The sequence below is a fragment of the Scyliorhinus canicula genome, chromosome 7 (genome assembly GCF_902713615.1).
Source record: "Scyliorhinus canicula chromosome 7, sScyCan1.1, whole genome shotgun sequence".
In the NCBI taxonomy this organism is placed as follows: Eukaryota; Metazoa; Chordata; class Chondrichthyes; order Carcharhiniformes; family Scyliorhinidae; genus Scyliorhinus; species Scyliorhinus canicula.
Window position 1 is genome coordinate 175,599,615 of NC_052152.1, and position 60,804 is coordinate 175,660,418.

Below are 60,804 nucleotides of genomic sequence, written 5' to 3' on the forward strand. Positions count from 1 at the left end.
TGCAGAGTACAGCGATAACAGCTGAAGACAAGTTTGTGTTTGGTTACTCTTTATTCTTTGTACTTTTTATTGCAGCTGAAAACAGAAAAATAAGCAAACATTTTAGTACACTTGGAAAACTGGATAGAAAACCGAATAGTAGATACTGTTCCATATAGAGTGAAAGGTGATGGATAAATCATCTGCAAGCTGTTTGTTAGAAAACTGTTAGATGATATAAAACATAAATTTCAGTGAGACAATGAAAAACATTGAGAGAACAGAAGAAAGTGTTCGTAATTCTGGGCAGCACAGTAGCACAGTGGTTAGCGCTGTGGCTTCCCAGCGCCAGGGTCCCAGGTTCGATTCCCCGCTGGGTCACTGTCTGTGCGGAGTCTGCACGTTCTCCCTGTGTCTGCGTGGGTTTCCTCCCACAGTCCAAAGACGTGCAGGTTAGGTGGATTGGCCATATAATTGACCTTTAATTCCAGATTTTTTATTAAATTCAAATTTCACCACCTGCAGCAGCAGGATTTAAACCTTGGGCCCCAGAGCATTGCTCTGGGTCTCTGGTTTACTAGACCAGTGGCAATACCACTGTGTCACTGCCTCTCAGTGTACCACCCACCCGGAAGTCAGTCAGTGACTGACTTGACATCCTCAGCCATCTGTGTCTTGTATGTCCATTGTAAAAGACTCATAGGTCTTATTTAAAGTTCAATATTTCCAGATGGTAATGAGCATTTCTCCGTAATTTTCATGGCACATTACTAATTAACCCTGCTTCATTGTATACTACTAGCTTCATCCTTCATTAGTTCCATGACTTGTTGCTCCAGGAAGATAAGATTCCACACAGATTCCAAGGCTGTAGAGATAGTAGATATACTGGCTTTGATTTTGTTCAACTTAAATCCCCAGCAGGATGTGCTGATTGGTCTCACATCAGTGATGCCCTCTTGATGGACTTGGCTGATGGCCTAGAGCTGTTTTAAATTGCTGGGCCTTAGCTGATACTCAATGCTGATGGGTGCTGACCATTCTGGATTCCGGTGGGGAGCTAGCAGCCGCACAGCATAAAGCTCCCGGCTTTACCTGCAGACATGGCCAAAGAATGGCCGGGTCCATGGCCATGCATGTGCATGGTGGTGGCCTGTGGCAACCACACCGTGCCACATGGCGCTGGCTGCGCGTGGACCCAGCCTGTCAAACACTGCCCTCCTGAAACCAGCCTTGCCACCCGGGGCCACCCCCCACCAGTCCCCCTAGTACCTGCTGAAGCCCCCCCTGCCAGCGGAATGGCTCACCCCTGACTGTGGCTGTGCTGGACTCTGTCTGCAGCTGCCACACAAGGTCCCCGAACGGTGTGAGCATACGTGCCCCATGCTGTCGGGGACTTGGCCCATCGGGGATGAGACCGAGATCAAGAATCAAACTGGCCTGAGACTGTTCTTTTGCGTGAAAGTCCAGGGTAATATAGGTTAAAGTGGTTCCTCCAGAGGAAGCCCTACAGCCTGAGAGTTCTGACTGAATGCTACTGCCAGAAGATCCTCGTTAGCAATCCAACTGGTGTTATCAGTTACTCCATATCCTGGGAGGACAGCCTGCTGCATCAAACTCAATACCAGAAACAAGGACACTCATCTCTCTCTTTTCATTACTTTACCCCTTTCCCTCCCTCTGTGTGTGCCTGTCATGGGTAGAGGGAAGGACGATAAAAAGAGGGAGTAGTAGATTAGCTGGCCATTATTCTATTATAATTAATGCGTATTTCAACTTTGTTCCTGTTATAAGTAAATGGTTATTGTGTTCAAATTACAAACCTGGTGGCTATAACTTATTGAGCAGTCAAGGGGCCAAAGATTCTGCAAACCTTTATTAATTATTGGTTAATTCAGATGTGTTGGGACCCCAGAGTCCTGGGGCTGGAATCAACCACTCACTAGCCCCAGGTGTCGTAACATCATAGTCGTAGAGTTGTACAGCACAGAAAGAGGCCCTTTGGCCCATCAAGCACCTATCTATTCTGATCCCAATTTCCAGCACTTCTGTAACCTTGCATGCAAAGGCATTTCAAGTGCTTAACATATAACACCAGTATTCAGAAAACAAAGAGCTAGAGACCAGTTAGCTTGACATCAGTCATCAGCAAAGTGCTGGAATCTATTCTGAAAATGCCATAACAATGCACTTAGAAAAGCATTATACGGTTGAAACAAGTCAACGTGGTTTTATATAAGGGAAATCCAGTTTGACAAATGTATTAGAGTTTTTGATGATATAACTGGTAGGGTAGATAAAGGGAAGTCTGTAGATGTAGTATACGTGGAGTTCCAAAATGCATTCCATAAGGTGGCAGACAAAAGGGTAATATATTAGCATGGATAGAGGAATGGATAACAGACAGGAAGCAGTGAATAGGGCACAGTCAGGAATTTTCAACTTTGCAGGCAGTGATTTGTGGAGTGTTACTCCAGGATCAGTCCATCATTCTATTTACAATCTCAATTAATGAGACAGAGAGTAATGTAACTAAGTTTGCTGATGCTACAGAGCTGGCTGGGAATGTAAGGTGTGAGGAGGATACAAAGAGGCTGCAGATAACTTAAGAACATAAGAAATAGGAATAGTAGTTTTTTTGGCCCCTCAATCCTATTCCACCATTGACTGTGGTGTTAACTCTACTTTCCGGCCTGCCCACAAAACCTTTGATTGCCTTGTTAATCAAAAATCTGTCAACTCTACCTTGAATATATTCAATAATCCAGCCTTCACTTCATTCTGGGGAAGTGAATTCCAAAGACTAGCAACTCTCTAAGAGAAGAAATGTAGACAGATTAAATGAATGGGTATCAAGGTGGCAGATGAAGTATAATGAGGAGAAATGTGCAGTTATTCACTTTCTGCATAAAATTGGAAAAGCAAAATACTTCTAAAATGTGTGAAACTTGTAAATATGGATAGTCAGTGGACCTAGGGTGGGTGCTCTCGCCAAGGGTCGTTCCAGACTCGATGGGCTGAATAGCCTCCCTCTGCATTGTAGGGATTCTGTGAGGCTTCTATAAGACTTGTCAGGGTAGATAGTCAGATTGTTTCTCCTGCCTGGGCAATCTAGAACAAGGCGGGACAGTTACAGGGTAAGGAATTGATAATCTGCCACAGGGATGGCGAGAAATTACTTCGCTCAATGTGTTGTAAATCTTTGGAATATTTACCCAGAGGTTGTGGATGCAGTATCATTGAACGTATTCAAGGCTAAGACAGACAGGTTTTTGGTCTCTAAGTAAATCAAGGAATATGGGGAGCAGGCAGGAAAATGGATTTGAAACCACAGGTCAGCCTCGATTGTACTAAATTATGAAGGAGGCTCAATGGGCCGTCTGTCTTCTCCTGCTATTTCTTCTTTCCTTCTGCCAGACCAACTAAAATTCCTCTTCAAATGTTGCTGTGGGGTCTTCTATCTATCTTGGCAGGCTTATGGGATGTCGGTTTAGCATCTAATTTGTAAAATGGCACCATCAACAGTACAGTGCTCCTCAGTACTGAACTAAATTGATGCCTGAGATTATGAGCTCAGATTCTAGTACACAGACAAAGAAATTTCACATAAACTCGTTGTACACTAATGTACACTGCGATTTCAAGGCCCTGAAACCTAAGAAGAGTCTTTAAGAAGTAATAATGATGTTTGGGCAGAGATTTTGCAAATCATGTAACGCACTGAGCTTTTCCTCATAGTGTACGTTCTCTGCAACTATCTATAGCCTATCTATATTACTGACTTTTGTGAGCATACTCTTTCCAAGCTATTGACCAAATGTTACCATGCAGCTGCTTTCTTCCTTCTATGTATTCTTGGTAATTGAATGAACCATTTACTTTGCTTATTACATTAGGAGTCCACATTCTCTGAAATGTGCTGTAATAGATTAAAACAAATTTAAATGGCAATGAATGAATCACAAGACTGCAACAGATCTATCAACATGAACTTGTAAGATCTTTGCTGATGCAATGCTTATGTCTTTGGCAAAATGAAATGGGATAGAAATGTGTTAATTCCTGGTTTAGCTATGAAGGTAACAATTTAATTGTATCATACACGTCAACCAGCAGTCAAACAGTCTGCCTGCTCTGTATAATCTGGGCATGTTGCAACAGGTCTAATTTCTACCCCCATGTGTTCGCCGCTAGCACATTACATTCTGGGACAGAGTTTTTCAGACTGCGGGTCCCGACCCGCTGGTTGGTCGTGGCGGGTGCTGGGACAGTTGCGCCGTTCATGATCACGGGTGAAGCAGCCAACGGCCATGACAAGCTTTTCAGAATTCTGGCTGCAACCAGCTTTTAAGTTGAGAATGCCTGATGTCACGCCCTATACATCCGTGATTTGCGTGCAAATTCATGGAGGAGAGATTCCTCCATTTTGTAACTGCCAGCAAGCAAGCAACAGGACTGTGAAGAACTGAACATGGATCATTTTATTATAATGGAGAGAGGGCCAGAGACACAAACAGACCAGGATCTCACAACTGAATTTTACACCAAGAGCTGGTCAGGAGAACCCTGGCAGGACAAAACAGTGCCGGTGTAAGCTGTATACAGAGCTCTAGGGCCTCTGGTGAAAAACCCATTAAGAATAAACTGAAATCAGGAACAAAGCAGTATAAAGATAATTTCTTGAGGTATGGCTTTGTTAATTGTGCCAATGCAAATCGGAATACAAAGCCCATGTGTGTTACATGCAGGGAAGTACTAGCAAATGAGAGTTGAATGCTAACCATGTCTTATCTTACAGACATCTTTTCAATTCTAAACTAACAGAACCACAAATTGCAAGGGAAGAATGATCCTTGCTTTTGGCACTGTGAAGAAATAGGTGCTTTCCCAAAGTAATTGAAAGTTTGGCAAGTGCGAGTACAAAACCAAAACTACTACAGGTTTCCCACACTGCTACAAATGTTGAAGAAAACAGCATTAGTAAGGGAACTGTCAATCGACAGACAAGCCTTATTCAGTTGCAACTGGCTGCACTAATCAACAGTTTTTGTCACTACTTTACAGAGGAGAAGGTTCAGATTTTGAAAGAGAAGAGGTGGGTGAAAAATCCTTATGAGTTTGAAACTCCAGAGTCAATTGTTAACTTATAGCTGACTTCAAATGAAGAGACTGAACTTCTGTGCCTCACATGTGATAGCAGATTAAAAACATGCCACAAGTCCATGAGGCTGTCAGCATTCTGGAGTAACGTCGAGGAATATCCAGTGCTGAGTAAAACAAGCATTTTGTTGCTATTGCCCTTCACAATGACCTACATGTGCAACGTTAGATTTTCTGTCCTCACAAAGATGAAGACAGTACAAAGGAACCGGCTGAACTCTGGGCCTGATAGGCGCATTGCCCTCTCCTCATGTGAGCCTGATTGGAGTGGGATCATGAGGACCAAGGAGGCTAACCTGTTGCATTAAAGGTAAGTGGAAAATGGTGCGTTGCAAAGGTCAGCCGGCGTGGGTCCTGAAGGTCAGCCGGTTGGAAAAAGTGAGTCCTGGGGAAAACAAGTTTGAAAAACACCGAGGACATAGAGAAGTGCTGGATTGAAAAAGACTGCACTGTCATTTTCTGGTCAGTTCCAAAAACTGATACCACTCATTTGTCCATTCCCTCAAATATTCTTAACATTGTATCAACTACTACTGCTTCGGGCAGCACGGTGGCGCAGTGGGTTAGCCCTGTGCCTCACGGTGCCGAGGTCCCAGGTTCGATCCCGGCTTTGGGTCACTGTCCGTGTGGAGTTTGCACATTCTCCGACTGCATGGGTTTCGCCCCTACAACCCAAAAGATGTGCAAGCTAGGTGGATTGGCCACTCTAAATTGCCCCTTAATTGGAAAAAAATTATGAATTGGGTACACTAAATTTATAAAAGAAAAAAAAAACTACTACTGCTTCCATGAACAGTCCGTTTCACCTGCCCAATAACTTCTTTTGTTATCCAAATGGTCTTTTCCCTTTTCATCTTCTAAACTTGAAGTATTTTTGAATGCATGGAAAACTTGAATACAATCTTACTGGGGTTCAGCTGAACTATTTTAATAATAATAACCTTTATTGGTGTCACAAATAGGCTTACATTAACACTTCAATGAAGTTACTGTGAAAATCCCCTGGTCGCAACATTCCAGCACCTGTTGGAACACACAGAGGAAGAATTCTGAATGTCCAGTTCACCTAACAAGCACGTCTTTTGGGACTTGTGGGAGGAAACCGGAGCATCCGGAAGAAACCCACGCAGGCACGGGGAGAACGTGCAGAATCCACACAGACAGTCACCCAAGCATGAATCGAACCCTGGGGCCTGGTATTTGAAACAAGAGTGCTAGCCACTGTGCTACTGTGCTGCCTTCCATATGAATCTTAAATGTTTGAATAACTTCTCTCTTGAAACTTCTCTTCTCAAGGACAAGGACATCCTATAGCTCAAGTATGTTAATTTAAGTATAATGTTTTGTTTGCTTTTGTTAACTTGTGAAACAGAGGGCAACAACAAATAACCTTTCATAGGAATTATGTACAAATAAAAATGAAGAATCAACATGAGAATTGTGTTGGATCACCATTTCTAGTAAGCATCGTACCAATCTATTAACTCCAACCTAACTGATAGATTGATACTTATTATTTGCTTCAATTGAAAGGGGAAAAAAAATCATTATCTATGTTCTAAAAGCAGCAACACCTGAAATGGACTCCATGAGCTGCAAGTAAATAATGCTCCACGAACAGGAAGCTTTATCACTGCTATCCTGGTATTGTAACGGCACAACTTGTGAAGTGATGGAGATGTGCCAATATTTCTTGCAGAGTGGAAATGATGATCAAGGATCATTTCTTGGTCTTCTGGCTGATATCAAGCCCAAGATGAGGTGCAATGCCTTTTCTTGTCAACTTGGATCTTCTATGTCTCTCTTGTGGAGGACCATGAATTGGATTCACTTGGAATTAGAATTTTGTTTATTGGAGCAAGAAATTAAGACCTACCTCATGAGGAATGTTGTACCCATGAAGGTTAAACTATTTTAGCTACTGTTTTGCATTATCTTTCTCACATCACAGACATGAGCAATATTTCACAGCTTTATAAACTATTATGAATTTACATTAATGATATATTTGTTGGGCGACTGAATCAAAGTGGTCCTAAATTGATAACATAAAGTGAACCAGAAAACTCAAAGATAAATGAAATTTGCAATTTATCCCAGATGTATTGACTATAAAAGCAAGAACACATTGTTGAATACAAGACAGGTTGCGGCATTGTGAATGCGGTTCTGGGGAATCCATTATTGGAAAACAACTTTCAGACTTGATTATTCAATACTTCTGCTTGCTGAGTTGTCCCAACTGTAGCTGTCCATATGGTGCCCTACACTAAGCCCCACTCACCCATCACCCCATCCTGCGGACTGGATCCCCATCCTCCTATGAGTATTTAATACTCCTCTTCAAACTTGTCCACAGCCTCACACCACTCTCCCTCTGAAAGCCCTTCTAGACTTCCTTTCTTCCCATATCAGTTAGCCATCTTGACTCTGGCCTATTTTGCAGGTCGCCCTCTATTGCCCACCATTGATGGAAGAAGTTTCACTCATTTCAGCCTCGTCTTTCGAATTCCTTTCATAAAGCTACACAGAACAGTCTGCATTTCTAAAACATTATGTATGTCTTCAGGCCAACTAAAAGCACTTTGGATTACTTTTGAAGTGCAATCATTGTTGTGATGTAGGCAAAGATGTCTATTGGCCAATATGTAGCAGCACCATTAGCCACAGGCGTAAATCCTGTAATGGCCCCTAAATCTCGCAAGCAACCAAAAACGGGATGAATGCCGCTGAGATCTTAATTTGAAATCATCCCTGCCGGCGAAGTGATCAGGTTCATGTCCAGAAAGGGTTTGAACCTGATTTACATACTTTAACATGAATTATAGGCCAGAATTCTCCAGCCGTTGGGATTTGCTTTTCCCGCTGTCTACACCCCCCGCCGTCCCTCCGTTTTCCCGGTGGTTGGGTGGCTTCAATAGGAAATTCCATGGATAATTGGCGGGAAGATGGATTCCCACCGCCGCTGGGAAACATGCTTCTGGGGGATGGGAGAATCTAGCTCTATATAACCTCATTAAAGGGCTTGATGTCGTGGCATCCGCTCATGACGCGTTCTGCCCCCATCGTCGTGATGCCACACCAGCACGAATCACTACTGGTTTTCAAAACCAAAAACCAGCAGTGATGAACATGCCAGGGACGTGGAAGTGCCTGCAGGCATCAGGGGTTGAGGGACATGGCTGGGCATTGCCCCATGTACCCTGGCAGTGGCCCTTACTACCCAGGTGGCACTGCCAAGAAGACACATGCAGAAGTCCTAGCAAGGGTCACCCTCCTCCATTAGGGGAGGGGTTCCTCTTCTGTGTGAGGGGTTGAGGGGTTTTCCCCTTGTCTGTTGGGGGGCCCTGATATCCAATGGGTGGGGCAGCTTGAATGTAACTTTGAGATTGCGGCACCCTCAGATTACCGATGCTGCTGGCATGTTTAGGCCTGGCTCCTCCGGCTGGCTGTGTGATCCTCGCCAGCACTTTGAAATTGCAGAGTGCTTCTAACTCAGGCGAGAAAATGCACCTGTGAAGCGAGCGTGTTTCTCAGATCACAGCTTTTCTCGCCTGATCCAGCACTCTGGGCAATTATAGGAAAATTGCACGTGCTTTTACCGGAATATGCTGACTTGAATTTTCCTCAAGTTTTCCAACATGAATTAATTTATCTGTATGATCACTTTCACCGGAGGTGCCTGTTGAAGAAGGATTTTTCAAAATCATATAAGGCAACCTGATAGGCTGGTATTATGGATCACATTTTTAGTCATCACCATCATAACAAGACTGGGCATATGGAACATCTACAACTGTTCACTGATGCAGGGCTGCTGCCGACATTTTAAAAGTTAACAAGTTGTCACGGGGATTACATTTAATGCTGGGGTAGTTCAGTTGCATTTCCCCAATAACATATTGCCTCGGGGCTGTTAAAACCAATATGCTTCTGAAGGAGGAGTGCAGTCCTTTCCGATACTAATGCGCTGGAGCGATACAGCCGCAGAAATTCTCTGCCTTCTGCCCCCATGGGCTCCAGGTGCAAATGCAAACCCTACTGCAGACCCACTAAAAAATATAGATTGAGGCTGACCCTGAAGCACTCTGCAGGGTTAGAGAGGCAGGTGTCCGGCTGCAATAAAATTACTGGTGCAGCTGACATAAAAGGGAGGCCAGTGTGTCTTTTGATGTGAGGCAATGCATAGAGGGGGAGAATAAATGTAAGATGGGATTTGAAGAAAGCTTTAAAGAAAAAATGACAACGACCCCTATGTATGCACCTCAGAAATCTGTGTTGGGGGACGGGTCACCGGTAGGTCAGTCTTGGAAGAGGTGGCAGATTTGCTTCCCTGGTGGGCACTAGTGGGAGAGTGGCCAGTTGGGTTGCTATGATAATTCAGCAGTTTGTATCGTCATTTCACTCCTGCAGCACAAAATATGCTGATTTTTTTTGTCTGTCTGCAACAAATTCTGTAAAGCAACTATATAAAGTTGCAAATTCTCATCCACATTACATAATGACTCGCGTTGTTGAAAAGGGATAAGAACAATTGTGTCAAAGGGTTCAGTTCAGACCAGGAACATTTTTTACCTTTAACATTTTAAAAATCGAATAAGCTTTTAGTAAAATAAAACATGAAGCAAATTTTTAATGAAAGGTTTTATGAATTAAATAACATTTAATGACTATATATCAATAAAATGCAGCGGAGATTACTTTGCATCAAAGGACATTGGTCTTCTGACTCAGTTATAGTGGTACTTAATGTGCTTTTTAATCAATACCATTGGATAATGGTTATATATACTTTGACACAACCATAAATATGCTGTTGACCATCCGCAGATGTTTGGTCTGAAGATCTGAGTACATTTGCTCCTGGAGTAAGTTTTGGGATATGCCCTCAGGGAAACTGCATCAGAATATCTGGGTTCAAGGGGGACGTTTCTTACTTGGCATAAACCTGGTTTGTGCCTGCTGGAATGGGTGATGTGGTGCTGGGCAGATGAAGCAGCCTCATACTGAGGCAAGTTATGAAGGATTTATCATCCCTTTGTAAAGGGAACCAATTTCTGACAACAGATGCAACAACATAGGGCAGCACGGTAGCCTTGTGGATAGCATAATCGCTTCACAGCTCCAGGGTCCCAGGTTCGATTCCGGCTTGGGTCACTGTCTGTGCGGAGTCTGCACATCCTCCCAGTGTGTGCGTGGGTTTCCTCCGGGTGCTCCGGTTTCCTCCCACAGTCCAAAGATGTGCAAGTTAGGTGGATTGGACATGATAAAATTGCCCTTAGTGTCCAAAATTGCCCTTAGTGTTGGGTGGGGTTACTGGGTTATGGGGATAGGGTGGAGGTGTTAACCTTGGGTAGGGTGCTCTTTCCAGGAGCCGGTGCAGACTCTATGGGCCGAATGGCCTCCTTCCGCACTGTAAATTCTATGATCTATGATTTCTTCAGGGATGTAGGCCAGGGAGCAGCTATCATGACCTAACCTACACTGCAAAGTGGGCTGGTATTCATTTTTGTGGGATGTGGGCTTTGTTGGCTTGGCCAGTGTTTGTTGCCCATCCCTAATTGCCCTTGAGAAGGTGGTGGTGAGCTGCCTTCTTGAACTGCTGCAGTCCATGTGGTGTAAATACACCCTCAGTGCTGTGAGGGAGGGTGTTCCAGGAACGGCGATATATTTCCAAGTGAGGATGATAAGCGACTTGGAGGGGAAGTTTGAGGTGGTGGTGTTCCCATGAATCTGCTGCCCTTTTCCTTCTAAATGGCAATGGTCATGGATTTGGAAGGTGCTACCTAAGGAGCCTTGGTAAGTTCCTGCAGTGCATCTTGTAGATGGTACAGACTGCTGCTACGGTGCACCGGTGGTGGAAGGAGTGACTATTTTGGGAAGGCATACCAATCAAGCGGGCTGCTTTGTCTTGGGTGGTGTTGAGCTTCTTGAGTGCTGTTGAAGCTCTACTTATCCAGGCAAGTGTGGAGTATTCCAACACACTCCTGACTTCTGCCTTGTAGATGGTGGACAGGCTTTGGGGAGTCAGGAGGTCAGTTACTTGTAGCTGGATTTCTAGCCTCTGATCTGCTCCTTCAGCCACAATATTTATATGGCTAGTCCAGTTCAGTTTTTGGTCAATGGTAACCCCCAGGATGTTGATAGTGGGGGATTCAGTGATGGCAATCCCATTGAATGTCAAGGGGCGATGGCTTGATTATCTCTTTTTGGAGATGTTCATTGCCTGGCACAAATGTTATTTGCCACTTATCAGCCCAAGCCTGGATATTGTCCAGACATTGTTACATTTGCACATAGACTGCTTCAGTATCTGAAGAGTCAAGAAAGGAGCATTGTGCATTCATCAGCGAACATCCCCACACCTGACTTTATGTTAGAAGGAAGGCCATTGATGAAGCAGCTGAAGATGGTGGGGCCTAGGACATTACCCTAAGGACCTGCTGCATTGATATCCCAGGACTGAGATGACTGACCTCCAACAACCACAACCATCTTCCTTTGTGCCAGGTATGACTCCAACCAGCAGAGCATTTTCCCCCTGATTCCCATTGATTCCGTTTTGCTAGGCTCTTTGATGCCATATTTGATCAAATTCGGTCTTGATATCAACAGCAGCCATTCTCACCTCACCTCTGGAGTTCAGCTGTTTTGTCCATGTTTGAACCAAGGCTGTAATGAGGAACACACCCAGCTATCCAGTGTCACTCAGGCCCGGTGCCCAAGACATTCTTGACATGATTGTTTCCTCCCCTAGCTATGTTCCCTTCAATGTCAGTCGCAATGTTTGATGAAGACAGGCTCTCCTCCTGACTCTATATTCAAAGAAAGTGCGTGCTATCAATAATCATTATTTCTCTCCAACCACCATTAATAACCCCACCCCTAGCCCCACCATTATCTCCCCAACCTCCTCATCAGGTTCTCAGCTACTGTTACCTCTCTCCTCCAGTGCCTGACCCTGAACATCATTACCTTCTCTTGAACAAAATTTTATTCTTGGCTCATGGTTAGATATAAAAAACATTTCCGAGCTGAGAAACCAACTTTTCTCTATGTGTGTGTTTAAAAACATCAGGAAAGGGGCGGTATGTGGCCTAGTAGTTAGCACTGGGACTGTGGCATTGAGGATCCGGGTTTGAATCCCGGCCCTGGGCCACTGTCCGTGTGGAGTGTGCACATTCTCCCCGTGTCTGCGTGAGTTTCACCCCCACAACCCAAAGATGTGCAGGTGAGGTGGATTGGCCACGCTAAATTGCCCCTTAATTGGGAAAAAAAATAATTGAGTACTCTAAATTTATTTTTAAAAAGTCAGCAAAGTATCAATGCGCTCTAGCCCTTTCATTCATTTCACAAGTTAGAACATGTTTGGTTGCTGTATTGTGTTAACAACAGAGTCTGAAACACCAAATCAAATCCTCTGCAGACAAATGCACTTAAGGTTAGGGATAGAAAAGGGAATCTGCTGTTACTCGTCTCAACAAGACAAACCCACAGCTGTATTTATACAGGGAATCTGTGCACAAAGCGTGTGTAATGAAAGGCAGAACAGCAGAGCTGGTTTCAGCAAAGGCCGACAGTCACACGGCGATTGAATTTCAGTCGTTTCTGCACTGATGTGGGAAAATATTTCCTCTCCCTCCTGGCATTTCTACGGGGAGAGAGATCTCCATTAACTAAGGCTTGGGAGACATTGCTAAATAGATTGTAATTATGTTGGTGATTAAGCAGCTATTCGTACTGCTGTGATCAAACGTTTTGGATAAGATTGCCAAGAACTAAACTCTCGACTTCACCCATAAATAAAATCTCTGCTGCCTTAGAAAACTGTCTCATGTAGCTGCTGCTTGATCGGGTTAGCAACATAGTCAAAAAATATATACAGCGATTCCGAGACGCACAAGTAGAAGCATTTGTAATAAGCTCAAATCCCATTTTCAATGGTTCGAGTTATCCAGTGACATATGACTCTGGATATATGCCAAATACCAAATTGATTTATCTTATTTGTTGAATCTTATTTGTAGGTCACCATCTTTCTCTCATAAAAACTAGCTATTCCATGTAATGTAAAATATATGATTTTACTGTGTGTAACTGGTGTGGCTTTTTAAGACAATAAGCTCTAATTGTTATAGATGTATAACCTGAGGTCAATTACAAGCTAATTGCTCTTAGGTGGATTTGAGTGACAATTATATGGCAATTTCTGTTGCTGAAGAAATTTCTCTCTAAATTGCTGATCCCATATAAATCTTTGGCACCCTTTAAAAGGTCAGAAGCTATCGGATAATGACCATGTTTCTTTCCATTTCTATAACTCTAAGCATAATACGGACCTGGGTTAGATTCCCAGCTAAGGTCACTGTCTGTGCGGAGATCACACGTTCCCCCGTATCTGCGTGGGTTTCCTCCAGGTGCTCCAGTTTCCTCCCACAAGTCCTGAAAGACGTGCTGTTAGGTGAACTGGATGTTCTGAAATCTCCCTCAGTGGACGTGAACAGGCGCCGGAGTGTGGCGACTAGGGGATTTTCCCGGTAACTTCATTGCAGTGTTAATGTAAGCCTACATGTAATACTTCTCAAATTATTATTATATTAGATATCTGCACGTAGGGCAGCACGGTGGCCTAGTGGTTAGCACAACCGCCTCACGGTGCTGAGGTCCCAGGTTCGATCCCGGCTCTGGGCCACTGTCCGTGTGGAGTTTGCACATTCTCCCCGTGTCTGCGTGGGTTTCGCCCCCACAACCCAAAAATGTGCAGAGTAGGTGGATTGGCCATGCTAAACTGCCCCTTAATTGGAAAAAATAATTAGGTAATCTAAATTTATTTAAAAAAAAGATATCTGCACGTGTGTGAAAGCGTGGCACCTGAAATATGACCAATTCATGTCCAAATTTTTATCATCTCTTGTGGCAGTGTCCATGAGCGATCTGTGTGGTCTGGGACATGGTTGGCCTGATTGGCTCCTATTTGGCCCTTCATGTAAATCTTAGTTGCACATTTCTTGTGCACATTGATTTTATTTTCTGATCACTATTTTTATATAGTTTTCTATTTCTATTATAAATATATATTAATTAGAGATACAATCCTCTGCAACTTTTATATCAAGATTGGGCATCGCACACTTTTATAATATTTAGCCTTCCTACAATGAAGTGATGATGTTGTGCTTCCACTGATGGATCTTTCCAACATTTTGTCCTGAATTTCAGCTAAGGGTCAGTCCTTCCACTGACCTCAACAAAAGCAACCTAAACATTTAGTGGTCTCTAAGGCACAGATTTTCGTTTTCTTGACATCAGTTTGAATGCGGCATCAAGAGGAAGAGGATTTCCAGCAGCAGTGAGGTCATCAAGTAGGGTAAGCAACCAATCACACAGAAGTATTCTCACAGGCAGCAAATGAGGAAGTAAGATGCTCTGAATTTTAAAGATTGATTGGGCCATGTACATGAGATTAAAGTGGAAAATGAAATATCATAACCATTAAAAAAGTGCAGTTTTTCTATCATAATGGAGAAAATTGACATTCCACAAATATAAAATTCGTTTTTCAGGGATAATGAGATCATTCCAAAGTAATTATGCACTTAATACACTGGTAAAATCTAGGTACCCCACACCACATTCAATAAGATGTAACTTTTTGATGGGGTTTTACAGTGACACAAATGCTTAAAAGGGCAGGTTTTGAGACGTTCACTTTTTATTGATTACAGTTAGGGGTAAAGGGGAAGCACTTCAACAGTGCGCCCTTTGGAAAGTTTAGAATTACTGACAACTTCTGGATTTAATTGTGTGTGGACTCAAAACATGTCTGCGATTTCTGGAGCTATCAGTGTTGCCATCATTACTACTGCAAAATCCATGCCTTTATTTTTTCCAGCCCCTTCCTTGCCTGGAGTGTGTTAAGTGTGATTCGAGGCAAGCTGCACTCACATACACACTCATCCTGTAACACTGCTCGAGAGAGACACTAAATAGGGGGGTTATTAACAAAAATGTGACGCAGCAAACATTGCAAGAATTAATTGTGACCCTAACAGGTGGTGCATGCGACATGCAAGACACTTAATTTATTAATGTAGATCCATATCTTAGGTTTTGCAGAAGTACATTAAAAAAAAACTTCTCGTTGTCAACTTTCCATCATTACTTCCAAATCCACATTTACAATGGAAGCGGCATATTTAAATTAAGCAAACTTTTAAACCAGTGGCGTTAGGAGAGTTGAAATTGACGTGCTATATAAAATGGCTATTCTGCTGGATTTGACCCAAATTGGAGTTGTTCATGTTAGCTAGATTGCCTTTTATTGAAATGCATGAAAAATATTTTTGAAAAAAGTTAGCAGCAGTGACATGGAAGAGCTGGACACCGGGTTGTCTGAAATGGGAGCTCTGCTATCAGGTTCATACCACTGATTAATTCTAACGACTGGGGAATTTGCAGTAAACTCGATTATCCGCTGGTTGTGTTAAAATAAATGCTCTGTTTCCAAGAAATACTGTCTTCTACTGAATCAGCAGTAACACAATTAGTATAACCACCTAGAGTTTTTTTTCCTGCAGATGTTTAAAGGTGATATTTCATTGTTTCCCTTTATTTGGCACGTCTATTGAAAACTATCGCCAAGAAGAAACGTGACAGGCGTCAGCCCATTTTCTCAAGTGGATTGAGCGTCCCGGTGACTTGGCGCACTGGGCAGGCAAATGCAGTGATTGAAACGTCAAACTTTCTTAAACTGCGGATCACGTTGTGGCACAGACGGCCTGTCGCCGGCGCTAAAGTAATCCCTCCAACAGGCGCCTGTTTTAACAAGCAGCCGAGGCTGGGGTGCAGAATGCCGGCGGCTGCTGGAGCTTCCCACGCTGCTCCATGTTGCACGCGTGGGGCGCGCAGCCTGGCTAGCTGGCGTCTCTTGTCTCATGTTCCACCCCACCAGTCAACTCCACCTCTCTGCTGCTGCTGCCCAAGTTAAAATCTCCCAACAAGTTAACAGGCTATTGGCGAGATTTGGGGACACGTTGCATGTTTTTTTTATGACTCCTTCGTCCAGTATTTTATTAGGAGGCATTTACAAATAGTTAATAACCGAGTTAGCGCTATTCCCAAAATAGCAAATAAAAGAATGGTCAAGCATTTATACGAAGTTGACAACATTCATGGCTGGGATTTTTTTTGTAGTATCTTGTGTGATAAAGTATTAACGTGCAAACTGGGGAGATGTTTAGCTCCTCTCTCAAACTTCATGTCTTTTTTTATTGATCGAAAATAAATCGAGCTTCTGGTTGAAACAAACCATATGCGTCTGTTCAGCTGGGCAGTCAACTGAACGTCAGCAGACAATGTTATACTCCACACTTAAGAGAATAAATAGTTTTGCACAACTTTTGGTTTTTCGCTGGTGTGGGGCAAAGTTTACACAACTTGCAAAGCATTTTGTCCAGATGTTAGTGGGTTGTTTCCATTTTCGCTGCCCACAAGGTGGCATAGAGGGAACAAGATTATCTGATCTGACAGTATATATTGCTCAAAGCAGGTCAACCCAAAAGGTTAGGTGGTTTGGGCATGCTAAAATAAATGCCTCTTAGTGTCCAAAGCTGTGTAGGTTAGGTGGGGTTCTGGGGTTACATTGATAGGGCGGGGAGGGGGGAGTGGGCCTAGGTTGGGTGCTCTTTCAGAGGGTCAGTGCAGACGCGCTGGGTCGAATGGCCTCCTTCTGCACTGTGGGTATTCTATGGTATTGTAAACCTGCAATGTGACAGGAAAAAAATTACAGACACCCCCTAACTGCACTGTGGGTGTACCTACAGCACATGGACTGCAGCGATTCAGGAAGGCAGCACGCCAACTTCTCAGGGACAAGTCGGACTGGAGAATAATTGGTGATTTCGCCAGCGATGTCCACAAGCCCCCAAAACAAAATAAAAATAAAACTCTGCATACATAGAAGATTATCATAGAATTTTTACAGTGCAGAAGGAGGCCATTCAGCCCATCGAGTCTGCACAGGCTCTTGGAAAGAGCACCCTACCCAAGGTCAACACCCCCACCCTATCCCCATAACCCAGTAACCTCACCCAACACTAAGGGCAATTTTGGACACTAAGGGCAGTTTATCATGGCCTATCCACCTAATCTGCACATCTCTGGACTGTGGGAGGAAACCGGAGCACCCGGAGGAAACCCACGCACACACGGGGAGGATGTGCAGACTCCGCACAGACAGTGACCCAAGCTGGGAACGAACCTGGGACCCTGGAGCTGTGAAGCAATTGTGCTATCCACAATGCTACCGTGCTGCGCAGGTGTCGAAATTCAAAACGTGCCATGTAACCGGATCAGTTCAAATACATTTCAAATGCTGCAAAGGCAGATCTGATTCATTTCACCAGTTGCCAGTTTGGAAATCCATTGCAGTTAGTTCTTAGGGTATTCAAAACTATTCCCGAATCGGTGCCTGAGCAGAAACTTTCCGGAGGAATGTCTATCTTCCATTAACATTTACATGCACGGAGGCAAAGGAAACTAGTGGCATATAACAACAAATATTTTTTAGTGAGTAACTAATGTGTCTTACAGAAGGGGCAGAAGCACATATTATTAATTGCAAGAACATCCTGGACATTTCTAATCATCTGAATTGGGTTTAAATAACACATTTGATCCCTATACGGAACATGTTTTCTGAGATTAGTTGACACCTTAAAACTTGCTGTCTCCATTCCAGTGGGTATGTTTTTGTTCATTCATTTACGGGATGTGGGCCTCGCTAGTTCGGCCAGCATGTATTTCCCTTGAGAATACTGCATCAAGACAAATTCATATGAGAAGGACAATTCTTTAAAACAATATTTCACCCCTTAAATTGTTGGTTCCTGCGGTATTGAGTGTCAGATTGCAGCAACAGGTGTGAAGACATTCATTGTGTCTCCGGGATTATTTCCCCTTGCTTTGATATTTCACACACTGCTGACATGCACAACAATATGCACATTTACAATATACGTTAGTGTGCACCGAGGTTCAACAGTTGAATGGAGGGTCTACTCTCTGGAAGGAGATATCGGAGCCCATCAATAAGTTATTAAAGATTTCAGTTGTGCTCCCCTCAATGGTAAAGTGTGCCTGTTCGCAAAGGGTGCAAATTGGATTGTGTTGAGGTAGCTTGGTTGCAGCTGGTGGGTTGCAGGCACAGTTTCAATCCTGTAACCTTGAGTTTGAGAGGGGGCAGTTCTATGTAACCACTGCACCGATGATTCATTGTAGGGAGTGGGCTGTCGCCATACCAACTGCCAGAGCCCTTCATCAGAGGGAAGCCCCCTGCTCTGCCAACCAGCGACGAGTGAAACACAACCGGGGCCCGGGCGAGCTGTCAATCAAAGCGGTCTCAGGGGGACTGAGAGCTGCTGTCGAGCTGACAAACTGATACCGTGGGAAAGCATTGAGACGCGTTTCCAACTAACACGTCTCTCAGAGCAGAAGGGCTTTGTACAAGAAGGCGAGCGGCTAAACCATGAAGAGATCTTTGGAATTCAGCTCCTCAGACAGTGAACTGGACATTGAAGAACACAGGTAAATCGTGAATTAAATCTTCATTCGCTGAGTTGTAGTTTAGATCACTGATCATTAAAGTCGGTGCCTCATAGTCAGCGGCAGATAATGATTTAAATGGCTGCTTTATTGAACAATCTGCCTGACGATATATAATCTTGTTTTAAACAGGAGTATGAAAGAATCTGTGTTACCATCGACTTTCTCCCAGAACCAGGCAAGAAAGAAAAGACGAGGAGTACGTTTACATTTTTGCTGCACAACACGCTTTTTTTTCTTTCCGGCGACATTGTCGAGAACATTTGGAAAATTGATTGAAGTTGACCTTTTTTATTTGCAGATCGTTGAGAAACGTCGCAGAGATCGGATTAATAACAGTTTGTCGGAACTTCGCCGACTCGTTCCCAGTGCCTGCGAGAAACAAGTAGGAGGATTTAACCTTACTGCACAGGACTAGGCAGGATTCAGTGGCAGTTTAATACCGGATACATTGATCATTTAACACACTGATAGTTTAATACAAGATACACTGATAGTTTAATACAAGATACACTGATAGTTTAGTACAGGATACACTGATAGTTTTACACACTGATAGTTTTACACACTGATAGTTTAATACACTGATAGTTTAGTACAGGATACACTGATAGTTTTACACACTGATAGTTTTACACACTGATAGTTTTACACACTGATATTTTAATACAAGATACACTGATAGTTTAGTACAGGATACACTGATAGTTTAACACGCTGATAGTTTTACACACTGATAGTTTTACACACTGATAGTTTAATACAAGATACACTGATAGTTTAACACACTGATAGTTTTATACAAGATACACTGATAGTTTAGTACAAGATACACTGATAGTTTAACACACTGATAATTTTACACACTGATAGTTTTACACACTTGATAGTTTTACACACTGATAGTTTAATACACTGATAGTTTAAACAGGGTACACTGAGTTTAAAGAGGATACGTTGATAGTCCAATATACTGATAGTTTTACACTAATAGTTTAATGCAGGATACAGTGATAGGTCAATACACTGATAGTTTAATACACTCAGTTTAATGCAGGACATACTGTTGTTTAATTCAGTGGTAGTTTAATACATTGGAAGTTTAAAACACTGATAGAATCATAGATAGTTTGATACAGGACACATGGATAGTTTAATACACTGATAGTTTAATACAAGATACACTGATAGTTGAATACAGGACACACTGATAGTTTAATAATAATAATAATAATAATAATCGTTTATTGTCACAAGTAGGTTTCAATGAAGTTACTGTGAAAAGCCCCTAGTCGCCACATTCTGGCACCTGTTCGGGGAGGCCGGTATGGGATTTGAACCTGTTCTGCATTACAAGCCAGCTGTTTAGCCCATTGTGCTAAACCAGCCCCTCAATGATAGTTTAATGCAGGAGATATGATAGTTTAATACACCTGATAGTTTAATGTACTGATAGCTTAATACACTGATAGTTTAGCACACTGATAGTTTAATACAGGATACACTGATAGTTTGATATAGGATACACTGACAGTTTTACACACTGATAGTTTAATATAGGATACACTGATAGTTTAATACACTGATAGTTTAATGCAGGATACACTGATAGTTTAATACACTGATAGTTTAACACACTGATGGTTTAATACAGGATACACTGATAGTTTGATATAGGATACACTGATAGTTTTACACACTGATAGTTTAATATAGGATACACTGATAATTTAATACACTGATAGTTTAATATAGGATACACTGATAGTTTAATACACCAATAGTTTAACACACTGATGGTTTAATATAAGATACACTGAGAGTTGAATACAGGATACACTAATAGTTTAATACACTGATAGTTTTACACACTGATAGTTTTACACACTGATAGTTTAATACACTCAGTTTAATGCAGGACATACTGATAGTTTAATACAGTGGTAGTTTAATACAGATAGTTTAATGCAGGATATACTGGTATTTTAAGACACTGTTAGTTTAATACAGGATACACTGGTATTTTATCTACTGATAGTTTAGTACAGGACCTCCTCCTCACCCGAGGGGATATGGCACTCCTCCATCTCCTCTGGGTCCAGGTGTTCTCCTCTCTGCAGTGCCAAGTTGAGGAGAGTGCAGCAGACCACAATAATGTGGGATAACCTCTGGGGGCTGTACGGAAGGGCACCCCACGACCGGTCCAGGCACTGGAACTACACTTTCAACTGTCAAATTGCCTGCTCCATCAGCAAATGCATCGAGGCATGAGCCTCAATATAGCGAGTCTCCATCTCCGTTTGTGGCCTCTGCACTGACATCATCTGCCACCTCCTTATTGGGTGCCCTTGCTCCCAAGGAGCCATCCCTCCAGACGCTTCTCTCTCTCAAAGATGGCCAAGACTGCAAGCGCTCCAAGATGTAACTATAATGGACATTCCCTGGGAAACAGGGACATACCTGCATGATTTGCATCGTTCGGTCACAGACGATCAAGACGTTCAGGGAATGGAACCTCTTGCGGTACATGACAGAGAGGTGCCGCATGATATACAATGGAGACCACAGGGCCATGTGGTGCAGTCTATCAAACCTTGCACCTGGGGCAGGCCTGCTATACCAGCGAACCCATTTCCTGGTGTCTTGGCTCTCTTAGTCATGGTCCAAGTTAGCAAACATGTGGGACCTCATATAAAGGGTATCTGTCACCACCTCTGCGGCTGACTGGGAGATGGATCACATATCACCGATGTTGCCCTGAAATGAGCCGTTCACATAGACATTCAGAGTGGCGATGAATTTAAGGGCCGTAGGCAGTGGGTGTCCTCCCATCCCATGTGGTGTCAGCTCTTGCAGGACTCGGTAAAGGTAGTCCACTGTTCCAGGGACAGGCGCAGTCATCTCTGGCTCTGTGGCTCCGACATCTGTAGATAGGGAGAATGACATCAGAAGGCCCTTGGCCGGTATAGTCTGAAACGGGGCTGTTTCCTCTGTGGTGTTGCTCCCTGTGCAGCTAAGCAGCCAGGCTCCCCCTCCTCAGCAGGGCGCTGGTCCTGGCTGCATGCAGCGGCACCTCTCTGTCTCTGCTGCTGCTCTAATGCTGTCAATAGAAATAACAACTCAACAGGCTCCATGATTCTCCAGAATCATGCACTGAAAAGAGAAGGAAACCAAAGTGTGCGGTGAGGATTCCTGACAGAGTCCCGTCTGTCAGCCCTCTACTCCTCTGGGACCGCCACCATGCGTTCTCCCCTGAGTGAATGCTTTCCTGAGTTGCTGACTCTGCCCTTGCAGCCTGGCTTCTCATAGAACCCCACCCAATTACCTCACGGTCACCCCCAGTGCTGACCCTCAGTATTCTCCTCCTGCCATCCATTTACCAGCTCCCAGTAAGGACGGGCGCTCCCTCAGCGGTGATTTGGCCACAAGCCCAGTAAGAATGACACAAGAAGCAATGCCTACATGTCAGCCTTCAGACCCTCTTAAAGCAAGGGGCTATCCAAAGTGAATGGAAGGTAAGGCCTGCTACAGACCCATCCCCCCGAGAATAAGTGACTGACCCTCAGCCCCGAGTGCAGCTTATCTGTGTCCGCCACGTCCTCCCCGGTGCACCCTGAGCAGTGACGAGCCTGGGGAATCATGGCTGGCCGACCGCTCAACTCCGATATCCCACTTGGAGGTGAAGCTACCAGGTTCACGCTTTTGTAGATCTGCTGCAAATTACATCATACCGACACCCAGTGAATATTCAGTGACGGGTGAAGGTCTGGAGAGTGTACTTGCTAATGTATTAGCATACCCCGGTTCACTTGGCATGATTCGCACTGCTCCACTGAATTTGGGCGGGGGGGGGGGGGGAGATACCAAAAGCCAATCACATTTTTCGATTCTCTCAGGATTTTGAGACTGCGCCAAATTTCTCACTGATGGAGAGATGGTCTCAAAAACATCACCATAGTTTAATATGACACTTTGATAGTTAGACACACATGCGAAGTTCAATGCACTCATAGATTAGCACAGGATACACACATAGTTTAATCCACAGATTGTTTAATACACTGATTGCTCAATACAGGATACACTTGTATCTTAATACCTTGATAGATAACGCAGGATACAATGATAGTTTAATATCCTAATCATTTAATACAGGATACACTGATAGTTTAAAACTCAATGCAGATTTACTTCCTGCTCTATGGGGAAAAATTAGGAGAAATTTTTAATTATTTGAGGAAACGCTGAAGAAAAAAATCCAATGGCACGGTTATAATGTATGTACATCAGTCCTCTAACAGCCATTATATGTTTACTCGTCTTACAGGGATCAGCAAAACTAGAAAAAGCTGAAATCCTGCAGATGACAGTTGATCATTTAAAAGTGTTACATACAAGTGGCAGAAAAGGTGAGCATAACGTCGAGTGCTTTTGAGCATTTAAGTCACTATTAATTTCACTGTTAAAAACCGTGGAAAAATCACACCTTGTTGAATGAAATGTAACTGGGTTTTCAACAGATGCTAAGTTTGTAGTCATTGCTAACATCTTTGTTGGCCTCTGAATACTAATTTTATTTTTGTGTAATGTCTAATTTTTCCATTATTGTATAATAGTTTCTAAGAAATGTATTTAATATTTCTCTTTTTTTAAAATCGCCTTTTATTCAAACTTGTATCAAAGTAGATTACAGCAAATAAACACCCCGGGAAACATTCTTCCCAACAATCAACTACACAGTTTGTACAGATTTTTCTCCTTTTCCACCCCACCCTCCCCATCACCCACCCCCTCCTCAAACATGGTCACAAACATCCTCCACCTTTTCTCAAACTCCCCTGATCAGCCCCTTAACTCATACTTTATCTTCTCTAACCACAGGAATTCATACAGGTCATCCAACCATGCTGCCACCCCCGGTGGCGAGGCCGACCGCCACTCCAGTAAAATTCGTCGCCATGCAATCAGAGAGGTGAAGGCCAAGACATCGGCCTTCCTCCTCTCTATGCGCTCCGGCCTCTGTGAAACCCCAAATATCGCCACCAAAGGGTCCGGGTCCACTCCCTCCTCCACTATCCTGGCAAAGACCGTGAACACACCCACCCAGAATCTTCCCAATTTTTCACAACCCCAAAACATGTGCGCATGATTCGCTGGCCCCCGCCCACACCTCTCACACTCATCTGCTAACCCCTGAAAGAACCCACTCGTTCTCGCCCGAGTCATATGCACCCTGTGCACCACCTTAAACTGTGTCAGACTCATCCTTGCACAAAAAGAGTCCCATTTACCCTTCACAGTGCCTCACTCAATACTCCCCAATTGGTCTCCATTCTCAACTCCGCTTCCCATTTCTCCTTGATCTTCACCTCCCCTTCCTGCTCCCCTAGCCACTTATATATATATATATATATATATCCCCAATTCGTCCCTCCCCTTCCACATCCAGAAGCAGCAGTCGCTCCAGTAGGGTCTATCCTGGCAATCTAGGGAACGCCTTCCAAACCTTTCGTGCAAAGTCCCTAACCTGTGGATACCTGAACTCACTACCCCTCGGCAGCTGTACCCTCTCCCTTAGCTCCTCCAGACTGGCGAACCCTTCCTCCAAATACAAATCCCTCACCTTGACCAGCCCCACTTCCCTCCACCTCCTGTATACATTATCCAACCCCCCTGGCTCAAACCCATGATTCTCGCACAGCGGCGTTAGCACCGACATCCCTTCCACCTTAAAATGCCTCCTCAGCTGATTCCCTATCTTCACCGTGGACTGCACCACTGGGCTCCCTGAATATCTACTCGGAGCCATTGGCAATGCTGCCATCACCATAACCCTCAAACAAGACCCTTTGCAAGATTCCTCTTCCATCCTAACCCACTTTCCCCCTTCTCTTTCCCACCACCGCTGCACCTTGTCCACATTGGCTGCCCAATAATAATGAAGCAGGTTTGGCAATGCCAACCCCTCTCTGCTGCCTCTGCCTCTGTAGCAGGGTCCTCCCCACCCTCGGCACCTTCCCCGCCATACAAAGTCAGAGATGATTGTGTCCACTTTCCGAAAAAAGGCCTTTGGTATAAAGATCGGGAGAGCCTGAAAGATAAACAAGAACCATGGCAGAATGTTCATTTTCACCACCTGGACCCTCCTCACCAACGTTATGTGCAGTGTATCCCACTTCTTAAGATCCTCCCTGGCCTCCTCCACCAGCTTTGTTAAGTTCCCCTTCCATTCCCTCGCTACCTGAATCCGCAAGTACCTAAACCTATCCCTTGCTACCGTAAATGGCATCCCCCGTAAATTAGCCCGCTGTGCCAGCTCATTCTCCAGGAATACGGATTTAATATTTCAGCATCTACCTTAATTCCATGTGCATGGTCCAATCATTTGCTTTGTTATCTTTAAAATTGTCTTTAAATTTAGAAAAATTCAGTGCATTTCACTTCCTGCTTGGAGTCTGTGTGAATATTTCAACGTGATTGGCTGCTGCCCCTGCTTGACGCGACACTGTTGTTAGATGTCAGAAGATCCCCTTGACTTGGCTACAGATTCAGACTGAAAGGGGAAATCCACGCCACCAGATTGCTATATGTTCTTGGGGCAGCTTTCTCTGAGATTATTCGTGTGCCCCCTTGCTTTGCTACTGACTACAAAGTCCAGATCCTTGCCCTGTAAACTACACCCTGGAGTTATGGCCCAAGCGGTCATTCGGAATTCTGGTATGTTCCAGAAACATTTATATAGACAAAGTCATACCTCGCCATTCACCTGAGGAAGGAGCTGCGCTCCGAAAGCTCGTGTTTGAATCAAACCTGTTGGACTTTAACCTGGTGTTGTAAGACTTCTTACTGTGCTCACCCCAGTCCAACGCCGGCATCTCCACATCATGACAAATATAATCAACAGGATAGCTATTTCCTAAATTTGTTTTTCCCTGACTGGGAATCAAACCAGCTCCACAGCGGTAAGATCACTGACTCCTGACCAATAAACCACCAGGGAGTAACTGTCTCGCACTCATCCTGAGTATGAGAAGCATCTTCTGCACACCCTCAGTGAGGCAGATTCCTCCGCCCAATGATTTGATTTATTGTCACGTGTACCGAGGTACAGTGAAAAGTGTTCTTCTATGTACAGTCCAGACAGATCGTTCCATACATGACTAACACAGGACATCCGATAAATACACAATGTAAATACATAGACATAGGGTGAGCTTTAAGGAATGTAATGCAACATAGTAGAGACAATGCGTGGAGAGATCAGTTCAGTCCATAAGAGAGCCATTCAGAGCCTGGTAACAGCAGGAAGAAGCTGTTTTTGAATCTGTTAGTGTGTGTTTCTCCTACCTGATTAAGTTGTTGGAAGAGAGAATAACCTAGGTGGGAGGGGTCTTTGATTATGCTGTCAGCTTTCCCAAGGCAGTAGGAGGTGTAGACGGAGTCAGTGGATGGGAGGTGGGTTCGTGTGATGGACTAGGCTGTGTTCGTGATACTGTAGTTTTTTACAATCTTGTGCCGAGCAGTTGCCATACCAAGTTGTGATGGAGCCAGATAGGATGCTTTCTATGGTGCATTGATGGCTCTGTCAGCCTCAGCTTCTGGGTTCTGAAGAGGTCGCTACTGCCCCTTTCCCATCCTAGGATGGCCCCATCCTTTTGCCCAGCATGGCGCTGATGTGTCTTTCTTCTCTTCCTCTGCTGTTGCCTGTAAAATGCAAATGTCACCACTGTCCCAGGGGATCATAAGCTGCTCTCCCCTTTGAGAGCAGGCTGGTGGTAATTTAACCTGGGATCACCACACCTAAGGTAAGGGGCAAGGTTGAGAAGGTGGGGCTTTCATGAATAACCTCAACCGGTACAGGAAAACAGCTGTTGGTCTCGCACTGCATCACGAACCAGTCATGCAGCCAACTGAGCAAACTGACCCCTGAAGTCAAAATGCTGTTGGAAGCAAGTCGCATAAGAAAAGCACCCACCGCCAGATTGGAACCAATATTGTAGCCACCCGTCAAAGTGCAGTGGTCTGAGATTGTTAGCTGCAGTATTATTACAAAATAAGAGCAAATCCATCAAAGACTGCAGTCCGCCATTTGATGGTCATTCCTGTGATTAATATTTGGCAGTTAAATGAGCAGCTTGCATGTAATTCCCAATAATATGATGTACAAAACAAGTAAAATAATATTAATACTATCTGAATGTATATCTATATTAGAGTCTGGTCATAATCTCACCGGAAAAAAGCAGAGGTCGGAAATCTCCACGCCACAATCACGCTCGGCGTGGGGGCGGAGAATGGGGCGTCAGACCCGCGATCGGGTCCGACACCGCTCCTGCGATTCTCCGAAAAATCGTCACCAATCACGCACGTGCGGATGACGCGGCGCTGGTCGGGGGTATTGAAAGAGGCCCCTGTGGCGTTTCTCCGCCGACAACTGGTCGTTCCCGCCGCCGTGGTCCATTCATGGTTCCACCTGGCGGGAGCTCGGAGTGGCGGCTGCAGACTCAGTCCACAGCCGCCCTGGTAAGGGGTGGTGAGATCTGTCACGGGGGGAGGGGTGCTCCAGGACGTCCAAGCTCGTGATCGGGGCCACCGATCAGTGGGTGTGCGTGATCTGGGGGGAGGGGGGCTATATTGACGGGGCTGGACCACTGCCGCAGGCCGCCACACGCATGCATGGACCTCCGGCCGGAAGTGCAGGACCCCGTATCGGCAGCCGGAGCTGCGTGGATTACTCTGGTGCCCTGCAAGACCCCTGCAAAATGGAGAATCACTCTGGACTTTCTCCAGGTAAATCCAGAGTGATTCGTGCCCGTTTTCCCATGGGCGTCGGGACATAGCCCCATTATCAGAGAATTTTGTCCCCTTTTTGGGCCTGTAGTGCTGAGACCATTCCAGCTATCAAACGGGAATCTAATTGTTTTTCCAGTCCTCGGCGAGGAATGTCACACTCACCTTCATTTTCTGCACTGATGAGCTCACCTTGTCAGTACAGGAAGAGATTGGGACGCCATTTTACAATGCTGCCCCGATCTCTCAAACTCCCAAAATGACCTCCTGACCCCCCAAACACCATAACCTACTTGTTCGGGGGACCTTGAGCCCACCTGACCTCACCTCTTAAGGGCAGGGCACCTCTGAGCCCAATACTCAGCACGGGCAGTCTGGCAACCGAGCACCTTGGCACTGGCAGCCCGGGTGGCAGTGTCAAGGTGCCAGGCTGGCAGTGTCAATGTGCCTGAGTGGCAGTGCAAAGGTGCCTGGGTGGCATTGGGAGTGCCAGGGTACCACCCTTCCGAGGGCCCGACCACCCAGGACCTCCATTGGCCTAGAGACCCCCCGGGAGCCATTAGGCGTGGACCAGTTTGTTTTTCTTTTAAATATTTTTTTATTCTCCTTTTTCACATTTTCTCCCAAATTTACATCCAACAACAAACAATAATCAGTAACGAATGTAATGTCAATCCCCATATTAATAACAATGATCCCATTCTCCGACCAAACGCCAGACATAGGCCCGCATGTTAACGTAAACAAATGACATAAAGGAATCAGGAATCATCCATAGTCGACATTAACACATACAGTCTCCCTCCTCCCAGCCCCCAACCCCCCTAATGTTCGATGTGATCGGTGTGATCCAATTCTCGAAAGTGTATAATGAATAACGCCCATGAATTGTAGACCCCTCAATCCTTCCCCTCAGTTCAAATTTGACCCTTTCAAGCGTTAAGAATTCCAGCAGGTCCCCCCACCACGCCAGGGCACAGGCTGGAGTGGTTGATCTCCACCTTAACAGGATCCGCCTTCGGGCGATCAACGAGGCGAAGGCTGCAACATCTGCCTCCGGGCCCGTTTCCAACTCCGACTGGTCCGACACCCCGAATATGGCCTCCCGAGGGCCCGGGTCCAGTTTCACGTGCACTGCTTTAGGGATTACCCTAAACAGCTCCTTCCAGTAATCCTCCAGCTTTGGACAGGACCAAAACATATGAACATGGTTTGGAGGGCCTCCCCTGCAACGTTCACACACATCTTCTACCCCCTCAAAGAGCCGGCTCATCCTCGCCCTTGTGAGGTACGCTCTATACATCACCTTCAGCTGTATCAGCCCCAACCTCGCACACGAAGTGGAGGCATTCACCCTCCGCAGCACCTCACACCAGAACCCCTCGTCCATACCCTCTCCCAACTCTTCCTCCCACTTTGCCTTGATCCCTTCTAGTGATGCGCGTGGATCAATTCTAATCGGCGCCGCGGCGAGGTTTCTCAGGGGCGGGTGTTTGATCCCGGGCCTTGGGAGACTCTGGCGCAGACATTTCATTGAGCCAAACTGCTCACTTAAATATGCAAATTTGGATCCCGTCCAGTGACGGCGAGATCCAGATCCCAACATCTCGCGAGATCTCGCTAGATTTCACGGGGCGTCCCGTGCATCACAGAATTAATGGCCTTGTTGTGTCCCGAGTCAGGCATGATGAGGCTGTATGACATTATATTTTTCTATTTATTTGAAAATGTATTGAAATAATTTTTAGCGCGGGATTTACCGACCACCCTGCCGTGTATTTTTCGGGGTGGTGGCCTGCCAGCGAGATCTACCGGTCCCGCCATCGTCAATGGGATTTTCCATCAGTTTGCTCTCAATCATCTGCAAAGTGATTGGAAGTGTTGTCGGTACTGCTGTCAAAGAGCACTGTCACAGCAATAACGTGCTCACTAATGTCAGGTTTCTGTTCTGCCAGGGCCACTCGGCTCCTGACCTCAGTACAAGCCTTAGTCCGAGCATGGACAGAAAAGCCCAACTCAAGAGGTGAGGTGGGAATGATTGCCCTTGACACTAAGTCAGCATTTAACCGAGTATGGCATCAAGGGGCCCCAACAAAACTTAAATCAATAGGAATTAGGAGGAACACTCTCCAATGGTCAGAATCATACCTAGCAGAATAGAAGATGGTTGTGATTGTTAAAGGCCAATCATCTCAGTTCCAAGACATCGCGCCAGCAGTTCCTCAGGGTAGTGTCCTAGGCCCAACCATCTTCAGCTGCTTCATCAATGACGTTTGCTCCATAATAAGGTCAGAGGTAGGGAGGTTTGCTGATGATTGCACAATGTTCAGCCCCATTCATGACTCTTTAGAAACTGAAGCAGTCTGTGTCGAGACTGCAAGACCTGGGCGATATTCAGGCTTGGGCTGATAAGTGGCAAGTAACATTTGTGTTACACAAGTGCCAGGCAATGACCATCTCCAACAAGAGAGAATCTAACAATCTCCCCTTGACATTCAATGGAATTATCTTCACTGAATCACCTGCCTTTAATGTTCTGGGGATCACCATTGACCAGAAACTGGACCTGCCAAGTAAATACTTTGAGTACGAGAGCATGTCAGAGGCTGGGAATTCTGTAGCGAGTAATTCATCTCCTGATTTCCCCAAAGCCTGTCCACCACCTTCAAGGCACAAGTGGGGAGTGTGATTGAATACTCTCCAATTGCCTGGATGAGTGCAAGCCCAACATATGAAGCTTGCTTTCATCTAGAACAAAGCAGCCTACTTAATCAGCATGCCATCCGCCACCTTGACTATTTGTTACCTCCATCAGAGGTGCACAGTGACAGCAGCATGTACCATCTACGAGATGCACTATCGCAACTCATCATGGCTCTTTTGACAGCACTTTCCAAACCCAAGACCTCTACACATTGAAGGACAAGGGCAGTTGCTGCATGAGAACATCACCAAGGATTTATTGACCACCAGAAAGGCAGAGACACAGTGGAGGAAGGCGCAGGGAGCGGTCTATGAGTATGGAGAGAAGGCGAGCAGGATGCTGGTGCACCAGCTTCGTAAGCGGGACGCGGCTAGGGAGATTGGTGGAGTGAAGGATAGAGATGGGAAGGTGGTGCGGCAGGGGGCAGAGGTCAATGAGGTCGTTAGGGACTTCTATAGGGAACTGTACCGGTCGGAGCCGCCGGCGGTGGGAGGGGGAATGGAGAGTTTTTTGGACAGGCTCCGATTTCCAAGGGTGCAGGAGGAGCAGGTGGAGGGACTGGGGGTGCCGATCAAGTTGGAGGAGCTGGTCAGTGGGATTGGCCATATGCAGTCGGGGAAGGCGCCGGGACCGGATGGGTTCCCGGTTGAATTCTATAAGAAATATGCAGACCTGCTGGGCCCCCTGTTGGTTAGGACCTTCAACGAGGCATGGGAGGGGGTTGTTCTGCCCCCGACAATGTCTCGGGTGCTAATCTACCTGATCCTGAAGCGTGATAAGGACCCCTTGCAGTGCGGATCATACAGTCCGATTTCACTGCCGAATGTAGACGCCAAGTTGCTGGCGAAGATCTTGGCCACTAGAATAGAGTACTGGGTGCCGGGGGTGGTACATGAAGATCAGACGGGTTTTGTGAAGGGGAGGCAGCTGAACACTAACGTGCGAAGGCTGCTAAATGTGATAAGGATGCCGGCAGCAGAAGGAGAGGCGGAGATTGTGGTGGCATTGGATGCGGAGAAGGCCTTTGACAGGGTTGAGTGGGGGTACTTGTGGGAGGTGTTGGAGAGGTTCGGGTTTGGGGTGGGGTTTATTAAATGGGTGAGGTTGCTGTACGAGGCCCCGATGGCGAGTGTAGCGACAAATGGGAGTAGGTCCGAGTACTTCAGGCTCCACCGTGGGACGAGGCAGGGGTGCCCCCTGTCCCCCTTGCTTTTTGCGCTGGCAATTGAGCCTCTTGCCATGGCTCTTAGGGAGTCGAGGAGGTGGAGGGGTTTGATGCGAGGTGGGGAGGAGCACCGAGTGTCGCTGTATGCGGACGACTTGCTGTTGTATGTAGCAGACCCGGTGGGGGGAATGCCGGAGGTGATGGAGATTCTTGCTGAGTTCGGGAGTTTCTCGGGATATAAATTGAACCTGGGCAAGAGTGAGCTGTTTGCCGTACACCCGGGAGATCAGGAGGAGGGGATAGGTAGGCTCCTGCTAAAGAGGGCAGTTTTAGGTACCTGGGAGTTCAGGTGGCTAGGAGCTGGGGGACTCTGCACAATTTTACTAGGTTGGTGGAGCAGATGGAGGAGGAATTTAAAAGGTGGGACATGCTGCCGTTGTCGTTGGCGGGTAGAGTACAGTCCGTTAAAATGACGGTGCTCCCAAGGTTTTTGTTTTTGTTTCAGTGCCTCCCCATTTTTGTTCCGAGGGCCTTTTTTAGGAGGGCGAACAGCTGCATTCTGGGATTTGTTTGGGCGCATGAGACTCCGAGGGTAAGGAGGGTCTTTTTGGAGCGGGGCAGGGATAGAGGGGGGCTGGCGCTTCCCAACCTCTCTGGGTACTATTGGGCGGCTAACGTCTCGATGGTACGTAAGTGGGTAATGGATGGGGAGGGGGCAGCATGGAAATGAATGGAGATGGCGTCCTGTGGAGGCACGAGCCTGAAGGCACTGGTAACGGCGCTGCTGCCGCTCCCTCCAACGAGGTACACTACGAGCCAGGTGGTGGCGGCTACCCTCAAACTTTGGGGGCAGTGGAGGCGACACAGGGGGGAAGTGGGGGGCTCGGTGGAGGCCCCGCTGCAGGGGAACCACCGGTTTGTCCCAGGGAACATGGATGGCGGGTTCGTGGGGTGGCACAGGGCGGGCATTAGGAAGTTGGGAGACCTGTTTATCGACGGGAGGTTCGCGAGCCTTGGTGAACTGGAGGAGAAGTTTGAGCTCCCCCCCCGGGGAATATGTTCAGGTATCTTCAGGTCAAGGCGTTTGCTAGGCGACAGGTGGAGGGGTTCCCTTTGTTGCCCCCGCGGGGGGTAAGGGATAGGGTGCTTTTGGGGGTGTGGGTCAGGGATGGGAAGGTGTCTGACATCTACCAGGTAATGCAGGAGGTGGGGGAGGCGTCGGTAGAGGAGCTGAAGGCTAAGTGGGAAGTGGAACTGGGGGAGCAGATTGAGGAGGGGACATGGGTGGACGCCCTGGAGAGGGTGAACTCCTCCTCTTCATGTGCAAGGCTTAGTCTCATCCAGTTCAAGGTGCTGCACCGGGCCCACATGTCCGGATCTAGGATGAGTAGGTTCTTTGGGGGCGAAGACAGGTGCGTCAGGTGTTCGGGGAGTCCAGCGAACCATGCCCATATGTTCTGGGTATGCCCGGCACTGGAGGAGTTCTGGAAGGGGGTGGCGAGGACGGTGTCGAGGGTGGTGGGACCCAGGGTCAAACCAGGCTGGGGACTCGCGATATTTGGGGTTGGGGTGGAGCCGGGAGTGCAGGAGGCGAAAGAGGCCGATGTCTTGGCCTTTGTGCCCCTAGTAGCCCGGCGGAGGATCTTGCTGCAGTGGAAAGAAGCGAGACCTCCGAGCGTGGAGACCTGGATTAACGACATGGCGGGATTCATTCAGCTGGAGAGGGTCAAATTCGCCCTGAGGGGGTCGGTACAAGGGTTCTTTAGGAGGTGGCAGCCTTTCCTTGACTTTCTGGCTCAACAATAAGGTACTAGGTCAGCAGCAGCAGCAACCCGGGGAGGAGGGGGGGAAGGGGGGGGGGGGTTAGGGGGATAGTGTTTAAGTTAATTTGCTTATTGTTAATTTATTCTGTTGTTTATTGGGATTGGGGGGGGGGTAGGGGGGTTTGTTATATGCGTTGTTACAGGTGCCGGGGGGTGTTTATTACTATTATTGTTATTGTTATTATTGTTTTGTTGATATATATTTTTCAAAAAATTCCAATAAAAATGATTTAAAAAAAAAGAGAACATCACCAAGCCACGTACCAACCTGACCTGGATCTATATTGCTATTCCTTCACATTCACTGGCTCAAAATTCTTGAATTCCCTTCCTTACATGACTGTAGATGTACCTACACCAGATGGGCTGCAGCGTTTCAAGAAGATGGCTCACCCCCCACTTTGGCAACGCCAATTAGGGATGCACAACAAATGCTGGTCTTGCCAGAAACATTCTCATCCCTTGAAATAATTTTTTAAAAATTGTTGGAGATAATTATAATGTTCAGGCAGTGAACAAATTTCTCCCCAGAGAAATAGGCAGGTTTCCCAATGAGATCATCCAACACTTTGCCATTTATTTTGAAGGGGGCGCGTTTTGCACCGGCAGTGTTAGGGATGGGGCCTAAAGATGCCAACAGGCTCAGCTTCACCGAGATCGGGCGTGATTTGTAATGGGTGCCCTGATCTCTAAATTAAGTTAAAGACCCACCTACCACAACCAACTGGAACCCCCCCCCCCCCCCCATAATTATCGGCAGCATCACCCCCCCCCCCCCCCCCCCCCCCCCCAGGAACACTTGCATCATCCCCTCCCCTCAAGGATCAGTGGCATCCACCCTTGCTCCCAAGGATCGCTGGCACCAACCCCCACCTCCCCAAGGATCACTGGCATCAACTCCTAACCTCCATCACCCCACAAGGATCGCAAGCTTCGGGCATTCCCAGTGGGTCTCCTATAGGCCCTGCCCTGGCCCCACCCCAGTTAGGCCATGCAAATTCAGGGCCCATCCATTCAGGCCATGCCCCTTCAGAGCCCTACGCTTTAGACCCCCACCACCTTCATGCTCCACCCATTGGCACTTCCAGGTTGGCACTGCCAGGGTTCCAGGGGCCGGACCCCCTTGTTCCCAATCACCCAGGGGAACAATGGCTGCCAAACGCCCTAGTGGGCTCTAACTGTGCATTTAAGAAAGCTTTCAAGCAAGCCACAAGTTCTGTTATAATGAAGAGTGGGGAAAAAAACCCACTGTAAAAATTTGAGTTCAACCAGGCCCCAGGTTTGCAAGGGAGGAAACTCTTGAATGTTAACGGGGTGTGAAATTCAATGTAAACAAACCATCCCTATAGGTACTATGAAGCAGTTGCAGCCAGCTAAATGTGAAGCTCCTAAAAGTCAATGAGCATGAAATTGAATGTGAACAAGCAAGTACAAAGGGATAAAAGAAGGTACACTGCAACAATGAAACTATAGAGCCCATTGAAATTTCAAGGGCAGTGAAATGCTTCTCCAAGAGACAAGTCGCAGAATGTCTCTGCCCTGTGAGAAGATTCTAGGATAGACAGGCTACAGCTGTGCTGTACACTGTTATGGACTGTTAAACATGAAAGAAAGCAGACTTCAAGCCTTCACAGACTCATGGCTACCTCATCCTTGGGTTGACCCCGGGCCTGGCTCCTTGTGGTGAATGAGATTAACACGGTATTATAGTTACCAATGTCACTCTGTTCCAAGTATATACATGTATCAATACTGTAAGTGCAGTTGCACTACCTGACCACCAGGGGGAGTAGCTCTGGGAGTACTCGAGAGTTTGTACTGGGCTCCCCCCTTGGCTCTTCCCAGAACTCCTCCCCCTGGAGCTGCTGTATAAAGATCCGTGCCAGAGTCAGCAAGCCAGTTCACCGAAAGTTCAACGGCTAACAGGCTGGCTCTGTTGTAAGTATATTAAAACCGCTATTCTAATCCTACAAGCACGTGCCCGTAGAATTGATGGTTCCATCACTCCTGACAACTGAGCCCTTGTGCTCCCTGGAGGCAAGTGGAAAGGGATTCCCACCTCCTTCCTTCTTCTCAGAGTGCATCGCACGTGGTCCACTTTCCAAAAGACCAGTAACAATTGACGTCTGGCTGAATTGCACGAGGCTGGAAGATCTGATTTAAATCTTGTTAATGAGATTGAAATTTATTCAAGTACATTTAAATCAGCCTCTTGCCCTTTTCTGGGCGCGATCCAGTTTGTGCCAACGGGAGTGGCAAGCTGTTTTGTGCCTCGGTATGACTCCCAATTTTGACCTAGCCCCAAATTTTCTCGACATAACGGTATTTGCGCCAGACTCGAAGTGGCTGGAAAATCGCTCCAGCAAGGTTTACCTTCTGACTGGAATTCAGACTCATCTGGACTGATTTGGACTAAGTTGATTTGGATATTACAATAGTCTGAACATTGATTTCACGTGATGACAGTGGGCTGGAATCTTCCACCCCGCCCGCCACAAGAACGCCACGGGCGAGAGGTGAACAATGGAGAACTCCATTGATCTTGGGCGGGATATTCCGGTCGCCGGGCGAACGTGGCTGGAGAATCCCGCCCAGTAATTCTTCAGAGCTTGCAGTTTGTATTAGGCAGCCAACGGCGTCAGTGTGATAAAGTAACTTCAATATGCTGCCATTCTTGAATGCATTGTGGTGGTCCCATGCTCCAGGACTGTATTGTAGCATGATGATATGAATGAGATATTTAACTGAGATCCTCCTGTCCTGCTGCTTCTGGTAGTCACTACAGAACCCAAACACTATATGAAGAAGGACAGGGGGTCTACCTAGGTTGCAGGCCAACACCCCTCCCTTTTTTATTATAAATGTTTTTTTATTGGGTTTTTGAACAAGGTATAATTACCGTTATGTACACAGGATAAGAAACATATATATATATATATATATACACACACATATAAAGAAGAGAAGGGCCCACCTAAACATGCCAACGGGAAGAAAATAGTACATAGTAAAAAAAATACAATAAAAAATGAAATAGAATAACTGGTAGGGTATTGTGCACCAGCTCGACAGTGGCAGCTCTGTACACCTGGCAAAAATATTTATAACACATAAGTAGGCGACTGCAAGGGGGGAGAGGGGGGGGGGGGGGGATTGGGGAGGCAAATATACATTTGGGTGCCGGGGAGATAATTACAGTGTGCGACACTTGGCTGTGTTTCGTGTTGTTGTCGCCTGCTTCTCCCGGACGGATCTTGCTGCCGTCTCGCACTCGCCTCCGCTTCTGCTGCTCCTCCCGTCCTCTGTCTTTATTTTCCTTGTTCTCCTCTCCTGGAGATGTCATGCTCGTTTTGGTATCCCGTGCCTTCCTTCCAGCTCCCATTTCCGCCCCCCCCCCCCCCCCCCCCCCCCCCCACCTCGCTGGTTCTCCTCTCTTGTTCCCCACACCCCCCCACGGTTCGTCTTTCTTTCCTCAGGTTTAGTTGTCTCTCCCCCCACTTCCCGGTCTATCTCTCCCTTTCATGCCTTGGCTACTTTCCCCTGATTCTTGACTACTTTCCCCTGATTCTTGGCTACCTGGCTATTCTTCCTCTTGTTCGTTGGCCACAAACAGGTCCCGGAACAGTCGCGTGAATGGCTCCCACGTTCTGTGGAAGCTGTTGTCTGATTCTATGATGGGGAACATGTGGGCGTGGTTGGCCGGCCCTACTTGGCACCGTTCACATCTATCCTCCACCTCCGGGAAGAACCTACTCATACGGATTCTTGTTAAGTGGGTCTATGTACCACTTTTAGCTGCATCAGGCTGAGCCTTGCGCACGTGGCGGTGGAGTTGACCCTATGCAGTGCTTCGCTCCAGAGTCCCCACCCTATCTCAATCCCTAGGTCATCCTCCCATTTCTTTCTTGTTGCATCCAGTAAGGTGTCGGCCCTTTCTATCAGTCGGTCATACATGTCACAACAGTTTCCTTTGTCTAGTATGCTTGCGTCCAGTAGTTCTTCCAGTAGTGTCTGTCGTGGCGGTTGTGGGTACGTCCTTGTCTCCTTTCGTAGGAAGTTTTTAAGCTGCAGATACCTTAGCTCGTTCCCCCTGGCTAGCTGAAATTTCTTGTCAGTTTGTCCAGTGTTGCGATCCTGCCATCCGTGTATAGGTCCCTGACTGTCAGTGTCCCTCCGTCCTGCCCCCACCTTTTGAAGGTGGCGTCAGTCAGTACTGGTGTGAACCTATGGTTGTTGCAGATGGGAGCTTTGTCCGACATTTTGGTCAGGCCAAATTGCTGCCGGAGTTGGTTCCAGGATTGGAGGGTGGCTATCACCACCGGGCTGCTGGAGTGTTTTTTGGGTGGGGATGGGAGTGCTGCCATGGCGAGGGCCTGGAGGGAGGTCCCCACGCAGGAGGCCTCCTCCGCGCGCACCCACTCGGCCTCTGGCTCCATGATCCATCCCCTTATTCGCTCGGCCGTCGCCACCCAGTGGTAGAATTGTAGGTGTGGGAGGGCTAGCCCCCCCCTGGATTTTGTTCTTTGTCGGACCTTCTTTGGGATCCTACCATTCCCCCCCCCCCCCCCTCTGAGTTTGTAGCCCGAGAAGGCTCCAAACTCTTTCAGGAGCGCGATGATTCCGTCCATGCTGCTCTGTGGGTCCGAAATGTAGAGGAGCAGATCATCTGCATAGAGTGAGACTCTGTGCTCTCTGCCTCCCCTTCGGAACCCCCTCCAGCTTTTTGCTGCTCTGAGCGCGATTGCTAGTGGTTCGATCGCTAGGGCGAACAGCAGCGGGGACAGTGGGCACCCTTGTCTGGTGCCCCTGTGCAGTTGGAAGTATTGGGAGTTGGTATTGTTGGTCCGCACGCTCGCCATGGGAGCGTTGTATAGGAGCTTTACGCAGGAGGTGAACCCTGTTCCAAGCCCGAACCGCTCCAGTACCTCTATGAGGTTTTTCCATTCGACTCTGTCGAAGGCCTTTTCTGCATCTAGGGAGACGATCGCCTCTTGTGTTCTCTCCCTGGAGGGGGTCATTATCATGTTCAGCAGGCGCCTGATGTTCGAGGTAAGCTGTCTACCTTTGACGATGCCCGTCTGGTCCTCTGTGACCACCTCAGGTACACAGTCTTCCAGCCTTTTGGCTAGGATTTTGGCCAGTATTTTGGCGTCTGCGTTGAGGAGTGAGATGGGTCTGTATGACCCACATTCCGTTGGGTCTTTGTCTTTCTTAGGTATCAGCGAGATTGAGGCCTGTGCTAGCGTGGGTGGCAGTGTGCCCATAGCTAGCGTGTCTGTGAACATCTCCCGCAGGTGCGGGGACAGCTCAATCGCAAATTTTATGTAGAAGTCCGCCGGGAATCCGTCCGGTCCCGGCGCCTTCCCCGCCTGCATGGAGCTAATGCTCTCCATGGTCTCTCCCAGTGCTAGTGGTGCTTTCAAGCCCCGTTTTCTGCCCTCCCCCATGACTGGAATGTGCAGTCCATCAAGGAACCGTTTCATCCCAGACTCCCCCCTTGGGGGCTCTGAGGTGTACAGCTCTTGGTAGAAGGCCTTGAAGGTTTTGTTAATCTTTTCTGGTTCTGTTTCTAACGTGCCTCTGGTACCCCTGATTTGGGCAATTTCTCTGGTGGCTGCCTGCTTTCTCAGCTGGTGTGCCTACAGGCAGCTGGCTTTGTCTCCGTGTTCGTACAGGGTCCCACGTGCCTGGCGGAGTTGGTGCACTGCTTTCCTGGTGGAGAGCAGGTCAAAGTTCCTTTGTAGCTCTTTCCTCTCCGCCAGGAGCTCTACGGTCGGGGCCTCGGAATATTTACGGTCTACCTCCAGTATGGAGTCGACCAGCTTCTGCCTAGCCACCCTTTCCTCCCTATCTCTTTGCGCTTTGAAAGCGATGATTTCCCCTCTTAGTACGGCCTTTAGCGCTTCCCAGAACGTGGAGGGTGAGACCTCCCCATTCTGGTTGTTCTCCGTGTACTCTGCTATGGCCCGCGCTATCCTTTCGTTAAAGGCCTTGTCAGCTCGTGAGGCACCGTCCAACCTCCATGTGGGGCGTTGGGCCCTGCCCGTCTCTAGCCGCACGTCCATGTAATGTGGAGCGTGGTCTGATATCACAATTGTGGAGTATTCCACTTTGTCTATCCCTGGAAGAACAGTTTTCCTCACCACAAAGAAGTCAATTCTGGTGTATACGTTGTGCACTGGGGAGAAGAAGGAGAATTCCATCTCCCCCGGGTGGGCGAACCTCCAGGGGTCCACCGCTCCCATCTGCTCCGTAAAGTGACTGAGTTCCCTTGCCATGCTTGAGGTTTTCCCCGCTTTGGGGTTTGATCTGTCCATCTTTGGATCCTGTACACAGTTGAAGTCCTGTTGCTTGTTCTGGGTGAGTGTGCTTAACACTCAATTTGGCTCTGTTTCTTTACTTAGCTCTGGAGTCGCCAGGTATTGTTAAGATACCGCCACAAGTTTCAAGGTGAAGTTCAAAGCAATAAAACCATACACCAATTAGTAAGTTCAAACAACTGAGTTTATTATAATACAATTATAATAACTACCCATGCACACGCTAAAAGGATTAAACTATTCCTACCGCTAAATAAACTAATACTTATCTCGAAGGAGCTGCCGGGTCAGTTCTGCAGACTTCAGGTTGGTATAAGTTAAAAGGGGTCAGGAGTGTCTATCTCTGGTAGCGATCGTTGTGAGACACTTACTTACTGGCGGCTGCTGTCCCAAACCTCTCTCTCTCTCCTTCAAGGTCTTCTTGGCAAAAGCTGGTCGAGGTGCTGGTCCACAAGGCAGGGCTGGTCAAGGAGAGAGGAGGGCTGGACAAGAAGACTGAACCATGTGTGGGACCTGTCTTTTATAGGTCCCAGGGATCCGCGCCCCTTTGGGCGGACTCCCTTACCTGCTTGGAATCGATTGGGTCTCTTCCCAATCGATATGTTTGAATCCCCCCCAATACTGAGGCTGTTCCTTAGCTACTGGGCGGGCTTTCAGGCTCTTTGTTTTCGAACCCCGCTGGTGCCTGGGTGTCTGGTATTCTTTACAGTGTTGCAGTTACTTCCCCATTTTTGTTCATTGTCTCTGGAATCGTTCCATTAATATGCTAACTATCCCGGAGATTGCCTCATTAGTATGCGGAATGTTCGTTTCGGAGCTGTCTGCTCTCTTAGCAGACAGAATCTACACCTGCCAGGTGCAGCCTGCTGGCGCTGCAAACATTGTCCATTTTATCCTATATGCTTTGCGTTCCTCCATTTTGTATTTAGGGAATGGCCAACTTCGGTGGTTAGTCCATGCCTCGCTATGTCTGGGATTTCTGCCATGGTCTTCTTGATGAAGCTCGTGTCATCCCAGTTGGGTGCGTACACGTTAACTAGTACTACCGGTTCCCCATCCAGGGCCCCGCTGACCATGACGTACTGTTCCCCCCGTAACCGTCTTTGTCACCCTAACCATCGTCCTCTTGCCGATCAATATCGCCACCCCCCTGGCCCTAGTCCCATAGCAGGAATGGTAGGTTTGTCCCACCCAGCCCTTTCTTACCCGCAGTCGGTCCTGCTCTCTCAGGTGTGTCTCAGCACCTCGGTAAAGGCTGCCTTCCAGTTCCAGCTCCTTCCTGGCCTCGAGGGAGAATGCACCGGTCTGTCCAGCTCTTTTTGATGCGGCGATACTTCCGTTCTGCCGCTTCGCGCTGATTTGTTCGTCTGAACTGGCTCGCCCATTGCCCCTTGGTGCCCCTTCTCCCTCTGCTTTGGCTCCCTTCTGGCATTTTTTCTCCCCCTTCCCTTTCTTCTTTTCTTTTCCCCTTGTTTTTCTTTTCCCCTCTTTCCGCCCCTGTTTTTTTTTGTTTCTTCCCTTTTTCTTCTCTCCTCCCTTCTCTCCTTTACCACTTTATTTTTTCTCTTTTATAAAACTCTTCTCAGGTGGGCTTGTTTTGGGTGAGAAAAAAAAGAGTGCAAAAAGAAAAAATAAATAAATATCTTTTCCCCCCCTCCCCTCTCTTTAAACGTTTTCTTTTCAGAGTTTTGTTTTTGCAGAAGTTCTTTTTTCCTTCCTTTTTCCTCACTCACCCAGGGTCGATCGAGGTCGGCCTCCTTGTTCTTGCCTCGTGGTGGTCACTGCCGGTTTGGGGGGGGGGGGGGGGAGTGGGTCGGTACCCGCTGCTCTGTCCCCGCTGCTTGGTCCGGGCCGCCGCTCGTCGCATCCTGCGTTCACCTGGTGAGGGTGGTTGGATCGTTGGCTGTTCCTCCGCTCCCTCCTCTCTGCAGGCTCGGCCACGCATCGGTCCGAGCCGCTGCTTCGGTCCTGCCCTGCGCTCTGGTGCCGTTGGGGGAGGGGGGGGGGGGTGTTTGCAGCCGCTGCTGCTGCGCCGGATCGCTCCGCTGCCGAGGGCCACGTTCCCCTGCCACCGATTTCGCGGGACTTAGAATTTTTTTTTCTTTTCCCGCCTCCTCCCGTTGCGGAGACCCCCTGAAAAAAGCTCCGACTTCGTTGTCCTGCGGGAGCCCCGTTTTTTGCGGCCGCTCCGCTCGCGAACCGGAAGTCGTCTCCAACACCCCTCCCTTAACCAATACCACCAAAAGACAGACTAACTGATTGTTCATCTCATTCTGTTTATGGGATGTTGCTTGTTAAAAATAGTGATTGAAGGGCAGCACGGTGGCCTAGTGGTTAGCACAACCGCCTCACGGCGCTGAGGTCCCAGGTTCGATCCCAGCTCTGGGTCACTGTCCGTGTGGAGTTTGCACATTCTCCCCGTGTCTGCGTGGGTTTCGCCACCACAACCCAAAAATGTGCAGAGTAGATGGATTGGCCACGCTAAATTGCCCCTTAATTGGAAAAAATAATTGGCTAATCTAAATTTTAAAAAAATAGTGATTGTAATTTAAAATTTGTGAATGAAGATCTGGCAGGGTAAGATTAATTTCAATGCAAATTTTATTAGCATAGCAGTATTTGGGCTCAGGGTGGTGTGGGATCTCTTGTGATTCAATATAAACAGCTCTTATATCTTGTTAAAGTGCCATAAAATTTGCTTTTCTTCTATAAATGCATTGTATTCGTGCCTTTCAACTTGTTGAACATTATACAGCAAATGAACAAGATGCAAGCACCCCATTGAGACTATGGGAAGGGTACACCAAACCTTTTCTGGAATAATACCCAGAATGAGGGGGTGTAGTTGTGAAGAAAGACTAAAGAAACCGGACTGTTATTCATATAAACAGGAAATTTAAAGAGAACTGAATAGATCTTTTTGGAATTATGTAAGGGAGGAACTATGGAAGATTATCGTTAGCAAATTAAATGTATAGTTAGAAGAAATGGTTTCAAACAGTGTGGTACAATACCACAGGATGCTTTATCAGAAATGGTAACTGAAGCAGAAACTAGAAGGGAAATGGGTAAGTATTTAAAGACGTAAAATAGAAAAGTATTTGGGGGAAGGGGCAGGAAGATGGGGTTGGATCAGATAACTCCAGTTGAAGAGTTAGCATTTACAAAGGCACAATGGTTTGAATTGTCTCCTTGTGTTCAGTGATTTCTATGGGATGAACATAATGCACATGATGAGCAGTAACCAAATTCATTGTTGGGTTATCAAACATGAAATAAACTTTCACATTTTGCTGAAGCATACTGTCAAGCAAGGGTAGCAATTTTTAAAAAACTGCATTTTTAGAAATGTATCTGTATGCGTGTGTGCGATATTGAGATAGATATATTGATTTTCAATGGGCAAATATATGTATTGTTGCCAGTCAACTTTATTTTTCAATGGAAAATTATCTATCAGCTTCCAACAAGAGAACAATTATATGGGAGCTAGTTGTCATGGCGATTCCCCATTCTCTGTACTCGACCTCAGCCTTGACTGCTTCTCAATTACATTTTCTTCATTCATGGATCGCACGCTGTCTCAGCCGTACTAATATCACTCCTGCACTGTTATGTGGTTAATCTTCCCCTGAATTCCAGCACTGTGTCCCTCTCACTCCCAGCTTGCATGTCAGACATTTCTTCTCCCTACTTCAGACTTTATGTTCCCTTGCCACTAGCCCTTGATCCACAGTATTCTTTCTCCTCCTCCAGCTCAGTTTTGAATCTTGGGATCCTTTCCCTAACAGCCTTAAGTCGTGCTCATTTTTTCCTCTAGCTTCAGGCTCTAATACTTCCTTACCTCTGTTTTCTGGTTTACTCTCTCTCTCATTCATAATATACTGAAAAATTGCACAGTCTGTGATTATGGCCCATTGGTTTCCTAGGTAGCTTATATCGGTCATTTTTTTGCCTTTTTACTTGACCACTGGGAAAATATAATACAAATTTAGGTGTTGTTCTTTGCGGCGAAGTCACAAAATTACCCCAGGTATGGGATATTCCTTGTTGAGATACAATTCCACAGATTTGGGCAGCACGGTAGCATTGTGGATAGCACAATTGCTTCACAGCTCCAGGGTCCCAGGTTCAATTCCGGCTTGGGTCACTGTCTGTGTGGAGTCTGCACATCCTCCCCGTGTGTGCGTGGGTTTCCTCCGGGTGCTCCGGTTTCCTCCCACAGTCCAAAGATGTGCGGGTTAGGTGGATTGGCCATGATAAAAAATTGCCCTTAGTGTCCAAAATTGCCCTTAGTGTTGGGTGGGGTTACTGGGTTATGGGGATAGGGTGGAGGTGTTGACCTTGGGTAGGGTGCTCTTTCCAGGAGCCGGTGTAGACCCGATGGGCCGAATGGCCTCCTTCTGCACTGTAAATTCTATGATAGATGCCAGACTCTCGAGTACTTCACTCATCGTTTATATGTGAATCTTGGCAGTGAGCGTCTGCAGGCTATTTTGTGACTACTGATCATTACACCAAAGCCTGGGCTTCTCCTTAATCAATACCCCCAAAAGCCAGCTGGGGTGATTGGATGGCTTTGTAATTTGACATCCTGAGGATAATTATAGTGTAGCTGCTCCTCAGATGCCTGGGATTGGCCTGTATTATTCTCTAAATAAATCTGTGAATTCAGGGGTCGAGTACTTATTGCAATTTGTGGTTGACAGCTATAGTTTTAAATCATCTTGCCTTTTAGTTCATTTCAAAGTTAGAACATTGTCACACTGTAATTGATTTTATTGCAGCAAGGTGTTTGACACAGTTTCTAATTTCACTGTTTTGAATTAACAGGTTATTTTGAAACTCCGGCATTTGCCACGGATTATCGGATTCTGGGTTTTCGGGAATGCTTATCTGAAGTTACCAGATATCTCAGTGTGGCTGAGGGATTAGATCATTGTGATCCTTTGAAGGCTCGCCTGGTGTCACATTTACACACTTGTGCAACACAGAGAGAAGTTGTAACTGTTGAGAATAGCCATCAGCTCCTGAGTGCAGGATACCCTCACCAGCTTGCGCTGACCTCTCTGTCTCATTTCAGCGTTGAAGCCCCCGCTCGCAGCTTTCCTCCTGCAGAACAGAGTCATCACAAAGAGTCCATGCTCAGCAGTATCCATCTCGAACAGTTAAATAAATTGTCCCCTGCAGGCTGTGTGGTTCCCATTCTGGCAAATGTGGCACATGTGCCATCTTCAATATTTCCAGTTTCTCCTCTGACAGCCATACAGTTCCCATTTTCTATCGATCCTCTGCCTCGACTGCCAGTGGCTGCAGCCCAACCTCCAATACAAGTTGTAAAAAATGGAAAGCACTTCTGGGCTACAGAAGTGGGGGCTTTTTAATTTGAATGTGTGGTTATAGTTTAGAAGGGCAAGTGACAAGATTTTCCTTCTATCACGTTAAAGTTAGCATTATGCAGACAATTCCATGCACACTTCATGATATGGTAACTACGTCTCTGCTAAGGTCAGACCTCATTATTATAAACTCTATGCAAAGGAAAGCAGTCCTTATTTAGGATCATCTTATCAATCATTGGCTTACTTTAAGGACTTATAATAGTGCCTTAGCTGACAGCAGGGAAACATTAATTATATCAAAAATGAGCAATAATGAGTTTCAAATGTATGTAATTTATTATATATGATTGAAAAAGACTTTTTATTGCATGAAGAAATGACTCTTGAGTATTAGAGTTTGATAAAAATTATGATTAAGGGTGTCCAATAGCTCCATGTGTAATTGCACTGTGCAGTTTAATTCTAACCACCACAAAGCAACAGGTTTGGTTCCTGTCTGTGCTGAGTCACAGTAAGCCTTCTGTCCCCTGAACCAGGAAACGGAAAAGCCAGCAGTTTCCAAACTCTGAATAATAGCCATGGGGTAAAGTACTGAAGGGTTGCCGGTTCCTATGGAACTTCCTTGTTGTGAAATGCTGCCTTCAAGAAGGAAAAAAATCAAAAATAATTACAACCAGATGTTAAACTAATTGCCTGGACTGGTATAATTACTGTGTTCAGAAAGCCGAATATACATACCATCTGACATTACACTATCCTCATTGCAAACTATGAAACATCTCGACGAGGAGTGTCCATCATTCAGGCTTTGAGGCAAGAGTACCCTCTAGTGTTCTACTGCCTTCCGACAAGTTTAAGCTCAGCCATGTTATGGAATTTATTTTTTGAGAGCTTGCTGTGAATATGTAATTCCTTCTTGATCAAGACTGTACATAACGGTTTAATGATTGATGATTAACATGTCCCCATTGATTAAAGTTAATTGTTATGGCTAAATAACTAATATGTCTCTCCATGATATAACAGGAAGAGTTACACTTTTTTGGTGAAACCACAGACTGGGTTAGTGCGAGATTTCATAGCACATATGCTATTGTGCAGTAACTAAAAAATATCTTCAAATTTTATCACTCATACACAACTGTGTGCTGAAAGAATGTTTATCTTAAATTAGAGGTATGTGGGTGAAATTTTTAATATCTAAAAATTGTATTTCTTAAATTGACTTAGAAAAAGCACACGGGTATAAATAATTGGGCCAAAAATTATATCAATCTTCTTTATACTGATCAATATGTGGCATACTAATGCTAATAGAATGGAATCCAATCCCATTGTAGAATCCCTACAGTGCAGAAGGAAGCCATTCGGCCCATCGAGTCTGCACCGACCCTCTGAAAGAGCATCCTACCTTGGCCCAAACCGCACATTATCCCCATAACCCAACCTAGGGCCAATTAATCATGGCCAATCCACCTTACCTGCACATCTTTGGACTGTGGGAGGAAACTGGAACACCCGGAGGAAACCCATGCAGACATGGGGAGAAAGTGCCAACGCCACACAGACAGTTGCCTGAGGTCAGAATCAAACCCAGGTCCCTGACACTGTGAGGCAGCAATGCTAACCACTGTGCCACCATGCTGTCCCATTTCTGGGACCCAGTCTCAGGATCAAATATTCCCAGGAATAACACAACCATATGTAAAGGAAAGCTTCCATCAGGCAATGTGTTCTAAGTCACAACCTCAGAAAAACAACTTTATTTTCCATTTCCCATGTTAACCACAGTTCGACCTCTCGGAATGAGATTACCAATCGGACATGAGCTCCATGCCCATATTCACTAGAAACTGAAATTGAAACAGAAAATGCTGGAATAGCTCAGCAGGTCTGCCAGTATCTGAAGAGAGCTCCATACATGTCGTCCAACCTGCGGATGCGGGGGTTGGGGGGGGGGGGGGGGGCAGGACTGTAAATGGCGGCAAGCCTGTGAAAAAGTCCATCGACTTAGGTAGGACTGGAAATTCCCGCCGGTGGGAATTTTGCCCGACGTTTCAAGTTGATGACTTCTCATCGGAGCTTTAAAAGTTCAAATAAAAGATCATCAACCTGAAAGGTTGACTGAGTTGCGTTCTCCGCAAGTGCTGCCCAACCTGCTTTATTGTAGTTCCACCAATTTCCGAGTTTAGTACTGGTTTGAGACTACCCAATCCTATTCCACTTAGGCTGTGGGATTCTCCGTCCGCGGGATCCGCCTCCCCGCCGGCAGCGCACCCACGCTCCCGCACTTTCCGACGGCATGGGGTGGCTCACAATAGGAAACCCCATTGGCTGGCTGTGGTAATGGAGAATCCCGCTGCCGGCGAGAACGCGCTGCATAGGAAAGAGGGCCTGGCGGGACGGAGAATCTCGCCCAGGATCTTTATAACCAACAGATAGAGGATATGAACCAGAGATCCTGGAAGTGAAAGCCCAGAATCTAACCCACTGACCAACTTTGTTAATTTAAAAAAAAATTGTTAACTCCTTGAACTCCTCCTGAGAGGAGGTAAATTCTTTGTTGTTACTGTGGCATGGGGGTGCCAATTTTGTTCTCGGCTGCGATCATTTCAGCCCATCAATTGTCTGAATTTAAAGAAAAACTAATTCAGTGGCACAAAATAGTACTTTACACTCAAAAACAAAGTGATAATTTGACCTAATGCATGTCGCGCCTCTCTGGATAACAGCAGCACACACACACAAAATTATAACTCATATGTTTTATGGGGAAAATTTCATTTCTCCATTCCCAACACCAATATTGATACATATATAAAGCAAATGTTGGCACACATTCAAATGTTCATGGGCGGCATGTTGGCACAGTGGTTAGCACTGCTGCCTACGACACTGAGGACCCGGGTTTGCACATTCTCCCCGTGTCTGCATGGGTTTCGCCCCCACAACCCACAGATGTGCAGGTTAGGTGGAGAGGCCACGATAAATTGCCCCTTAATTGGAAAAAATAATAATTGGGTACTCTAAATTTATTTTTAAAAAACCACTTTCAAATGCTCCCACTAAAAATTGACCCCCCCGTATTCCCCCCCCCCCCCCCCCGGCAGAAGGTGGTGCGTCATTTGCTGATGGTATGGATTTTCAGCTCCTGCTGCTGTCAATGGGATTTCCCATGGGAGCCACCCCACTCCGGGAAATTCGCCGATGGGGTTGCGCTGTTGGCAGCACCAGAGAATCCCACCACCAGCGAATAGCTGGATATCTCAGATATTCTTATTGGTGTGCAGCAACAGTTGTTGTTAGATAACAAATGTAGAAACCTGATCACATCAAGGATTGTACTCCCTCGGATGCCCACTAGGTGCTATATCAGTGCTAATAATGTGGCCTTCATAGCCTAAGGAACTTATTTATGCTGTCATTTCTTGTTTTTTTGCTTGAATTCTGGGAATCTGGAGGTTTGAAATTGTCTGTCTGCCTTCTTTGTGGATAAGTCCTAAATGAGTGTATCCAGAAGTCAGTATATTTGGATTATGTGCTCTGGTATTAACCTACACTGCCCACAAACACAAAACTTCACCCCAGTCTGGAGATGTCAGTTCAAAATGTATGATTTAAGGCCTGCTGTTCAAGAATAACTTGCTGATCAATGCATCCCACTTCTGTTCATATTAAGTGTATGAGTAGAAGTTCTATTTTCTGTCCAGCGCTAATATTCATTTTGTAGGGTAAATTTTACAACTGTGTATTACTGGTACATGCCTGGAAGCAGCCTACATTAATCAGGTGGCTATTTTTGAATGTTTAAGAAACATTTTCTTCTGAATAAAAATACTCTTGACAGACTTTGTCATATTGTGCCTTATTTAATTCAATTAATATTTTTAGTTATTATAAGATTGTGTTTTTTTTAGCTTGGAAGTTATCCTTTCAGTGCATATTAATAAACACAATCCTGCCTGAACATTCAGGAAGATTTATTTATATCCACGTAAATATCATTGTGGGCGGCACGGTAGCACAGTGGTTAGCACTGTTGCTTCACAGTGCCAGGGTCCCAGGTTCGATTCCCACTTGGGTCACTGTGTGGAGTCTGCACATTCTCCCCGTGTCTGCGTGGGTTTCCTTCGGATCCTCCAGTTTCCTCCCACAAGTCCCGAAAAACATACTTGTTAGGTAAATTGGACGTTCTTAATTCTCCCTCTGTATACCCGAATAGGCGCTGGAATGTGGCGACGAGGGGCTTTTCACAGTAACTTCATTGCAGTGTTAATGTAAGCCTACTTTGTGACAATAATAAAGATTATTATTATTATTACTATTATTATGATAGTAATAATGGCAAAATATAAATTGTTAACACTCACTGTTATTACTGTGCAAAAGTAAGGGCGGCACAGTGGCCTAGATTAGCATTGCTGCGTCACGGCACTGAAGACCCAGGTTCGATCCCGGCACCGGGTCACTGTCCATGTGGAGTTTGCACGTTCTACCCATGTCTGTATGGGTCTCACCCCCACAACTCAAAAAACGATGTGCAGGGTTGATAGATTGGTCACACTAAATTGCCCCTTAATTGGAAGAAAATAATTGTCTATTCTAAAATTTAGAAAACAAATTACTGTGCAGAAGTGACAGCAACTTATGGCATCCATTTGTGTGCAGTTCCATTTAGAAATCCAAGTAGCAATCAGTGATGCCCTGCTGTCATGGAGGGCTGTTGTTGCAGCCTTTGCAAATTGGATCATAATAGAAATCTTTGATTTATTGTGAATGTGAACTATTTACTCACTATTCTCACTGCAAGGACCATTGAAAATCTTAAGATTTGTTCAGTGAGGAGCAACTGAGTTTTAAGTTGTGTACTATTTCATAATTACCATCAAACAACTTCTCTAGCTCTGAAAATCTAATTTTATATCTGCGTAGTCTCATTCTGTCGGAACATTTAAAATTGCTAAATTTTAAAACTTCTAACATTTGTCTTATGATATTCAAGTTTCTTTCTTAAAACCAAGTTTATGTCTCAATCTTCATATCATGATATTTGTAATGATTCCTATATGATTTATGTTCCCCACTTTTTAACTTCCTGTTTTGCCATCTGTGAGAATTCTTCATTCTGATTGGCTGATGAGGCTGCCTGCTGGATGCCACAGACCCTTGGTGAAAGGTGCCAAATTCACACTAACATCAGAATAGAGGATACTGTTCCCTATAGACCATGATGAAACTTTGTCAGCAGCTTTTTTCAAGGTCAATGGCAGGCACCATTTCATCATTGCTAACATCAATATCGGGACCATTTACAGATTTGACATTCTTTATCCAACTTAGATGTCACTCATCTGCTGTCATACTTGATATAAAGTCTGGTTTGTTTATAGATGATAAAAAGATTGAATGTAGATAAATGGAAATTCATTAAAAAATATTCTGCTGTTTCAGTGTACTGATCTACTTGTATATCAATATTTTGTTTTAAAAGAATTTTAGAGTAGCCAATTATTTTTCTTTTCCAATTAAGGGGCAATTTAGCGTGGCCAATCCACCTAACCAGCACATCTTTGGGTTGTGGGGGTGAAACCCACGGTGACATGGGAGAATGTGCAAACTCCACCCAGGGCCAGGATTCGAATCCGGGTCCTCAGTGCTACAGTCCCAGTGCTAACCACTGCGCCACATCCACCCCCTATATGTTAATATTTAACAGAACTTCCCACAGTCTCCATATTCCCAGTTAAGCCATTCTATTCGGATGCCACTTTGTTTCAGAACCGCTCTGCTCAGACCCCCTTGCTTTTATACTATTCCCAAGTTCTCAGTAATGATTTAATCGCCCTACATCTGGTGATTAGCACCTATTCAAAAACAAATGCTTACAACCTAATTGAAGTGTATAAATTTACAAGGGGCATAGATATGGTGGATCGGAAGGAACTTTTCCTTGAATCCTAGCCAGATCAAAGCCTCTGACGAAGTTTATCCCAGAGCTGAAGCAGATGCAGCTATGGCCATGAGATTCAGAATGTGTGTCAGCAACATTCCAGCGAGTGCATAGCCGATTGGAGGAGTCACAGAGGTTACGGGTGCAAGAGATGCCGACAATGCATGGCACCGAGGCGAACACTGCTAGGGTGGCGACCTGGAGATGGAAAGCCTGGAGCAGGAGGTCAGGATCTTGAGGAGTGGTGCCAATGGCATGGCACAGTCTGTGACGACGATGGCTGAAGGCCTCGACATCATGTCCCAGTCACTGAGGGACGTGTCCCAGACACTGGTGGACATTGCTGAAGCACTGCAGAGCATGGTCCAGTCACTAAGGAGCATCGCTGAGGATGCCAACACCATGGTGCTGACAATGGGGAGCCGCCAGGGCTGGCAGAGCTAGATGATGCAGAGGCTTCTGGGGCTCACTCAGCTGCCCGTCCATCCTATGGAGGCCTCCAGGGCCCTAATGGCACAGTCATGGAGGAGAAAGCACTGGAGGTCAACCCTGGGCCTGCCACCAAGGAGATGGCAAAAGTCTCGAGTTCTTCCAAATCTACCCCTCCTGTCACCAGCGCATCTCAAGGGCAGCGGGCAGAACAGGGTGGCACGGTGATGCCAGTGACACTGGTAAGTCGGCCAGGGCCCTCTGGATTCAGGCCGTTGAGAGGACATCCACGAAGGACATCAAAGGCCACAGAGCACGAAAAGCAGCAAGCTGCCTCCACCACTGATGTACATCCTGGGGAGGCACCTAGATGTAGCAGTAAATCCCTAAAGACCAAGAAGATTGAGGAGCATTGAGTGGACACTGGTAAGGTCACGATCCGTAGCTAGGGGGGGATGGAAATCTGCAGGGGACGTGACTACACTCCTCCCAACAATAGAAGCAGTGATCAGTCACGAGGGGACCCCAGATATTCACCCCCACAGGGATGGTGTTACAATTGCGGCCAGACAGGCCAGTGTTTTAGTGAGTGTATATGCCAGCAGCCACAAACACAGCAGCGGGTTCCAGAACAAAGATCCCGACCCATACCACTGGAGGGACACACCTGACAGACCCACGGTAATGCCAGTGGAGGAAACTGACAATCCATGCAGCCTGTACCCCAGCTAGACACAGAACCGAGGGCGTGACTGCCATACCAACTTGGATGTGTAACGCCAAGTGGGATAGTGTAAGGAGACCCCTGATACAAGGTGAAGTAGGAGGCCGCCCCGCCAAGTTTCTGTGGGATCACAGGAGGATCCCGCACTACCCTTAATACATGCCGCAGGAAGATGCCCTAGGAAGGGTGAACTCCTCCTCTTCTTGTGCGAGGCTTAGCCTCATACAGTTTAAGGTGCTGCATAGGGCTCACATGACCGGGACAAGGATGAGCCGGTTTCTTGGGAGCGAGGACAGGTGTATTAGGTGCTCAGGGAGCCCAGCAAATCATACCCATATGTTCTGGGCATGCCCAGCGCTGGGGGAATTTTGGAAGGGGGTAGCAAGGACGGTATCGAGGGTGGTTGGATCCAGGGTCATACCGGGCTGGGGGCTCGCAATATTTGGGGTTGCTAAGGAGCCGGGAGTGCAGGAGGCGAAAGAGGCTGGCATTCTGGCCTTTGCGTCCCTAGTAGCCCAGCAGAGGATTCTTCTTCAGTGGAAGGATGCGAGGCCCCCAAGCGTGGAGGCCAGGGTCAACGATATGACGGGGTTTATTAAATTGGAGAGGGTGAAATTTGCCCTCAGGGGATCAGTGCAGGGGTTTTTCAGGAGGTGGAAACCATTCCTGGATTTCCTGGCAGAACGGTTGAAAAAGGCCAGCAGCAGCAGCAACCCCGGGGGCGAGTGGGGGGGGGGGGGGGGGGGGGGGGCGTCTCTTTGTTTGGGGCTGAAGGGACGTGTATATATGTTCTTTGCTAATGACGGGCGTTAATTTATTTCTTCTTTTTTTTGTATACGGGGGGGGGGGGGGGGGGGGGGGGGGTTTGTTCTTTCTGTTCTTAGTATTTTCTGTTATTGATATTTTGTGGAAATTTGAATAAAAATTATTTTTTTTAAAAGTACATGCCGCAGGAAGGTCATGTTAAATAGCTTTACAGGACTCTTATAGGAAGGGTCCGAGACAGACCCATCAGAATTTAGATTGGGAAACATGGTGCGCTATCACCCAGCCATCTTAGTTAACCTCCACCCTGAAGCAGAACACATCCTAGCTTCCAATTTCATGTAGTGTAATCTCTCTGTTGTGCTATGCTGCTTCCGGATAACACAGGCTGCTACTTGATGCAGTCTTAAACTAAAGGATGCTCCAGACTCTGAAATGAGTTCAACGTGTTTATTGAACTATTAACACAGTTGTCAAATGAGTTCGACTCTCTGCTAATCTAACTGTAGTAACTCAGTCTAACTGTACCAGCTTGCTCTAAGCCACGTGCTGGGGTGTGATGCTGCTGATCAACCCTGTCTGACTCTCTAGATGTCTGTCTGTGGAAAGAGGCAGGGTGTGAGTGCCTCATCCCTTTTATAGTGTTTATGCCATGCCCCTTTGTGGTGATGCCACCTCTGAGTGTCCTGATTGCCCATTGGCTGTGTCCTATTCTGAGTGTTCATTGGTTGCATGTTTGCATATCATGATACTCTCTTTTTCTTTTCTTTTTTAAAGTAAATTTAGAGTACCCAATTATTTTTTTCCAATTAAGGGGCAATTTAGTGTGGCCAATCCAACTACCTTGCACATCTTTGGGTTGTGGGGGTGAAACCGTGGGCAGCATGGTAGCATGGTGGTTAGCATAAATGCTTCACAGCTCCAGGGTCCCAGGTTCAGTTCCCGGCTGGGTCACTGTCTGTGTGGAGTTTGCACATCCTCCCCGTGTGTGCGTGGGTTTCCTCCGGGTGCTCCAGTTTCCTCCCACAGTCCAAAGATGTGCGGGTTAGGTGGATTGGCCATGCTAAATTGCCCGTAGTGTCCTAAAAAGTAAGGTTAAGGGGTGGGGGGTTGTTGGGTTACGGGTATAGGGTGGATACGTGGGTTTGAGTAGGGTGATCATGGCTCGGCACAACATCGAGGGCCGAAGGGCCTGTTCTGTGCTGTACTGTTCTATGTTCTATGTTCTATGTTCTATGTTCATGGGAAGAATGTGTGCAAACTCCACACGGGCAGTGACCCATGGCCAGGATCGAAACTTGGACCTCGGTGCTGAGAGGCAGCAGTGCTAACCACTGCGCCACTATGCTGCCCTCATGTAATCTCTCTTTCAGCCTGGTGAATTGCTGCATCCAGACAAATGAGCCACCGACAGAGGTAGCCATGAGAACTACATAGATAGGATTTACACTATCGGGGAGTCATGGATAAAACCCACCGATGTGATAGATGCCCCCGGGGCACAAGGAATTCTTGCGAAGCACACACAGCCATTCGCAAATCACAAACATGGCTGTGGCCGGATGATAGGGAAAGTCATTTTCGAAGTCCCCGCTCCAAAACCCCAAAGACAGTACATCTTCCCCAAGAAAGCCGAGGGGTAGTGACCTCAGTGATTAGCACTTCATTACAGCAGGATTCCTGCCTACACCAATGAATCCCCAATTGGCAGATAAGAAAAGATCGATTTTTTTTTCTTTATTTGTTCATGGGATGTAGGCGTCGCTGGCTGGCATTTGTTGCACATCGCTGATGGCATTTAAGAGTCAACCACATTGCTGTGGGTCTGGAGTCACATGTAGGCCAGATAGGTAAGGATGGCAAATTTCCTTCTCTAAAGGATATTAGTGAGCCAGATGGGTTTTTACAACAATCAACAACAGTTTCATGGTCATTATTAGACTTTTAATTCTAGATTTTTAAAAATTTAATTCAAAGTCCACCATCTGCTCAGGAGTTTGCACTTCTCCCCATATCTGTGAGGGTTTGCTCCGGGTGCTCCGGTTTCCCCTACAGTCCAAAGATGTGTAGGTTAGGTGGATTGGCCATGCTAAATTGTCCTTAGTGTCCAAAGATGTGTAGGTTCGGTGGGGTTACATGGATAGGGTTGGGAAGTGGGCTTGGAAGGGTGGTCTTTAAAGGACTGATGCAGATGCAATGTGCTTGAATGGCCTCCTGATTCTATGGATGTTTGCTTCAGTATGGAGACAATCTTCTCCTCCAGACTGAAACCAGGGGGGAGCATCTTATACTGTTGAAGGAATTGCTGAACCGCCTCACCAGGATAGGACTAAAAATCAACCCCCAAGGAAGCCCAGATTTCGAGACCATGGGTGGGATTCACCATTTCTGAGACTAAGTGTTGATGCCAATGCAGAATTCGTGGACTTTCACGACAGAAAAACTGACGCCACACCTGGACCGATTCCATTACAGCTAACGGGTTAACACCGGCGCCTCGTACAACACAACTAATTCGAATAAGAAACGGTGCCAGATTCGCTGGTTTCACGATTCACACTCAAAGACTGACAAGATGCAGCCGCATATACACACTTCACTCCCCACACACACCATCCCAGCCAACAAGATGGCAGCAAAGAGAGCAGCCTTGAGGTTTACTGATGCCGAGCTGGAGACACTGTTGGATGGAGTGGAGGAGCGGCGGTTGACCCTGTACCCCGGCCCGGGATGGAGGCTGCCAACTGCCGCCTTTCGCTGTGCTTGCGTGCACGTGGCAGAGGCCATGAGCGCCGTAGGCAACATGATCTAGACGGGCCAATAATGCTGGAAAAACTTCATGACTTCCTCAGGATGGCCAGGATGAGAAGGCAGCGCTGTGCCCCTGGCAGTAACCGGCGTCCCACACACCCATTACCTGACCTCACCCCACCAGGAGGATGGCCAAACCCCCACCCTGCCCCACATGGCGCTACTCATACTGGCCGCCATGGCCTGGGGACCTGGCCACTGAGGCCACCAGCTATCACCCCTGGGCTGCATGCACCGGACTGTCTATCGCTGTCGTTTTCTGTCCCTCTCACCCCAAGGGGAGGCTGCACACAACTGCCGGGAGTGGGAGAAGACAGGAGGGGGGCTGCAGGACCTGCGGCCCCTCACCTCTGGGAGAAGTGGCTGGTGTCCTGCAGAGTTGCAATTGGCAACTCCATTGGATGGTGCAACCTCATTGGCTGATGGCCAGAGAAACCTCTGGAAGGCTGTGAAGAGGGGTATAAGAAGGAGGCATCCAGAGACCCTCCCCAGTGAAGACTCGACGCAGAGGCAGCGGAGAAGTCTGAACGGCGGACCAAAAGACAGAAAGAAGCAGCGTGTGAGACCCACCTTCACAGACGAACGCCCTGAGACGACTGAGACTCAGAGGATTGGGCCCGCAGCTCGATCCAGTACATCGGCACGGGTAATATTAAGATCATTAAACATATTCTAGTTGGGATAATTTGGGGGATAACTTTTTTTGTGTTTGAAAATAAACTTGGGTTGAATTGCTAATTTGTGCTTGTCCTTTGTTCATTTCACAAATAAGGGCACCTGGGTAAAATGTTGAATGATAAACTGAGCGAAGCGTCTGAATTTAACAGACAACAAAGGGCATTCTCTCATGCCCCGGTGCGTGCAAGATGACATGAGTGTCATCAAATGCTCCCTGGACCTGGACCGCCCCATCACGGAAGCACTTGTGGTCTGTAGCTTGTGAAAGGTCACAGAGATCCCCGCTCAGCCCTGGAATGAACTGGTTGTATAAATGTTTAGGGCTTTGGTGATCAGGTGCCCTCCTCTTCCACGGGTGCCAAGTCCACGAGGACATGATAAATGTGCTGCACTGTGCCTTTGTTGAGACGGAGTTTCCTGCGGCACATGCTGTCTGCCATCTCCTCTAAAGACCAACAGCGCCTGTACGCCTTGGGCCATTGCTGGCTCCCGCTTTGGGTTCCTCCTCGGCCTGATGGGTATCTGGGTCTGCAGCAGCCTCCTGCACATGGGGTGCTGCCTCCACCGTGTGTCAATGCTGGTGCCTTCTACAGTGGCTGGTCGCCTGGGCTGCCACCAGCACCACAAGGCCATCCCCTGTGGGACTGACACCACCATCCATTTTAGTATCTGTAAGTAATTGGAAAAGGAGGCTGACAATCAATTAGGGCCTCCACCCCAGGACCCTTAAATCCTGCAAGCCTCCCCCATCCTTATGTGTCCCGCCTTCTCTCAGAGTGTCATCCAGTGAGCCAGTCGTGCTGGTGAACCTCGCTCAGCACACTCACCTCGCATCATAGCAGGAGCCCCTAGACACCAAACCCATGCCAGGAACATTAGGAAGACCGTGCTCATGTGCCCTCCCCTGATTCACACACTCACCATTTGGTCACAACGATATCCTCAGTGCTGAAGCCCAGTTCTTGAGTGTTTGATTGTTGGCTGCTGCCTCTATGGTGCTGATGCTTCCAGAGTTCAGGAAAACTGTTCAGGCTTCAAGGTTTGATTGAAATGCGTGGTAATAATCATTGTGAGATATGGAACTTGTGCCCATGAGAAACCACTTGAGAATATTTTGTTTATTAAATGGTCAACAATAACCTTTATGCAAAAGGATAAAAACAAACTACTTAACAGTCCATATATCATAATAACCATTAACTGACAAGTAAAAGGCGCTGTGTATATACACACAAGCACCTTTTGACTACAGAATATCAGTACAAACACAAAACTACAACAGTGCATTTATACTAAGACAACATAATACACGTTAAACATTAAACAGCAAAATGGCACCACCAGCATTCAAATCAACCCCCCCCCTCTTGCAGGTCCCAGCAGTAGGCCCGTATCAGTGGCGAGACACGAGGAGGTAGTTGAACAATGAACCAGAAAGTCACACTTACGTAGAATACAGCCGAAGAACAAGTGCACCCCTTCCCCCTCTCCAGCACTGTCAGTAGGTTCCTTAATCCAGGTCACAGAAGACAAACAGGCTGCAGCAGACAAGTAACTCTCTCCCCCTCCCTCAGCTCCAGCAGTAGACTTGCATCGGTGGAACGTCGCTCAAGGATAGCTTTACAAAACACATGAATGTCACACTGACACAGAACATGGCAGAAGAGCGAAAGAGCAGCCTTCCCCTTCACTAGCACTGGTAGTAGGTCACCAGTTCTTCAACACCTGCAGCAAGTTGCTCAGTTGAATTGGGCCACCATTCTCCCCCTTTGCCAGCACTGGCAGTAATTCATCTCATTTGCTCCCTTTCCTTACTCCAGTGCACAGAAGCAAAAGAGGTGGCAGCAACGGCGGGTGGGAGAATCGCGGGAGGGCTGGGCGAATCACGCCACGCCGCCCTGGCACCCCCACGCGATTCTCCCACCCCCCCAAAATGGAGTGTCGCATTTTGCGACAGGCTGCTTGAAGAATCGCCGGATGGGCTGAGCGGCCTGCCGAACCCGACCGGCTCACGCCGGCGCCAACCAAACCTGGTCGCTGCGGCGTGAACATTGTGCAACAGCTGCAAGTGGGGCCTGTGAGGGGCGGAGGGAGGATCGAGCACTAGGGGCGTGCTCAGGAGATGTCTGGCCTGCGATCGGTGCCCACCGATCGTCGGGCCGGCGTCTTTAAAAAGCGCACTCTTTTCACTCCGCCGCCCCGCAAGATCAAGCCGCCATGTCTTGCGAGGCAGCGGAGTGGAAGACGGCAACCGCGCATGCGCAGCTGACGTCACTTAGGCGTTGCCGGCCGCGTCATTCCAGGCGCGCCGCTTTGACGCAAGCGTCAAGGCCCGGCGCGTGAAATTCATGCGCCACCGCTCCTAGCCACCTGGGGGCGGGGGCGGGGGGGGGGGGGATAGGGGGCGAGGAGCGGCCTCCGACGCTGGAGTGAAACACTCTGGGTTTCACTCCGGCGTCGGCTGTTTGTCTCCCTTTGGGAGAATTGCGCCCACAGCCTCCAGGCAGCTGCAGCAGCATTCAGGTCACTCCACATCTCTCTCCTCCTCCTGCAGCTCTCAACACCAGAAACACAAAAGCAGGAATAATCATATCAGAAAGTCACACTGACACAGAGCACAGAAGAGTGAAAGAACACCCCTTCCCCTCTCCAGCACTGGCAGCAGGCCAACTTACATCCACCCTTTGCCTTATTCCAGGCCACAGAAGCAGAAAAGGCAGCAGCAAACAAGCACTAGGCCTTCAGGCATTACAGCCGCAAGCAGGAGCAAACAGCAAACCCAACCCTCAGCTACTTGAGAGCTGTGAAGTGCTCTCACAATTAACAAGGCCAATTCCTTATTCGCAATAGCCTTCAGTTGTGAAGCTTTAGGCTGCTCACAGTCAAAGGGAGTTAAAGTGACCGTCAGCGTATAATCATAAACAGGGGTCTGTCCTGGGTGTTTTTGGTAGGCAAGACAGGCAGTAGCTGTATTTGAGCCTGCTATTGGTGTCCACAATATTTAAAGATAGCTTGAAGGCCTCCCATACGGAAAGCCCCTCACTCCCTCCTCCCCCTGGCTGAGGGGTGACCCCTGACCTGGAACGCTTCAGCCCCCTGACCAAGTCCAAACCCCCTAAGGGGGTCCACCCTCACCAGGCACTGGGGCAGCAGCTCCAGTGGCCTTGTGCTCCATGCTCGAAAATGGAAATGGTGGCTCGCCTCCTCAAGTCCCCTCAGTAGCCATTGCGCCACCTTCACGCTTTTAATAAGGTGCGCTAAGCGACACCCACGTGATTTCTCGCTGGGGAGCTGGTTAATTCCTGGGAGGCTGTTGCATTTGACTTCAATCTTGCTAATGAGATGGAAATTAAAGCAAATAGGGGTTAATGATATGCTTGCTATATTTAGGTGTGGTCCAGAACTCGCCTTTGGAACTGGGCTGATTAAATAGCAAACTGATTCGAACTTGGTGCGAATCTTATATTTTGGCCTTTCCTGCTATTTAAGCGGCATGCCCAGGTCCACACTGGGCACAATGCGGGGGTTAAATATTTGTGTTTGTGGTAGTTTTGAAATTAAGTCTTCAAGCCTCAGAGGTTTAAAACAATGAAGAGATTTATGCGAAGATGTTAACACCATGGGCTGCTATGTTACACTTCACCTTTGCTCATGCAAACGGCCAAGATTATGTCACGTGATCGGGCTCGTAAAGTGCCCTATTCCACTGCAAGGCTGCGGGTGAGGAAACACTAGAAAGACCATCAATCTAGAGCTGTTGGGGAGGGTTTAAACTAATGTGGCAGGGGGATGGGAACCAATGCTGGAAGTTGGAAGGTAGTAAAACAGGGACAGAAACAAAAGGAAGTAAGGGGAAAAGTGCAAGGCAGAGAAGACATAGTCAGAAATCCATAAGGGCGACAGTACAAGGTACAGTGACTGAGGGGAGCACAGTGAATAGGCCCAGTAATAACAAAAGGAATAAAACTGGAGATGTTAAGATTCAAAACAGAGGTAAAAAAACCAACATAAGTGTACTTTACCTGAATGCTCGTAGTATTCGGAATAAAGTAAATGAGTTGGTGGCACAAATCATCGTAAATGACTATGATTTAGTGGCCATTACTGAAACATGGTTAAAGGGTGGTCACGACTGGGAGTTAAATATCCGAGGGTATCAAACTATTCGGAAGGACAGAGTGGATGGTAAGGGAGGTGGTGTTGCTCTGTTATTTAAGGATGACATCCGGGCAATAGTAAGGGATGACATCGGAGCTATGGAGGATAAGGTTGAATCCATTTGGGTGGAAATCAGGAATAGTAAGGCGAAAAAGTCACTGATAGGAGTAGTCTATCGGCCACCAAATAGTAACGAGATGGTGGGGCAGGCAATAAACAAAGAAATAACTGATGCATGTAGAAATGGTACAGCAGTTATCATGGGGGATTTTAATCTACATGTCGATTGGTTTAACCAGGTCGGTCAAGGCAACCGTGAGGAGGAGTTTATAGAATGTATCCGCGATAGTTTCCTAGAACAGTATGTAATGGAACCTAAGAGGGAACAAGCGGTCCTAGATCTT

The 60,804-nt window shown here is 46.8% G+C and overlaps 1 protein-coding gene across 1 annotated transcript; it reads left to right on the forward strand.

The window, feature by feature from the left end:
* The first annotated feature begins 18,490 nt into the window (after window positions 1–18,490).
* LOC119969568 (hairy/enhancer-of-split related with YRPW motif protein 1-like) lies at window positions 18,491–45,881 on the forward strand. Its single transcript, XM_038803351.1, has 5 exons — window positions 18,491–18,723; window positions 18,874–18,940; window positions 19,043–19,126; window positions 23,069–23,150; window positions 44,377–45,881. The coding sequence occupies exons 1-5, from the start codon at window positions 18,665–18,667 to the stop codon at window positions 44,925–44,927; spliced, it is 843 nt and encodes a 280-aa protein (XP_038659279.1). The 5' UTR covers window positions 18,491–18,664; the 3' UTR covers window positions 44,928–45,881.
* The last annotated feature ends 14,923 nt before the right edge of the window (window positions 45,882–60,804 follow it).

Bases quoted from the DNA above. Each gene is read 5' to 3' on its own strand.
- LOC119969568 (XM_038803351.1), top strand. From the start codon at position 18,665: ATGAAGAGATCTTTGGAATTCAGCTCCTCAGACAGTGAACTGGACATT. The intron at 18,724-18,873 runs GTAAATCGTGAA...TGTTTTAAACAG, and splicing joins CTGGACATTGAAGAACACAG to GAGTATGAAAGAATCTGTGT. The intron at 23,151-44,376 runs GTGAGCATAACG...TTGAATTAACAG, and splicing joins ACATACAAGTGGCAGAAAAG to GTTATTTTGAAACTCCGGCA.